Here is a 72,089-nt window from a genome sequence, read left to right as displayed (position 1 = left end):
TCTTTATTTCAGGGTCTGTGTTAACATGCAGTGTCCTCAATATTCACTGGAAGTGCCCCTTATGCATTAATCCAACATATTTGCTGTGGACTGGTTTGAAACTATGGCGGGATACAAACCGCCGCTTTGCGGCGCTTCCCCGCCGCCGCCGTTTGCTCCGCGCGGGAGCTGCAGCAGCCAAACCGCGCGGCTCCCGCGCGGAGCAAAAAAGAAGCTCCAAAATGGAGCTTCTTTTGGAGTCGCGTTTGCGACGTAGCGAGGCGCCAGGGGCGCACTCGCTACGTCACAAAGGACGCGACACGTCTGGACGCTATGCGTTCAGTACGTAAAGATGGCGGCGCCCATGTGGAAGGGGCGCCGCAATCTTGTACGTATAGGATACGTACTAGGGTTAGGGGGGTGCGGAAGCACCGCCCCTTCCTAACCCTAGTACGTATCCTATACGTACTATATGGCGGTTTGTATCCCGCCAATAATTCCTTTATTCAAGAATTGGTATTGAAATGAAGAGTTAAAAGAGCAAATAATTAAACAAACAGTCTATAAGCACTTAGAAAGGAATGCCGTGATCACTGAAAGTCAACATGGGTCTCTCAAAAACAAGTAATGTCAGGCTTCTCCCTCCCTCCCTCCCTCTCTCTTTCTTTCTTTCTCTCTCTGATACAATTACAAGTTTGGTAAATGAAAGGAATGCTATGGATGTGGAATATTTTGATTTCAGTGAGGCCTTCAACAAATACCCACAATATTCTTGCATACAAGCTAGTAAAATGTGGGTTAAACAATGCAACTGGTAAATGGATTTGTAATTGGTTGACCAGCCAAACCCAAAGGATGCTCAGCAATAGCCCCTCTTCATCCTGGAAAGAAGTGGCCAGCGGGGTGCCACAGGGTCCTCTTCTGGGCCCTGTGCTATTCAACATCTTTATCAATGGCTTGGATCAAAGAATAGAGGACATGCTTATCAAATCTGCAGATGACACCAAATTAGGGCTACCTAATGCCCCAGAGGACAGGATCAAAATTCAAAATTACCTCCTTTTTTAATTTAAAAAAAAAAATTAAACATCCAGAAATCAGTAACATAGTAAGTGAAGAATGCAAAAAGACACAATCTGCAGCTGAAAAGGAAAAAAAAACTTCACTGGGTGAATGTTGAAACTCTTTAAATAGTTAAGAGCAGAAGAGAAGCAAAAGTAAAATGTGACAGAACACAATTATTCAGTAACTTGTGCACAGAGACAAAGAAAACTGCAATAATCAGCAATGCAAATAAATAGAATATAGCACCAAAAATGATATAACAAAAGACTTCTTCCACAAGATTAAAAAAAATCAAATGCCAATGTAAACCAAGAGTGGAAGTGCTATACAACAAGCAGGAGACTGCAGTCAAGAAATCAGATGGACACTGGGATTTGGAAGGGCAGATACAGACAATGTCCTCCGGTATAAAGATATATCATTGAACATCCAAGTCAGGATTGTCCATGCCACTGTACTTTTGATTTCTGTATATGGTTGTGTAAACTACACAGTGAAGAAAGTGGATAGGAAGAAAAGCAAATAAGTTGAACTCTCCCTAGAAGCCAAGATGACTGAGAGGCAGTACAGACTAGCACTAGGGCTGAATTAGGACTGAGCATTCACATGCTCCGAGCACTAGTTCCACCGCCCCGCTGCCATCATGGCACGTGCCATGATGATGTCCATGGTGCCCAGTGCCTGGCTTCTTTTAGGGAGTGGGTCAGTGCCACAGCATGCGGCTGCTGCGGCACTGACCCGAGGCAGGAAGGGGCAGCTTCCAGCCACCCATCTCTACTGCACCTAAATTGCAGCTGTGTTACTTTGGATATATCATAAGAGATGACTCTCTGAAAAAGGCAATAATGCTTAATAAGATAGAAGGCAGTAGGAAAAGAGAAGATCCCATTCCAGATGAATAGACTCAATCAAAAAAGCCATGGTCCTGACTATGCAAGTTCTGAGCAGGGCTGTTGATGTGACTTGAAGGTCTCTCATTCATAGGGTTGCCATAAGTTGAAGTCAACTTCATGGTAATTAACAACAACAAAGAGACTATTTTGCAGACATACAGGTATTTAGCCATGGCAAGACACTGGGCGACCTTGGGCAAGTCATGCTGTCTCAAAGTGGAAGACAATGGCAAACTTTTTTTTTTCCTTGTGCAAGTATCTATATCTTTATTACAAATTATTGATGGCATTAGTTGGGTACAATGAAAACAGTGTTACATAGCTCCTCCAGTAGACAACTACATACCCTCCTTACAGTAACTAAAATTAAGTTACTCTATATATATCCACTGTACACAAGGTCTCTACAATCCAACTCAAATACATTCAGAATCTTACATGCACATACTTTATGAGAACATGGGCCACTTTATGGAGGCCAAGGCTGGGAATTGATTTAGGGCATTAAATTTGCTAGTACAGCATTATTTATATACAGTTAAGAAACAATTGCTTTATTTGGTACAATTCAAGTAATTACTAAGTGTTTTTTGAACACACAGTGCTTTGGACCACCCCATAACTAACCTTTATAGCAGCAGAAACCACAGGTCTATTTGTTACATAGAACTCTGTGCATTCTCTGTGTAGTTAGAAGCAACATCTCTGTAGTACTGTATAGTTACAACATATTTTGGAGAAGGGGCCAACGCTCTGTTTAACTGTCTGCTTAATCCCCACTCAAAGTTTGTGTAATACACACAAAACTGAAGGCCATGTTTTTTCCTCCTAATATGAAGAAACTGCTGATCACCTTCAATTGGCACATCCTGTTCCTCATTTGGGCTGTGTTTACTCTTAAGGGATCTTCCAATGTATCGCCAGTATTCCTTCCGTATTATATCCTTTTCCTTAGCCAGGATTTCACATAACTCTAATGCTTTGTTGAGAGTTTCTTCCTTGTTTTCAAGTTGGTTTTCTAACATATACAGTCGGCCCTTCTTATACACGGATTTTTTATACATGGATTCAAGCATCCATGGTTTGAAAATGTTCAAAAAAAGTATACATTTCAAATATCAAACCTTGATTTTCCATTTTTTATAAGGGACACCATTTTGCAATGTCATTTAATGGGACTTGAGCATCCACGGATTTTGTTATCCATGGGGGATCTTGGAACCAAACCCCAGTGTATAACAAGGGTCCACTGTATTCATATATATCCACCAAGAAGGCAATCAGGTAGGGAGAACTGTGACTTGGTTGCAATTCCAGCAGCTATTCTAAGAGATTTTGATATTTTGAAAGGCCACAATCTTGCAAAATCCCTTTCAAATAGTTCCAAGCACTTTCATTATGAGGTACCATCTTGATCATTTCTAGGGTGTACTAGGCTTCTCTCTCAAGAACAGAAGGATCATTATAACCAGTTGTATTTGAAATTACGAAGTATTTTTGCTTCCACACAGAATTATTTCTGTCATCTTCTTTCAAGAGCTGTTCAACATACTCCAGTTCATCATCCCATAGCTTAAATTCCTGAATCAACCACTGCCTATGCTGCCATGCATGATAGTTTTTGGCAAGAATGTCTGCTATAAATTCAAGTTCTTGAGATGGATTCTTCAGCCAGTCCATCAGCACCCGTCTGTGATGCCAGACTTGATAATTCTTTGGTTGATCTTCAATGATAGCTGTGATGTAATTGTGTTCTTCATGTAAGGACTGTAGAAGAACCCTACAGAAATGCCACACTGTGTAGTTTGCAGCATTAAGATCATTAGCATCCTCTGTCAACTTGAAAGCTCTTTCACTCCTCTCATCAAGTTGCAAAACAGCTCAGAAGTAATTATATACATCTTTACATTTTTCACATAAGCTACCCATTTAGCTTGTTTTAACACTGTATATCACCTACCTCTTGGTAGGGTGCGAGTGAGGCAGAAGGAGGGAGGGGGACAGAGTCATCCACTGCTGCCACCACTGCCCCAGACCAGGTGACACTAACCATAGTGACACCATTGTGAAGAAATAAATCTCTCTCTCTCTCTCTCTCTCTCTTTTAACATGTATTTTGAACTTCTCTGACTTTAAGGGGTTCTTCTCTTTATTCATCTCACCTTCACAGAATAGAAATGACAATAGAGTGGGACTAGCATTTCACCTCCTTCCATGTTTGAACAGCATGCTTCAAAACAACCGAAGAGAGCTATGCCATCAACTGATGAATGGTTTTTAAAACCGTCTGACATGGAAGAAATGGACAAACTCACTACCTGGTTAAATCAGAAAGATATAGAGAAAGTAGAAGAGAAATGGTCTCCAGTAACAAATTACTGTGAAAAAAGATGGAAATATAGGAAATATAGCAAGTATATCAAATAACAAGACACTACAGTGAATGTATAAGATGGAAAATATTAGGATAATAGCAACATCAAGAATTTATTGTAGATACTAAAACTGAAAATATCAGGTAATATGACTATAGAGAAGCAAAAGACTGAATGGAATACTGAAATAAAATAAAGAATATTTACTGTTAGAAGACGAAGGGAAGAAAGTTCTAATAATTTGGATAACAAATATGACAGTATTATAGAACTTGAGAAGCATATTTTCTTTTTATTTTATTTGTGTATAATATTATGTATATTGTATAGATCTTTATGAGAAAGAAATTGGGTAAGATATGTATAGATTTGTTGAATATGTTTTGGAAATTACACAAACACACCCTAGAAAAGCTACATCATCATAATCATCAAGAAAAGAATGGGATACAAATAAATATAATAAATAAATAAATAAGAATGACAGAAGTCTCAAACGTGCCACATGACCCCTTTGCATACTGATACAGAGTAGCTTGGTTATGTCTTTGAATACTGAAGTGAGTATGTTTCTTATGTAAAATTTCAAACAAATACAGTGGACCCTTGTTATACACTGGGGTTTGGTTCCAAAATTCCCCGTGTATAACAAAATCTGTGGATGCTCAAGTCCCATTAAATATAATGACATAGCAAAATAGTGTCCCTTATTAAAAATGGAAATATATCAATGTTTGATATTTGAAATTTATAATTTTTTTGAACATTTTCAAACCGTGGCTGCTTGAATCTGTATATTAAAAAAAATTCGTGTATAAGAAGGGCCGACTGTAAGATGCTCACTGCCATCCTTATGCTAGACTACTATCCCTAGCTAGTCTGATGATTATTACATTGCATTATTAATAATTTAGTTGATATTGCCATTAATGCAAGAAAATATTATAATTATAAAGTAGCAATAATAAAATATAGTTATTATTACTGTTATTGCTGTATCTTCTTTGTGCCTTTTTTCTCCCCAAGAATTCATAGCTCTGGTACTTGTTAGTAAGTTTAGTCCCTAATCCTGACAATAAACTTTTCCAGCCCCTAAGAAAAGAGCTTAGTCAATATTTACATGACTAGTGAATACACTCAGTATGTGAGAGAATTAATATTTTGCACAGGGCCAGCTGTGCTATGAAGTACAATGGGGCAGCCACCTCAGTCAGGAGATTTGGCGTTATTTAATTTGTTATTATTGATTATTTTTTGTGCCAAAATAACCTGTCTCATGTGCCAAAATAACTTGGCATCTTTGAGTACTAGGCACTTTGACCTGATCAAGTGGAGGATACAATTTATTGCTGTGATTCAAGCAGCAAAATGTCTAATACTGGCCTAGTTGTTTAAATTTCCAAAGAGTCCTCAACCATCAGGAATAGAAAGCTGGAGGGGATACAAATTGCTCACAAAGTGAAAGAGGCATCACTAAATGGCATTCAATTTCCAGTTTATAATTTTTAAATTCTCCTTTAACTATTTTTTCCTGCACTTCTCCCTTCCAGCTGTTTCATAAAATTTGCTGTGGAAGACATGAGAAGATCAATAATGGATGGCTTCCAGTATTTTGATTCCTCCTGTATGTGTGGTGTCTCTACCCTCCAGCTTAGCTAATGTCAGATGATCCTTCTGAGTTCAAAACAAGCAAAACTCTCACTTGTTATTGCTCCCACATTGCATTACCTAGTTCTGAATGGAGGCCTGCCTGCTGGCCAATGAGATATACAATGGACTCATATACAATAGTCAGGCTGGTGTATCTGAAAACAGCAAGAGGTACAAAGAGGTGATTTGCAAGCATGGTGATTAAGTCAGAGGACGAAGACAAAATCAGCAACCACTGCTGAAAATGGATACTCAGTCATCTCGACTGGATTCATCTGCCCCATGTTACCAGGATTTTTTTCATCCTGGAAGTCATTATTTGCATTTATTTCCAGCCCTGTATCCCAAAATCTCAGGACAAAATTCAATAAAATCCATTTAATAAATAAATACAACAATAATTTTAAAATACTAAAGTATATATTAAACCATTTACCACTGAACACCAAGCAACTTAAAACCAATTGAAACAATTTAAAATAATGTTGACCACAGCAAATGTGCAAATTGGATAAAAGCAATCAGGTCCCAAAGCCTTTAAATTAAAAAATAGGTCTTGACTTGGTGCATAAAGTTACCAGCATTGGTACCAACTGGGCTTCTTGGGGGATGCTATTCCATAACTGGGGTGCCACAGCACAGAAGATGCTTCTCCATGTCCTCCCATAATGTATCCCCCCCCCCACAGTGGGACACAGAAGAGGGCCCCTCCAACAGACCTTAGTTCTTAGGCAAGCATATATTGGGAAAGGCATGCCCTCAGGTATCAGGGTCCAGGCTATTGATCGTGAATGGATCTGTTGTGTTTTCACACCTTGAACCTCAGAATGGTTCCTGTTTCAGCAGTACGAGTCACATTTGTGCTTTTCGAAAGCTGTGTATTTGAATGAAAACATACCCACACTCTGCCACTACGTGGACTTCTGCCTAGTGATATTAAAGCTCATGGATGTAGCTGATACAGAATTAGAGAATGAATTTGAAGAGACTAGGGAGATTATCGCACTGGGTTCTGAGAACGTTCTCATCACGTGATGAGAACGGAACGCATTTGAGTATACCGCACGTATGTGTTCCAATCGGGTTCTCAGAACGTTTAAATGTGTTCCAAATGTGTTCCAGGAGGGTACAGATCGAATGTGTTCCCAGCGAGCTGAAACGTGATGAGAACGTTCCAACAGAAGTGTGTGCGGTATTCTTATCCGTTCTCAAATCCGTTCTCTCATTCCTCCGTCTCCTGATTGGCTGAAAGAATGCCCTTCTCTTTTAGTCCTCCAAAGTCCTAGAGCGTACTAATTTTTTCTTTGCTCTCCCATGTATGACGTGCCCCCCTCTTTGACAAAAGGATTTTATCCTATTCTCTGCATACACACACATGTGTGAGGTTTTTTTTCTGTGCACAGGCACAAAAAAGCAGAAATGGAGACATTACATAGACATAATGCATAGCACTAACTATCACAGGTTGCATGTTTGCAAACTGTTACCGAGTCGCAAAAGCAGAGGATACAAGTGTCTCCGGAATTGTCACAAAGTGACTTCTGTCGCCAACATATAAATGTGTCTAGACATATTTATCTCTCGAGTTGTGTAAGTGACCCATCTCTGTTGTGTGTACACACAATACACCATGATATCAGGGGGCTGGTGTTTAAAGGACATCTGTGGTCCGCGGATGCAGCGACACCGAGGGCTGCACAAGGAAAAGGGCTCGACATGCCGCTGTATGTTGTTATCCTTGTAGGTGACACAGTCATGAAAGGAGTTACTTTCAGCGGGCAGAATTCTGGAGCAGCAGTGAAGCATCTCATGAGATGCCCCACTGGGCTGCCAGAAGAGCGCTGGACAATATGACCCTGTTCTCATACTGTGTGACCTACAAGGATGACAGTATATTTCGGCCTGCACAAAAAGAGGTGGGGAACTTCCCCGCCTCACATTCTGGTAAAAGAAAAGAAATAGAAAAAAAACCCTTCCCTCCCCAGTGTCCCCTGAAGGTCTCTTCCATTTTGGGAGAAAGGGTGGGGGCCATGTAGAAATGCATGCAAGGCGGAGTTTCCCACACTATAGACATCCATGGAGGGTGTACCGGGGATTGGCAGCATGCTGGCTAATATGCAAATGGATCTTGTTCTTTGAAAAGCATGAGCAGCCCAAAGAAGAGTGTTAACTAAGCCAAAATTACATCTGAGGAAGTAGGTTTATGTGTAATGTTGACCATGGTTTTCATTGCTGGCTGGTAAAACTATTTTCAAAGAACTGTTCTCCCTCCAGCATGTTAAAAAAGGGATCATTTCTGGATTTCAGTAATTATGTTCTTTTTCATCTGTAATCTGTTATGCATTTGAGAAATTATTTCATATTCAGAATTTAACTAATATTAGAATTTGTTTATAGTACTGCACAATTTGCCACTCAAAACTTACCATTGCTGATGGATCATTAAGCAACCATGTATATCAATACTCTCTGCCTGAATATTATTATTGTTATTACTGTTAAGCTTTATTTGCCAAGTGCTGAAAGTTTACACAGCAATGTATTTCCATTGTTTTTAATTGGGATAATTTTTATTTTGTAGAACATTTCTACTTGCATGTATAGAATAACATGTATGGCCACTCTACCATGCATTTTGGATTGTTTGAATGAAGACACTTCTTGGTCACAAAGTACATGTAAAGGCTGTCAAACAGAAGCAGTATGATGTGGGCTAACTTTACAGGGGCCTACTGGTAATATGTCATACCAGCATCTACCTTGAATGTTTGGAATGATAGCTTTTCACAGCTAAGCGAATTTGATATCTGGATGAAGGTTGTTATGTTACCTCTATCTTTATGAAACTATGTACCTTTGATGCTCTTGGCAGTGTGTATTTCCTGTACTTGGTGGCATGGTATTCAAGAAATTATCAATCTGGCATTCTGAACAGGTATTTTTATATAGAAGTAAAGGACACTACTGTTAAGCATGGCAACAGATGCGAGTTCTTAATTATAAATTGCATTTATTACACTGCGACGCAATACAACAAAACAATCTTCTCAATCTGTAATAACAAACAAATGATTACCCAGAAATTGGGGAATCATACTTGTTAAAAATAAAGTCTGGTTCCCTTGGAACAACATACTTGTAACATATCGAACTTTGGATGCAAGTCAAAAAAAAGGTTTAATAAAAAAATCAGAAATAGCCTTTAAAAAAAAAGGACAACCAATAAATCGTTATCATCGATGCATGTTATTGACCCTTATTTTAACAGTACAGACATGCAGTCTAGAAATCAAGATTCGTTTTTAGACATTATCAGTGCACTTCACCATCTACATGTTGACATGGTTGTAAACAAGAAAATAATATAAACCTTACAGTACTGAATTTTTAAGCTGAGGTAATATTAATGAAAATTAACTATGTTGATCCCAGGAAAACTGTAGTTATTTTTCGATTCGTGTATGGAACTTTATCTTATCGGAATTTAAATGTGGGATCTATGGTCAACTGTATCTCAAAGTACTGTATCCAACCTCTAAACATGTATTCAATAACAATGCAGTAATAAATAACATGTGTGAATACATTTAAGTGGTAGATGTTTTTTTCAGATACAATGCAATTATATTCTCGATTTTCTTTAATCTTCCATTCATTCTCAGTAGTACTTTCACAATTTTTCTGTTGACATTTTCCTGGATTTTCAAGGAAGATTGCACTGTACAGACAAAAGATATATACAAATAGCTTTTAATAAGACAGTTTATTGCAATGTATTCTCTGTTTAACACAATATGTTCGTATATTTCTTTTTATTTACTGTCTTGAAAGTAAAGTTTTCGTGATATTCAGTTATTCGGTATATAGATGTATGTTATTAATATAAACCTTAATCCTTATATGACCACCACTCTATTTTGAAAAAGACAATGCATATTTATTTAAATTCACCTGACTGTTGAAGTTCTGATATGTAGCTGGGTACAAGAGTTTGGGGTTCTGGCAAGATGTCACTTGCCGAAAGGATTCCCGATGGTCCCGATTGGATTCCACTAGAGCAAGGTTCATCAATAGTATCTGCATGTTGATCCATATAAAAAAATTAAAGAGATAACTAGATCAGAAATTGTGCATCGATCATAGTAAGAATACTCTAGGAAAACTGCAGGTCGATAATAGAACTAAAAATGTTGGACATTAAAATTTCTCCATCTTTTTGCAGTTAGAAAAAGTAAGAAAACAGAGTGGCAATGCTGTTGTCTAATATATTTATCCATCATATGAACACCCATCTATCCCTTGCTATGTTGGAAAGGTACAGTGACCTCAGGCAGGGCTGGTAGTCCATTTTAGTGTTGTTTTCTTTTGGAAGCTGATAAGGGAAGTAGCCTAATATGATATTGATATAGTGACTGTCTTTAGCGACTGTTCCTTATGGCTACAACACTGGAGGAATTCCATGGCATACTATGCAACAATGAGCCTTTACTTGTAAAGCTACAAACTTACCCGAGGGATTTTTTTCCTGGGAGCCATGGTTCCCGGCCATAAGCCACAGCTCTTTCATTAGGGGGAAAAAGGGTGGTTGTTTTTCTTTGGGGGGTGATGGCCCAAAACTATTCAGACTGTCCAAAAATGTATCACGCGTCTTTTTGAACTTTATGAAAACCTCTTCCACAGTGTGGTTGTACCCATGCATGTTTAATTGCGCTGCTAGCTCTCTATGTACAGGTAGAATGGGTATAGAACGGGACCTCATGAGCATCTTTAATTTTCCGCTCCCCCTAACACTTCTCAGGAGCAGATCAATCTCCTTATTTACCCATTTGGAACCCTTACTACGCGCCATCACTGCTTCCCAATAACTTCGGCCACTCCGAAATGTCCAGCGGGAAGAGGGATTTGCAACGTCATCACTGTGCAGGGATTCTTGGCGCCAAAAAATAGACTTGCGCCCTCTAGTGCTTTTACTGCAGAGCCGGGAGTTTGGGAGTGCAGAGAGCCAGCATCAGCAGCTAAGTGATACCGCAGAAGTTTGTTTCACAACCTCTATAATTAAATTGCAGACAGTATTGTTTTATATTTGCTGTAATTAGGAAAGCCATGGATAGCCATGCAGGGAACGAAAGCAGTGCCTCCACACAAGCAAGGGGGAGGGTCTGGAGTGCCAATGAAGTGTTGGCCCTATTAGAAATATGGAAAGAACAAAAATTGCAGACCAAATTTAAAAAAAATTACAGAAATTTGGATATATTTAAAGTTGTATCTGATGAAATGGCAAAGAAAACCCATGTCAGATCTGCCGAGGAATGCAGAAGCAAATCCAAAAAAATGAGATTTGAATATAGAAAGGTTGTGAAACATAATCAGAGAAGTGGAAGCAACCCTATTACATGTCCCTTTTATAGGGAACTTGAGGAAATCTTTCATGGGGATGTTAGCATCACCCCACATAGGTTATCCCGAAGTCTTAATTTTGAAAGGGAGGGGGCAACCACAAATGTGACCCAAGAAACCGCAGCCACCTCCATGGCTAACACAGGCGAAGGAAGCACCCAAGAAACAACTAGCAGACAAGACAGTGATGAAGGCAAGTAGCCCATCTGTAATGCCTGAAGATTTCGGCTTTGTGCGTGACAACATTATTTTGTTAAAATAACAAAGGCTTTACTCTTTTTTTCCCCTTGAATTTTTCAGATTCTGATGACACTTGTGTCGATGACACAATAATCACTATAACCTTTCACAATTTTGGAAAGTGGACCTACGCAAATAGCAGGTAGTCATATATAAATTTATGTCAATTTCTGGAGCTCTGTTTTCTTCATAAATATAGTGAACCTGTATATGTGTTCAAAAGAAATAACGTTGGTGTTTAATGCTCCACTTTGAAGGTGCGACTGGAGAACAATTGGGTGACTTGGAAAGACGTGCAGATGATACAAGCGGTAGAAGCGATGGTAGGTAGTATCTGCTTTTCTAAGAAAATTCCTTGTCTAAAACCCTTTACATGATGCTACCATAAGAAATAAATTTCCTTCCTGTGGGCTTAATCTATTTTCACAAATTTTTAAATTTCAGTACATAACGATCCAGAGGACGAACAACCCACTGTATTGTTGTCTCCTGGAACAAGACTGCGTTCGAACAGGAACAGGAATCGTCGCGCCAGAAGAGGAGAACATATTGCGCGTACTATAATGCAGAGTGCAAGTCGAGAGGCCCAACTTACCCGGAGAACACAGGAACGGTTCATGGAAATTGTACACGACAGCATGAAAGACTGTAGGAGGACAGAAATGGAACTTGTAAATATTATGAAGGAAGATGTAAGGGGAAGTGCACAGGACAGACAGAGAATGTTGCAGTACATGGAGACCATGACTGAACTGTACCGGAGGAAAGTAGATCATGAATGTGCACTTCCAATGGGGCAACATGATACTATCGCCCAAGGAACTATGCACACATCACTCAGGGCATCTCCGGGTGATATTCCTCCCTCAACACCAGGCCCAGCTATCTTAACAGATTTCCAGGAGCAACCATCCACATCGTATTTTGGTGGAAAACGTCAAGGGAACAATTCCCCTGAACTCTTTGATGAACTTCCTCCTGCTTATGCTCCTGATGGTTGTCCTGTCACTCCTACTAGTGAAATTAGAGATGATGACAACACAGTAGAGAACATCAACAGGGATGTTCAGAATGTTATTGCAGTCACTGATCCCCCAGAAAATGAAGGCTGTATTGGAACCGTGCAATGTGTGAACAATGCAGGAACATCTTCCTTGCAATGCGCAGTTGCACCTGTACCAAAACAAAATAAACCATGCAGTTCTCGTACTGGGAGGATAATCAAGAAAAAAAAATATTTTCCCCGTAAGGGAAACATATAGGGAAAAGGTTCTGTTTTGAAACCTCAGATATGTTTCAGCATTCTATGTTTACCCTGTTACGTGCCCTTTGTGACCGATAAAGAGGGACTTAAACCATTTCTCCTTGAACCAAATTAAAATTTCGTTTTCATGTTAAGAAAAACGTTTGTATGTCACCATGTGCATATGGATATGTTCTCACATAATGTATATACAGTTTATATAGATGCATGCTTTCTTTACATAATGGAAAACAAGCCACCAGACGGATTTTTTTCAAAAGAAAAAGGATATTTAATCGTGTTTTAAAATGTTAAGTTATATTGTTGATAAAATACAGCTGTGTTCTCAGAAATTGGTCTACCGTCCTTAATATACCTAAACATTTCCACAACAATAGCAATATTATTCAGCAATGGTTTCTAGAACAGCCTTCCTTTTGGTTTTCAAGTTTGGTATTATCCTTAATGTCTTCACAGTGTAACATTGCAATGGTAGGAACCATGATGTATTAATATAAATGTAATATAAACAAGCCATTTTTACACCATTTTTTCCCTATATTCCCAAAAAATGATATTTGAAACATCAATATAGCAATTGTATAACACTTCAAAATAGATTTCCAAAATTTGGGTAAACAATGAAACTAATCTATAACAGTCGGGTATTTATACCCCACAATAATATATACACCACTAGCAGAACCTGATTGAAAAAAAAAGTAAAAAGAAAAAAGAATCTAAACAACCGTGATTCAACATTGCCGTCTGGTAAAGTTATTCACATGTTGTACATGACACGTTGTCAAACACATGTATATCAACATTAATAGATTGATACAAAGGTAAACCAAGAAAAAACGTTTTGATGAGATCAATGCTGTTGCCATAACTGAGGTGATGTTATGAAACATCAAATAATGTCAGTTTCTGGTGTTACCAACCCAAAATAATGCTAGTTACTGCAGATCTAACAGTTTGACCCTCTTTTTTGTGATTAGTAGAGTGTCCTCCGATGTTATTCGCGAAAGCTGGGAGGACAATTTTCGCAGGTGGTTCGACATCGGGATCAAGCACTTCTCCCCTCGTCTCACAAATATTGTGCAGGATGGCACATGCTGTAACCACAGAGATAAAATTTTCCTCTTTCACAGTTAGTCTACCAGAAAGACAACCCCACCTAGATTTCAATCGCGAAAAAGATCTCTCCACCACGCATCTTGCCCTGCAATGGGCGGTGTTATAAGCAAGTTTGTCAGGTGTTAATTGTCCACGATATGGTGTCATTAGCCATTTCCTGATTGGGTAGGCACCATCACCTATAATCAGTGGTGGAATGGCTACATCGTTGACATGCAGGGTGGGATTTCCGGGCACAAAACAGCCTTCATCCATCACTTGACAGATAGCAGAATTTGAAAATATGTGGCTGTCATGAGATCTCCCAGAATTCCCTACTTCTATGTCAATAAACCTCCCACTGTGATCTGTAGTTGCTTGCAGAACAATTGAAAATCCCTGCTTGCGGTTGATGTATTCCTCTCTGCGTCCCAGCGGTGGGCAAACAGAAATATGAGTGCCATCAATAGCTCCTATGCAGTGTGGGAATCCGAGTCTCTGAAATCCATCCATAATCTGAAAAAAGGCAAAGGTATAATAAATTTGGGATATCAAAAAGGTGGGTTAACATATTTCATATCAGATGATGCATTATTATTATTATTTTTTGGTATATGAAACTGGGATCAAAGAGACAAAAGCATAAAAAGGACAATAGAAATTATTATGGTTTATATACCTAGAACACACTGAAGGGGAATCCAGATGTTACTTGTTCACATATCAACTCTTACAAATATATCAAGATACATTTTTTTCAGAATTGCAAACCACAACAGCACAGCTGGATAAGAGAGAAGCCAGAAGCAGAGATGCACCTCCGAAGTGCATGCTCCAAGCCTAGGACCACCCCCCCCAGCACAGCTGGATAACAGAGAAGCCAGCAGCAGAGATGCACCTTTTAAATCCATGCCCCAAGCCCAGGACCATTAACCCACCCCCATAATTGCAAAGGTAATTGAAAGCTTCTTTTTTTCCCACACAAGGAAAAGGCAGAATGTAAACATATCTTAATGGTATTACATAAGCAAAACCTATATATCTTTAGATATGCATTAATGCATTTGCACCCAGAAGTCTTAGGTTTAAAAGTCATATTGATACACACCGTGTGGTAGTTTCCAAGCTGGATAGTTTTCTTCAGCAGCAGCTTCTCCATAGCAAGGCACACCTCGATGGCGATTTCTGCAGCTGTGGATGCTCCAACCTCAAAACGGGAAGCCACCTTCCTATGCATCAGAGGGCTTGAGAGCCACCAAATAGTTAGGGCCACTCTCTTCTCCACCGGGATGGGACTCCGGAATACAGAGTCCCCACGCTCCAGCTCTGGTCTCAAGATGGTAGCCAGATCAAAAAGGGTTTCTTTAGACATGCGGAAGTTAGAAACCCACATGTCGTTATCCCATCGCTGGAGGACTTTGTCACTCCACCAGTTGGTCCGCTCATGGGGTTGCTGCCACCAACGTGGGATGCGAGGCCAGGTCGCCATCCATGCCAGACAACTGGCTATATCTAGATTGCCGCTGGCAGCCATAACTGCAATCTTACTCAGAGCAGCCCTCCGGCGCGCTATGAGGACAAGCGATCTGGCAATGCGACTCATTCTTCTCCTTCTTCGCTCTTCTTCTTTCTCTACCATGCTCACAAGATCAAAAAATGCTTTCTCCGACGCCATCTTTACACCCCACAAGGAAGTCACCGGACGACTTCCGGGTCAAAACAACCACCGAGTGGCGACGTCATCGGTACACCGCCCACAAAATCTAATACGCATGCGCTATAGCAAACCGTTCTGAGACGGTTTCAAGAAAAAGGAATCGCAGTGCGGTAAAATGCCATTCTGATCACGTTCTGATCACGTTATAGTTTGCTAATGCGGTAATATCCGTTCCAGGAACGTTCTCATCACGTGATGATACGGAACGTTCTCAGAACCCAGTGCGATAATCTTCTAGGGCTGCATCTGTGCTATAGAAATAATGCAGTGTGACACCACTTTAAATGCCATAGTTCAATGTTGTAGAATTCTGGGATTTGTAGTTTTGTGAGACATTTAGCCTCTGTCAGAGAGCTCTGATGCTATAACAAACTACAATTCCCAGAATTCCATAGCACTGAGCCAGGGCAGTGAAAGCAATGTCAACCTGGATTATTTATGCAGTGCAGACACAATTTTTGTCCTTGACTTGACCTTCTACACACCATACAAGCAAGCTGAGTTTCTTTTGAGGAAGGCTATCTCTTAGGTGGCATAGAATTATTAGAATCACTGTGGTACAACATAGACAAGGTGCATGAAGGTGGAGAAAACCTTGAAGGAATTCTTTCCATATAAAGAGTAAAGCACTTACACATACTCTATCCTTAAATACAGGACCTATTCCATGCCCAAACCTGCACCCAAACATACATATTCAGCTGCACAGAGCCCCAGGACCTTCTCTACAAGTTGACAGCTCTACCCTAGTTATATAAAATCTTACGCTATCTATCAAGCCAAATTTGTTTTTCCAAAGTCTAATAATAGAAAACCTATCTTTATGGCAGTGGATAGCATTCATAGATAAGGTGGCGAATGGGGATGGGGACAGAGTTCAGTACAAGAATGCTTGCATTGGTAAGATTCTGGGCTTTCCTCTACCATATCTTAGCGTTGAACAGGTTTGAGGAGGGGGAAAACCCCAAACTGCCCTAATATTCTAGACAGTTAGTGTCAGTTATAATACACAATAGTCCTATGACCATTCCAGCAAACATCATTCCAGCATTCCTGCAACAGCCCCCATTTCCACTGGTGGGACAGAAGGTAGAGTCTGCAGAAGCAGAGCCAAGGGCTCACCAAAGTTGAAGGCAATCACGTGTCATTTTTCACCCAGCCTCCATTCAGCTGGTTTGGAAGGGTGTTGTGTACTGAGTGAGCAGTGTCCTATCTGCCCAAACCATGTTACTACCCTCAAGAAGAATAACATGAGTACCATAGAACTTTGTAAAACAGAATTTAAGCCCAGCCAGTTGGGATAAAATGTGGAGAAACTGTGGAGAAGGAGAGGAAGGAAGGAAGGAAGGAAGGAAGGAAGGAAGGAAGGAAGGAGTGTGAGAGAGAGCAAGGAATAAAAATAGTTTTGAGTGTTTTTTTGGATTACACTATTCATGCCACACCAGAAAATTATAAATAAATAATAATAATAAATAAAAATTTTATTTATATGCCGCCCTTCCTTCGATCAGGGCGGCTTACAGCAGATAAAATACATACAAATTAAAATGCATACAATACAATAAAACAAAACCAACAATAAAAAGCCCCCTAAGCCCAACCTCTTGGCCACGAAAGAGGAGGGAGGCCCACAGGATATCTATTCGGGGAATGCCTGTTGGAATAGGAAGGTTTTAAGGTCCTTCCTAAATTGGGCCAGGGTGGTAGACGAGCGGAGCTCTGTGGGCAGCGCATTCCAAAGGGCTGGGGCAGCTATGGAAAACGTCCTCCGAGAAGTGGAGGCTAATCTAGCCCCAGGCACCTTCAGTAGCTGCTGCCCAGACGTTCTGAGGGTGCGAGGCGAAATGTATGGGGAGAGGCGGTCCTTTAGGTATCCTGGGCCCAAGCCATTTAGGGCTTTATAGGTAATTACCAACACCTTATATTGAGCTCAGAAACGAATAGGCAGCCAGTGGAGGTCTTTCAAAATCGGTGTTATATGGCTGGTCCTGGGAGCACCAGTGACCAGCCGGGCCGCCATGTTCTGTACCATTTGCAGTTTCCGAGTTTGGTATAAGGGTTGCCCCATGTAGAGTACGTTGCAGAAATCCAATCTCGAGGTTACCAGAGCATGTACAACAGTTTCAAGGTCCCTCTGGGCCAGGTATGGACGCAGCTGGCGAATCAGCCGAAGCTGATAGCAGGTGCTCTTGATCGTCGCATTCACCTGAGCTTTCAGGTGGAGCGACGAATCAAGAAGCACCCCCAGACTGCGAACGGAGTCCTTCACAGGGAGCGTGACCCCGTTCAGGACAGGTGGAACCACCGCCATTCCTGGACCAGGAGAACCTATCACTAGTAGCTCCGTTTTCTCTGGATTCAACTTGAGTCGGTTTTCCCTCATCCAGCCCATTACTGACTCTAGACAGGCCACGAGAGGAGAGACGCCATCCCCAGTCACTGCATCAGTCGGAGACATAGAGAAAATAATTTGGGTGTCATCAGCGTACTGATAACCCCACGCCCCATGTCTCCGGATGATCTCTCCCAGCGGTTTCATGTAGATGTTAAATAGCATGGGAGACAGAATGGCCCCTTGAGGGACCCCAGTTTTAAGGGGTCTCTCATCGGAGCACACGTCTCCCAGCTGCACCATCTGGGACCTCCCGGAGAGGTAGGACCGGAACCACTGGAGCGCAGTGCCCCCGATTCCCACCTCTGCCAGGCGTCCCAGAAGGATACCATGGTCTATGGTATCGAAAGCCGCTGAGATGTCCAAGAGCACCAACAGGGACACGCTTCCCCTGTCGATGCCCAGACGGAGATCATCGACCAAGGCGACCATGGCCGTCTCAACCCCGTAACCCGTCCGGAAGCCAGTTTGAAATGGGTCCAGATAATCCGTTTCATCCAAGACCGCCTGAAGCTGGATAGCAACTGCCCTCTCAATCACCTTTCCCAAAAATGGTAGCAGCGAAACAGGCCGATAATTATTATGTACCAGGGGGTCGAGGGAGGGCTTTTTTAGGATCGGTTTTACAATGGCCAATTTAAGATCCGATGGAAATAGCCCATCCCTCAAAGATGAATTAATTATCCGGCGTAACAATGATGTTACCGCCGGTCCCCCCTGGGCCGCTAACCACGAGGGACAGGGATCAAGAGAGCAGGTTGTTTTCCGAACACTTCCGAGGATCTTGTCCACATCCTCGGTACTCACCAACTCAAACTGATCCAGTTTAACATAGTCCACGGAGGCTCTGGACACTTCTACCCCAGGTTCTGCTCTAATGTCGGCGTTCAGACTTTCGCTTATACGAGAAGTTTTATCCGCAAAAAAGTCGTTAAACGTGTCACAGCAGGCCTTAGAAGGTTCAAGGATCTGGTTCGGGGCGGGAGGGAGCTGAGTTAGCTCCCTAACCACCCTGAACAACTCTGCCGGACGCGACTCAGCGGACGCAATACGAGCACCATAGAACGAATTCTTTGTTGCTCGTATTGCCTCTCCATAGTCCTCTAACAGTTGGTCCAGGAGAGTCTTATCGTCTAAGCGAAGGTGTTTCCGCCAACGGTACTCTAGCCGTCGCAGAGCTCGCTTCCTTGCCTGGAGATCTTCCGTATACCAGGGCTTGCGTTTGGAAGCGGGCCTGAGAGGGCGCTTGGGAGCGATCCTGTGTATAGCCCTAGAAAGTCCGGTATTCCAAATACCGGTAAGGGCATCAACAGAGTCGCCGTCATTTCCAACCGTGAGCCCCTCTAAGGCTTCTTGGAACCTCTCAGGTTCCATCAGCCTTCGAGGGTGGACCATCCTAACAGGTCCACCACCCCCGGGGGGGATCTGGGCAGAGGCCTTGAGTTTCACCTCTACCAGGAAATGATCCATCCATGACAGGGGGGAAACATTAACTATTTCCACCCACGGATTCTCCGCTTCCGAACAGAAGACCAAATCGAGAGTATTACCCGCGCAATGCGTAGGACCCTGTATCAGCTGGGACAGGCCCATGGCCGCCATGGTCTCCATGAATTCCCGAGCCGCACCAGGTGGAACATGGCTGGCCGTGAGGGAGATGTTGAAGTCACCCAGGACAAGAAGCCTGGGCGTCTCCAACATCAGCTCAGCGACCAGCTGTGTCAGCTCGTTAAGGGAGTCCGCTAATGCACGGGGTGGCCGATACACTAACAGAATCCCTAGACTGTCCCTAGCCTTTAGGGTCAGGTAAATACACTCAATATAGGAGGTCTGTCGGACGTGGTTCCTGGAGAGGGACACGGTGTTCCTATGTACCAAGGCCACTCCCCCCCCGCCCACCTAGCCTGCGCTGGTCCTTCACCGAGTACCCAGCAGGCAGGGCCTGAGCCCACACAGCGTATCCTTCAGGCCCCAGCCAGGTCTCGGTAATGCAAGCCAGGTCACACTTAGAGTCCTCCAGCAAATCCTGGAGGATGTGGGTCTTGTTGTTAAGTGACCTGGCATTGCACAGGAGCAGCGACAGGGTTTGTGGCACGGTTGGAGAGACCCTCAGGTCCTTCAGGTTGGGAGGGGGACAGGAAGGCGAGATAGATATGACGCATCTATCACGCCTTCCCCTGGAACGCAAGTCCCTTCTCCCACCGCCATACCTCCCCCTGCCCCACACAACCTCAATAGGAGCCCCGCCCACCAAGATGTTATCCCCGGCCCAGGCATCCCTGACATCCCTATCCTCCCCCCCCCCCCCCCTCTATGGCTACTAAAGGAGCTGAGGCTGGCCACTACAGGCATCCTCAGCTCCCAGGGCCCAATCTAAGCCTCCCACCCCAATAGAACTGCGCAACTGCGCAGGTGCGCAGCAGCGATGCTCCTTAGTCCGTGGGCGGTCCTCCCGGGGCGGTGCGCAGATGCGCACCTCCGACACCCCGGGAGGGAACCGCCCGGCTAAAGCGCAGTCCTGGCCGCGGCGGCGACGGCGGTGGTCCGGCGTGGAGGCAAAAAGGGGGCGTGTCAGGAAGGGCCCGGCGTCCCGGCTTTATCCCCGCCGCTCTCACCTGGCGGGGCTCCTCCCTGGCTTCCCCCCAGATGGTCCTTAAAGGCCCCACGCAACAAAACTGGCCGCCAAATGCCAAAGCCAGTGGCTGCAGAGGTCCCAAAGGAGTCCCAGCGGGGTGCTCCTTAGTCCGTGGCCGGTCCTCCCGGGGCAGTGCGCAGATGCGCACCTCCGACACCCCGGGAGGGAACCGCCCGGCTAAAGCGCAGTCCTGGCCGTGGCGGCGACGGCGGTGGTCCGGCGTGGAGGCGAAAAGGGGGCGTGTCAGGAAGGGCCCGGCATCCCGGCTTTATCCCCGCCGCTCTCACCCGGCGGGGCTCCTCCCTGGCTTCCCCCCAGATGGTCCTTAAAGGCCCCACGCAATGTTATACTGAACATTTTGGAATGTAGCAATCCTGATTAATTTGTGGTGGCATCTTGAATTTTAATAATTTTGTGTATTTTTTTACCAGATGTTTTACAGTGTTTTCATTCTCTTCCCATGTTATTTAATGTTGAAGTGATAATACATATGACTTATGCTTTGTTTTGCTTTTTCCATTGGTCTCAGTGATGGTGTCATAAAGGGATTATGTGGCTGGATCAATTTAAATGAACATTGAAGCCACCTTGCCCAATTTGGATGGGCATCTGAGAGCCACCATCAGTCAGATTACACAGGGCTAGGTCTGCTAATGAACTTCTGCACAAGTTTAAGGTGACTTCGTATGCTCTTGTGTTGTTCCATCTCAGTCATGGCCTTCTCTCTGTAACTGCTCTGCCAGTATTCCCAGGACAATGAAAAGGCTTAGCCAAGGTCAGTGCTTCCTTGCCACCATACACAGAAAAAGGAAAATGTTCCATGAAACATTTCCTGAACTGTCTGGTGGCATGTAAGCAGGTCTGACAATCAGCAAGGATGTGGAAAATAACAAAGCCCATAGCCTGTGGAGATACTGTAAACTGGGAGATGTTGCTTGGTAAATTATGTAAATCCTGATGCTTAAATCCCAGACTCTTCTAAGTGTCTCCTCACTGGAGGGAAGGTCATAAGCCTGACAGCTGAGAGTGTGAAGGAAAAGCAGGATGCCAAGGTGATGGGGACCATTTGACAGGAGCAGAGAAAGGCTACCAGAGACTGCCTGTGGTATCCGTCTGATGAATGCCATTATGTGGCACAAGATGCTTTGTTTAGAAGTCACCAGGGGCTGATTAGAGAAACAACATTTACATACACTGGATTTTACAGCCTCATGACCTTTCACAAATGTGACTGCCTGTGCGGCTTGCTACCTATCATCTACTGTTTAAACAGCAGGCAGATAGATAAAAAGACCAATATTTCTAAATACATTTTTCAATAAGCATTTATGGTTTACTAGCAGAATCTCATCACATTGTCAAGGATTTTTATTTATTAAACGTATGTTTAATCATTTAAATATCTAGGGCGCGTTACAGACCGCCTAAAAGCGGCAGTCTGCTGCCGCCGGCGGTTGCTGGGTCCGGGAACCGCAGCGGTCAAACTGCGCGGTTCCCAGGCGCAGCAAAAAAGAAGTGTCAAAATGGCACTTCTTTTTGCACCTCGGAAGTGGCACCGCAAGGAGCTAGTCACGCACTTGCGGCGTCACTTCCGCCATGCGATGTCCGGACGCTATGCGTCCGCGATGTCAAAATGGCAGCCCCCGTGTGGATGGGTGCCACCATTTTGTACGGACTCAGTCTGAGGGGCATCAGGAAGTGATGCCCTTTCGTAACCCTAATACGCCCCTTCCTAACCCTAATACGCCCCTTCGGCGCGTGTGTAACACACCTATGTTACGGTCTGGATAGATTTAAGGCTTTTTAACCTTAAAAAGAAAGTGAATGCCTCCAATTCTCAAGACAGCTTACTGAGTTTATTTACACCCATGTAAGCGCTTTTCTTTTTGTCAAGGTTTCTATAGTTTGTGCAAAATGCCTGTGGTCATCTTTTTTCTTTGTGAAATGATTGCAAGCACACACAGCAAGCACAGAAGAACTGACTGATAGACTAAAATGATATGCATAACTCATTTGATGCTTCCAGACATGAAATAAGGCTGCAGCTATCATAGTTTAGATAAGCAGTTTTGCACAGTGTATGAGATTTGCACAACATATGCTATTTGTCCAAAACGTTTCTTGCAGCTCTGAAAACTCTCATGAGCTTTACTGAAAATGTCTCATAAATGAGGGGGAAAGTGTTTGGGTTTCTCATTCTTTCGTGAGAGCATGAAACAAGTGCCAATTTATATCCCTATTACATCCTATCTAGTGGTCCCCTACAAATCCCTTGAGATCACTGAGAGAGCATATCTACATGGGCCAATGAAGACAGTTTCCATTTCCCTTTGCATCACCCTGTCCGGATGATGCAGAGCCAAAGCCCCAAATTTTGGTGTGGACACTCTCCATATAGGAAGGCCAGTTCCTCACTGAATCCAGGCCATCCCTCCCTTAGACTGGTTTAAAATAACTTATCTTTTGCTGCAGATCTCTCCCCCCCCCCCAAAAAAAAAAAAACCCAAAGCACTCCAGAATGACACTGGGTGTCTTTTATACAGTGTCCCATTGTACCACCCAGCAACACCACTGCTGGTGAAGTTCACTCTCTGTGAAGTCACCATGAGCTGCCCAGCCATGTGATCAATGCTGGTCACCTAGTTTTTAATCTCAGTGGAAGCAGCCTGTGCCAATGGTACCAATGCCAGGAGGCACAGTGGAACCATTAATTAGACGGCTGTCCAGTGTCACTCCAAAAAGCACGGGTAACGGGAAATTTAGGGCAGCTTCAGGGCCAGAATACTCTTGGAGCAGCCTGGAGTATTCTGGCTGGTGTAGACCCACCTTGGATCCAGAACTTTGATGGAACTCCCCAAGAGCTGCCACCACCTACTTATTTGGAAAGAACTAAAGCATTCTCTTCATTAGTGGTGTCCACCATTCCTGCTGGGGGTTGTTGGCAGGCAAAAGGGCACACTCACCCCTTCTCCTTCACCATGGCAGCGACCTCCTTATGAGGAGGACATCACCACCTCAGGAGGGCTGAGTGCACTAGGCCTTCATTGATGCTGCCCTGCCCCCCTCCCCCTCAGCAACAGCATCCTCCTTTGAGGTGAAATGGGATGGAAGTGAAGTGGGATGGGTGAACTTGGTCTTTCCTTTTGCCATGGCAGCCTACTCATGAGGAGATCATTACCACCACAGCAAAGCAGCGCTGGGTGCACTTGGCCTTTTCTTTCACCTCAGTGGCAGTGGCCTCTGTGCCTCCTGGCATTGGTACCATTGGCACAGGTTGCTTCCACTGAGCTTGCCCCTTCTCACCCCATATCAGGAGGAAGGTCCAATCAGGTGTCAGCCCTCTTCTGGGGTGTCACCCAGTGTAGGACTCACCACTGCTGCCCCCTAATGATGCCACTGCTCTTCATCAAATCCCTGGGCATATGTACTGCAAAGTCAGCAAGTAGGGTTATCCATGCTAGGCTTTGTATCTGCCCAGAATACAACACAGATAGGATTTTAAAACATTTAACATTTGTATTGCTGTAACAAATTAATATTCCAAACAAGCAATTACCTGATAAATAGCAATAAATAATTTTTAAAATATCCCAACACTACAACTGTCTTTTTATTAACTCTTCTTGTAACCCGTCCCCTGGGATGCTATTAAATGACTTTCCAAATTACCTCAAGCTCAGTACATCATTGCATATTGGCCTCTCCTGCCCATCATTCCTTCTCTCACCAATTCAGCAAATGGAGACTTTGGGGTCAAAGATCAGTAAATCATGAATGGGCAAAGTGAAGGCCTGGGGACACATGCGCACACACCCTACACACACACACATGCGTGGCTGTCAACACTTCCAGACTCCCTGGACCACCCATTTTGTGGCAAAAAGGGGGAGGATTGCATCTCCAGAAAGCCCCCAGTAAAGGCATTTCAAGTTGCCCTGCCCTCCATTTCCATATACTGTTTGACTTGTGCACCTTTTTTCATAAGAGTCATTTTGGCAGTTCGAAGCCCCCGGAAAGTCCCAGGGCAGAAATTGGCTCTTCAACCTATATAGTTACCTATCCCTACAGTTAAAAAAGGGAGAGGAAACTGCTAAATTCTGAAGGAAACACTGCATATCCCTTGCAAATGTTTATGCAATGAGTTTCAGTGAACTTTTCTGGTTGCTGCACTCCCTTGCATTCTAATGTCACCTGAATATGTAAATAAATAGTGTGCCTTAATTTATTTTATTTTATTGCAAAAACTTGTTTATGCATATTGCTTGAGCAGTAATTGAAAGTGCTTGATGATTCCTAGAAATGTGATGAAACAGCATTCAGTTAATTCTCTTTGATGTTAATTCTCAATCAATTAGAAAATGATGATTATGCAATATCAAAATGCCATAAAACTAAATTGATATGCCATTAAGACACATATATACACTAATTGAATTTAGGCAAGTTCTATAATTTATTTTCCTTATTTATTTGTGCAGGATCTATTTCTTGTCAGTGCTTATTTCATCTGTCTTTTTGGCATATAAGTCATAGCGGACACAAGAAATCTCCAGTTCTCCTGTGCGTGAATTAAATGTCCTGAGTGGCTTTGAGGAGACATGATAGAAGAAAAGAAAAGAAATATTAAAATTATCATTAAACCTCAACAAACAAGGTTCTAAAGTATTACCACCTGTGGATATTACATAAAACTAACTAGGGTTTTCCCCTTCTGGCACAAATTTAATTATTTACTATAGTCACCAAAACCCAGTGTTTATGTATTCAAAAAATGCCATGAGCCTTCCACAAGTGAAAGGAATAAATAGATGTAGAGTGCCTCTAAGACTTACAGAATTGTGTGTGTGTGTGTGTGTATCTTTAAATAATACAGTCATAATAATAATAATAATAATAATAATGTTTATTTATATTTCTCATCTCTCTCAAGGCTCGAGGCAGGATTACATCAATAAAATAATATAATTTTATTGATGTAATCCAGCCTCAATACTCAAAAAGGTTCCATAAGAATCATAGACAACTGGCCTAAATACCCTAAAGGCATTGGAGCCCATCTGATCTTGAAAGCTAAGCAGGGTCAGCCTGGTTAATGATTGGATGGGAGACTAGCAACAAATACTAGGAGCTGTAGGCTATATTTCAAACGGAGGAATTGGCAAAATTATCTCTGAGTATTCCTTGCCTAAGAAAACCCCATTAAATGTGTGCAGTCACCATCAGTTGACCGGCAACTTGAAGGCACATATACACATGTACTCAGTGATAGCATAATTTCATTTGTGGGTTAGAGGAGAGAATGAATCAACATTGTGTAGAGAGTTGTGTGTTGAATGGAGTGGCACATGCCCTCCAACTGGCTCAATTTGCCAGGGACAATCCTGATTAATCCTCTGTTATTCCCACATTTTCATGTCCTAGTTTTTCTCTTCTCCTTCTGCTTCCCCCCTTTTTTCTCAGCTTACTTCCCTTGCTGCAAACTGAGGTCAAAGTGCAAAAGTAATTTGTACTTATTTAACTCAGTAGGGAGGACGAGACGAGAAAGAACAGAATCGTGCACTTCCTAGTAGACTCAGCTTGGCACAATAGTCTCATATGTCCACAAACATTTTGTTTCATTCTGTTCTCTAGCTAGCCAGAGCAGAAAGAGGTGCTAACTACCAGTGACAAGCCGACAGGCACAGTTGTAGATCCTTATATCTCCTGTTTCCAGTCCCACAGACAACACCAACCTCATTTCATTACAATGCCTCCAGTCTATGGTGATATAGATGTATATGTTAGTGGCACATGTTATGTCTTTATTAAGAAAAACTGGGGGGGGGGACTCTAAAGCCAGAACCCAAAGAATCACAAAACTAAAATCACTCTCTCTCCCATCTGCAAGAGCATGCCCGTTTTCTCCAGGATCTGCTTTTGGGGAAAGAAAATAGACTAGGAGGAGGAGGAGGGAGAGAAATACAGTTTCTTGCAATCTAAAAATAGTGCAGAAGATGCTACAAATGGGAAATTCCAAAATGAGGAAATTAACAGAGAAGGAAGCACTTGAAGATTATTATTCCCAGGAGAGTTTTTTTTTCTTTTTTAAAAAAGAGAAGGGATAGGCTTTTTTCCAGGTTAATTTCATTAAAACAAGACAGAAGAAACGTCAATGTACATTTTAGTATTTTTTTTAAAAAAAAAGACCTGTCACAGAATAATTTAAACTAAAATCAGTTTAAAATTAACATGTGGAAAAGTGTGTGTGTGTGCACACACCTTTATGTTGCCAGTCAATTTATGGCAAGCTTATAAATTTGACAGGGTTATTTAAACCAAGGAATATTCAGAGGTGGTTTTGCCAGTTTCCTCCTCTGAAATACAACCTATGGCACCTAGGCTTCATTGACATGATGTAAAATACGGTGTGGCTTAGGATACACTTTTTAAAGGAAAGAGCCTTTGCTACACTGGCCCCGTGAGTGTGAAAAGAATGTAGCTGCTGTGAGGGACAAAACAGGGACATGCCCTCCAAATAAGAATTCTGTTTCCTCTATGAAAATTTCCTTTATTCCAAAAATGTGTAGCACTGCAGTAACTTAAAACTTCAGTTGAGTATTTAAAAATAAGAGTTTAGGTATTCAGAGAAAATGAGCAGGCAAATTACTAAGGGAATGTAAACACAGCAAATATAGCAGTTCTAGGTGTGTATCGTTTTCAGTGTTTCACGAGCTAAACAGACCACCCCTTTGGAGTGATGTCCCACTGCCCCTTTCCTTGCCAGATCGGGGCCATGGTAACCACACACCACAGCCCTGGTCCGGCATTTTTTCAGCCCTTAAAAGAATGGCAAAATGCTTCTCTTTTTGGAGCCGGGAAAAGGGAGCCTTTGCTGTCACTTTGGCACTTTCAGGCACACTGGGTGGGCAGATTGATGGTGGTTGGAGTTGGGGCATGTGTTGTGCAGCCCTCACACCCCCACTCTGCCCCGAGGCTGGAGTTCAACGTCAGTCAGTTCAGCCCCTTAGTCTCTGCAATGCTGCAAATTTGAGGGCTGAAGGAAAATTTAATATGAGGAGGGGAGAAGTCTTGTTGGTGTCCAAGGTTCTCCACCCTCCGCCAGCAACACCTCTGTTGGAAATGCCTCTTTTTTTTAATGCAAGGGCTTTGTTCCCATCTTTGTTCTGTAAGGACTTTGTTCCCATCTAATTGTACTGTACTTTGATTACAGACTTAATATAACTGAACAGCATGTCTGTTGTTAGATAACATGAATAGCTGAAGGGAATATTCTCAATGCATCATGAGCATAGCACTACGTTTGTTAATTTTCAAAGATGTTGCAAGGCTCTTTTTTATTCTTCCTGCATCTCTCAGCACAGGCTTATTTGCTGGGTCCCAGCCACTCAGGGCTCTAATAAGTAAAGTGTGGATGGAGACCTTGCACCCCCCTTTTCCTCAGTACATCAGACAGAGGGGTATATTTCTGGTCTTGAAGTCCCCTGGCCTCACTCATGGCTGAATTCTTGTTCTCAAAGGGGGTTATGATGTTCACAATGGTTATCTTCTGGTTTTTACCCATGGTGAATTATATCTGGTCTCAATTGGCTACCTGTCTGAGGCACAAACTAGTAAAATCAGATACCACAGCTGTACACTACTCAAGACAAGTTTTAATATCAGAGACATATTTTTGATGTAGTGTTTTGATATGATATTATGATATAATCAGTATTTTATGAGAACATGTTCTCAAGACAAGAGATTACTGTTAGGACAGCATACAGAAAAACAGAATGGTTTCCAGTTGACAACGGGGCCAGGGAAGGCTGCATTTTATCACTCCATCTAATATGTACACAGAACATATAATATGTAAAGCAGGATTAGACTCTGAGGAAGGAAGCGTGAAAATTGGAGGAAGGAACATCAGCGATTTAAGATATGCCGATGAAACCATACTGCTAGCCAAAAATAGCGAAGATTTGGAAGGACTGTAGAAGAAAGTCAAGGAAGAAAGTGCAAAGGCAGGTTTACAGCTGAATATTTAAAAAAAAACCATAAATAATGACCACAGATGATTCGTGTAACTTTAAAGTAGACAATGAAGACATCGAAATAGTTCAGGGTTTTCAAAACCTTGGCTCAGTCATTAATCAGAATCATGCAGTCATGAAATTAGAAGAAAACTAGCACTTGGAAGAGCAGCAATGAAGGAATTAGACAAGATCCTGAAATGTAAAGATATATAATTGAATAGTAAGGTCAGGATTGTCTAATCCAATGTATTTCCCATTTCTATGTATGGTGGCAAAAGCTGGACATTGAAGAAAGTGGATGGGAAGAGAATAAAGTCATTTGAAATGTGGTGCTGGATAGGATTTCTGAGGAGTATTGACTGCCAAAAAACAAATAAATGGCTCCTACAGCAAATAAAGTCTGAACTCTTCTTTGAAATCATGCTGACTAAACTGAGATTGTTGTACTTTGACCATATCATGACAAGACATGATTCACTAGGAAAGATAATTGGTAAGGTAGAAGGCAGTAGGAAGAGAGGAAGACTTCATTCTAGATGGATAGCCTCAATCAAGGAAGCTACAGCCCTGAGACTGCAAGGCCTAATAATAATAATAATAATAATATGTTTTATTTATAGACCGCTATTCCGCGATGATCATAGCGGTGTACAGTAAAATCGTAATACAATACAAAATACAGTTAAAGGAGGGAGAAGTCTCGTCCTTCAGGCAGTCCCTGATGTTGCTGGGTCTGCCTGATCGCTCCCTCTGAGGCCGAGATGACAGTTGAGGAGGGAGGGGCCTCTTCCTTCAGGCAGTCCAAGATGTTGCTGGGTCTGCCTGATGGCTCCCTCTGAGGCCGAGATGACAGTTGAGGAGGGAGGGGCCTCTTCCTTCAGGCAGTCCAAGATGTTGCTGGGTCTGCCTGATGGCTCCCTCTGAGGCCGAGATGACAGTTGAGGAGGGAGGGGCCTCTTCCTTCAGGCAGTCCCTGATGTTGCTGGGTCCGCCTGATGGCTCCCTCTGAGGCCGAGATGACAGTTGAGGAGGGAGGGGCCTCTTCCTTCAGGCAGTCCAAGATGTTGCTGGGTCTGCCTGATGGCTCCCTCTGAGGCCGAGATGACAGTTGAGGAGGGAGGGGCCTCTTCCTTCAGGCAGTCCCTGATGTTGCTGGGTCCGCCTGATGGCTCCCTCTGAGGCCGAGATGACAGTTGAGGAGGGAGGGGCCTCTTCCTTCAGGCAGTCCCTGATGTTGCTGGGTCTGCCTGATGGCTCCCTCTGAGGCCAAGATGACAGTTGAGGAGGGAGGGGCCTCTTCCTTCAGACAGTCCCTGATGTTGCTGGGTCTGCCTGATGGCTCCCTCTGAGGCCGAGATGACAGTTGAGGAGGGAGGGGCCTCTTCCTTCAGGCAGTCCCTGATGTTGCTGGTCTGCCTGATGGCTCCCTCTGAGGCCGAGATGACAGTTGAGGAGGGAGGGGCCTCTTCCTTCAGGCAGTCCCTGATGTTGCTGGGTCTGCCTGATGGCTCCCTCTGAGGCCGAGATGACAGTTGAGGAGGGAGGGGCCTCTTCCTTCAGGCAGTCCCTGATGTTGCTGGGTCTGCCTGATCGTTCCCTCTGAGTTCCTGAGCAGGGCTGTTGAGGATAGGATGACTTGGAGGTCTCTCATTCATAGGGTCACCGTAAGTTGAAGCTGACTTGGTGGCAGTTAACAATAGCGACGCTTATGTTGTGTAGCATATTTGTTCAAATTGCAGTGGCTATTGGGCCAGTGTGGTTTGACTCTGGGAGACAGAGGTCCAAAACACGCTGCAGAAATAATCCAGTTTGAGACTGCGCTGAATGCTAGGGAATTCTGTGAACTATAATTTGCTGTGGCTCTGGAGAATTCCCAGAATTCCATAGCATTTAGCCAGGGCAGCTAAAGACTTGTCAAACAGGATTGTTTCTGCAGTGTGGATGCAGTCGTTGTTGAATGGGACCATTTCTTTTTGTAAAAATGGATGTTCCAGGCTGTTGTCCAGAATAGATGTACTCCAGAACGAGTTGTTTTGTGTGGAGTTTGTGTGGGACGGACGTTATGTGTGTTGCAAACTTTGTTGGACAGGACCTTCCCAGAATTTGGTTTTCAAGGCCGTTGCATTCTTTTCCAGATGTCTTTATTTGACATATTCACATTCTGAAACATTGTTCTCAGCTTGTGCAAGGTATCCCAATGGGGGTTATTTTGCTTGTTTTGGCATCAGTGGCCATTTCCAGCTGTTAAGATTATACCTTTAGCCACCCCCTCGAATGAAAATGGAAGGAGTGGCTTGAAATCCACAAGAACTCAAGCTAGAATAACTCAGGGTGTCTTTATTCCTCCACCATTTTCCATATTCTGAAAGGAAAACAACAACAACAAAAAGGCAGGGGAGGGTGTGCACACCCTCCTCCTCCTGTCCTGAGGTAAGCCCAGGAATGGAGCAGTTTAGAAGGGGGTCCATGGGGTTTTCTCTCTCCCAAGTGGCGGGGGGAGGGGAAGAGAGTGAAGCCAAGGATGAGAGCACTTTCCACATTCACAAAGATCTTGGTTCACTCCAAACGCACTACGCATGCGCCGCACAGTCCCCAACCGCTTTTAGGGGCGCGCTCGCGCGCGCGGCACCCGATAATAATCCAGCGCGAGACCGTTGTGTAGTTGGGTTGCTCTACACTGGAGGAGCGCGAGGTAAAACGCAAACAACCCTGCTGCATTCCCCTGACGGGAAAGGGCACCCGGGACGGCTTCATCCTTCGCCTGTGCGCATGCGCGCCCAGAGGACTAGGGACGCCGCCGCAAGCTCTGCAATAACTATAGGGAGAGCCCAAGCGGTTGCGGGGGGTGGTTAGACTTTACCCCTTGCTCTCCTCTGAGCGTTCCGTTGGAGGTAACCCCACCCTTACCCTCCCACGCAGCCCCACCAATAGCCATCCGGCATGTCCCTGACTGTCTTCTCAAGTTTGCCCAGGTCCCCATTCGGAGCAGACGGGTGAGTTTTTAAAAAGGAGGCTGGGGGGGGGGGGGGTTGCAGGGCCTGTGGTTGGTTGGTTGGTTGCTAGGGGAGACGGGGGCGCGAGGGAGGGGGCGGGGGTCTGGGGCGGGGGGCGTGTGCGCGAGCGAGGCAGCAGGGGCGGCTTCTTGTGCTGCTGCTGCTGCTCCTGGCCACCTTCCTTCCCGTCAGCCTCTGGGGCGCCTGGCTCTCCCCTGTTAAAACAGCGGGGTTCGGGCCCGCAAATGGCTAGCAGTGGCTCAGCCAGCATTAGGGAAAGGCGGCGGCCCTCCTCTGTGGAGAACGTTGTGGGGCAGCAGCACCCCCCTCCTTCCCCGCCAGTCCATCCACACTTAGTGCTCTGTGTCACCCCACTGCCCCTGGCAATTGATGTGTAAATTTACAGTGCTTTATAAATAAAGGTTAAAAATAATAATAATAATAATAATAATTAATTAATATGTACATTTAATATAAATTAATGCATAATTAATACCAATGAATATAAAAATATATTTAAATAATAATAGTAATAATAATAATATCCCCCTGCCCTCCCCCAGGGGCCCCTGAGGAAGGACAGGGGGATAGGACTATTATTATTATTATTTATATTCATTTATATATAGATATATATATGTATGTATGTATCCTGTTTGCCTCAGGGGCCCTTGGGAAGCGCAGTGGGATATTATTATTATATTTTAAATAATGTGTAATATATTTTATATTCATTTATATTATATATATTATTATTGTTGTTATATTTGTATCTTACTTGCCCTCAGGGACCCCTGGGGAAGGGCATTGAGATATTATTATTTTAAATAATGTATAATATACTTTATATTCATATAGATATTTGTAGCCTGCTTTGCCTCAGGGGCCCCTGGGGAACAGCAGAGGGATTTTTTGTTATATTTTAAATAATGTGGAATATATTTCATATTCATTTATATTAATATACATATATACATACATAATTATGTTTGTCTCCCTCTTTCCTCCCAAAACTGGGATGCAGAGCAGCTTACAGTTTAAAAGAAGAAGAGTCCAAAAGATGTATTGTGGCATATTGTGGTTTGAGCGTTGGACTAGGACTCTGGGGACCAGGGTTCCCCCAAACCCACTGGGAGACCGTGGGCAAGTCACAGTCCCTCAGCCTCAGGGGAAAGGCCATGGCAAACCTCCTCTGAGCAGGGTGACCAGTTGTAATTCCACCTTTATTATTTACTTATTTATTTATTTCTCTTCTCTGCTGCCTTCCTCCCAAAAAGAAACGCAAGGCAGCCCGCAAGATAAAAACATTATTAAAGCATCACAATAATAATAAAGAATGAAAAACCATTAAATTGCCCGGTGTCTGGGAGAACCAAATTGCCTCGGTCGCCACTGAGGAAAGGCAGTGGGGTTTATTTATTATGTAGTGACAGCCAGCTTGGCCCAGTGGTTTGAGGGTTAGACTACAGCTCTGGAGAACAGGGTTCAAATCCCCGCTCAGTCATCATGTAAACCCACTGGGTGACCTTAGGCATGGAAAACCTCCTCTGAAGAAACTTGCCAAGAAAACCCCACGAAACGACTTGAGGGCACACAACAACAGCGACAAGTTATTATTATTGTTTGTATCCTGCTTTTCTCCCAGAACTGGAACTCAGAGAGGCTTACGGTTTAAAAGAACAATTGGAAAAAAGTAGTGTAGCTTACTGGTTTGAGAGTTGGACCCTGGAGACCAGGGTTCGAGTCCCAGCTCAGCCATGAAACTCACTGGGTGACCCTGGGCAAGTCATTTCAGAATTCCTCCTGGATTGAAGGTTGAAATGTAGGGCATGTCCTGGAAAAGGAGGACCTCCAGTCACCCTGCCTCTGAACAAATCTTGCCAAGAAACCCCATGATAGGGTTGTCTTAGGGTCACCGTAAGTTCAAAATGACTTCAAGGCACACAACAACAACAACAAAGGAAGAGGTATAGAAGGAAAATGTAAAGATATACAGCTGAATGCTAAAGTTAGAATTGTTCAAGCCATCGTATTGCCGTGTACGGCAGTGAGAGCTGGACAGTGAAGAAAGCTGGTAGGAAGAAAATCAACTTAGATCCAAAACACACTGCAGAAATAATCCAGTTTGAGACCACTTTAACTGCCCTGACTCAATACTAGGAAATCCTGGAAATTGAGTTTATCATGGCATCAGAGCTCTGATAGAGAAAGCTAAATGTCTCACAAAACTACAGTTCCCAGAATTCCCTAACTGCACCAGGACAGTTAAAGCAGTCTCAAACTGGATTATTTCTGCAATGGATCTCATTCGAGATGTGGTGCTGAAGAACAGTGCTCAGGATACCTGGGATTTCCAAACCCACTTGGTATCCTTGGGCAAGTCGCACATTCTCAGACTCACAGGGAGGCAAATGCAAACCCTCTCTGAACAGCTCTTGCCAAGAAAACTATATGATAGTGTCACCATAAACCAGAAACAATTTGGTGGCACAGAAAAACAAGAAGGGGAAGTGTGATCATGATTTAAGGGCCTTGGAGAAAAGCGGATGCATACACAGAGATAAAAATAGATTAGGTGGGCCTTTCCTTGAAAGATCAACTGTTGCCATTACAAGCCAGTTACAAGCTCTTGCGCCCCTTTTGGGATTGAAGTGGCAAAGGTATATGTTGTATATTTTCAAGGTTATACATGGTGTTTCTGTATATAGAGAGGGTCAAGTATGAGAGGGCTCATTTTAGCCTGTTCTGCAGCAGATGTCACGCCAACCAACTGACTTTATCCTTTGTCCTTTTTTTGTGTTTAGATTGTTAGGGCATTGCTGTAGGTAGCTATGCACCATATACTACGGATCACTCCTAATGCTTAGTATACTAAATGTGCATTTGGTTATTTCTAACAATATGGACCAAAGTGATTAAACACCCAACGAGTAAAACATATCCAAAAATGTCTTCCTGGTGGTTTCCCCCCAGGAATGGATTCTTATGAGATTCTATTCCAGGAAAGGATGCTTGTCAGTAAGAAGTGGCACTGGTATTTTTAATACGAAGGTACATTCAGAGGAATTAACTGTCAAAACCACCTCGGAGTATTCCTTGCCTAAGAAATAGATCTTAGTATTTGTAAAGCAAAAGGAACCTGGTGTGTACACAAGCCTATCCTATTTTTCTAGCATCTGAAGATAAATCTTGAAAGGGTGGGAAGGTTGAATGTTTAACTGTTTCTTAAACTCGCAAACAACATCCGTTCTTCCCCTGCTTATGTTTTTTTAAAATAGCTATATAGCATATGCTGAGATGGAGAACATTCAGGTTCCGTCTACTTAACCTGCTTTCTGCTGGCTCTTAGCAGACAGTAGATGGACTTGCCAGTGATGAATTACTTGTGTCTTGTACGTCTCTGTGTTGTGTGTCTCTTTGTGACAAGCTTTCCCATGTCCTCAATGATAAAGGACTATATTTAGAAATCAGCCTAACATTTGTGGTGCTTCTTATTCTGCCCAGAGAATAAATTGCTTCCTTCTTATCTCACCAGTCTCTTATCAGGTTTCATCCCTATAGTCTTTCCTTCTTTTGCCATACTTTTTTTAATTATAGTTTTATCAGGGAACACCTAAAACAACAACACACAACCATCATAAGACAAATGCAAGATAAAGGGGCACAATAAAACAATTTTTTTTAAAAAAATGATAAGATTACTACTGATAATGCTGGGTTTACTTGTAGTTTACTGCAGCTCATAAAAATCTCCTCAAGCATGGATTTAATGCTCGCTGTGTTTCCAAACCAGATGTAGAGTGTGCCTTTGGTACTCCTGCAGTCCTATTTCCTTAGATATGGCTTCTCATCTATACCAGCCTTGACTGCTATAGATAACCTGCCTCATCCAGTTTCAATATGGAGTAAATAGAAAGAAAGAAAAAGATCCCAGTAGAGTCCTCTCTTCACACATACATACACATGTATACACTGCTGCCATGGTGGCGCAGTGGTTAAATGCCTGTACTGCAGCCATTCACTCAAGACCACAAGGTTGCGAGTTCAAGACCAGCAAAAGGGCCCAAGCTCGACTCAGGCTTGCATCCTTCCGAGGTCCCTAAAATGAGTACCCAGACTGTTGGGGGAAAATTAGCTTACTTGCTAATTAGCTTACTTGCTGTTCACTGCTATGATCTTTGGAATAGCGGTATATAAATAAAACAAATTATTATTAATTATTATAACTCTGGAATTATCAGATAATCTACTTCTTGTGTGCCCCCTCCACAGGCACATTTAGGCTTGCTCTGTCTTTCTATTTAACCAGGTTGTACTGTAGCTACATTTCAGATGAAGGAACTGGCAAAACCACCTTGTATTCCTTGCCTAAGAAAATTCTATGAAATTCATAGGATCACTATAATTTGACAGGTGACGTGAAGGCACTACACACACACAAACTTCCTGTATTCTTCAGGGCAGCTGAAGACATAGGAAGGGGCAAGAAGTTAAACAGATCTTTGAAGTCCTATTTCTTTACAAGCAATGCAATTCTTTACATGTTTACTCAAAAGCAATAAGAAATATCCCTCAGAAAAGTAAATATATACATAGGGTTAGAGCTGGAGCTTTGCTTTGGCTTTTGTAATTTAATGATACCTACTTTCTTCAAGCTTATTTTAATAACCAGAAGCTAATTCTACCCAGTGTATCTTGCTATTAGAGCAACTATTCTCTGCTAGAAGGCAGTATGGCTTACTTGTGAGTAGATACAAGATTGTGTATGAGGCATTTTTTAATTAATGCTAAGGCTAGGAACGCTGAATCCTGTATTCAGTATGAAATTTCCATTATTTCCCACTTGTGTAGAATATACCCAACAATTAGACAAATATTATATTTATTATGACAAAGATCTGTTTGATCCATAAATACAAGTCTGCAACTCAGGAGAATGTGATCATCTTTGCACATTCATTTTGGAGACTGTAAGAAAATTGCAGATTTCTCTTGCATCCTGAGGTACAGCATAGCTTCTCATAATGGCCTAAACCTGTTGTTAGTCCTGAGCAGACAGTTTGAATCAGTGGGATGTACCTATGTGTTGAATGGGCCTACCTTAGGTGGGACTAGCCATCTGTGGTCTGATAAAAAGTGTCAAAACATGTATTTATTATACAACTTTTTCTCTTTAAGTATGACATCTCAGTATTTTGCTTGCCTTTCCTGTGTACACTAGTGTGTGCTTATAGTCCCACAAATCTGTAGTTATAGCTTTAATCATGAATATTTATTTATTAGCATGTTTATATACCACTTGCCTCCAAAAAATTCAAAGCAGTGTACATCATTTCTCACCCACAGATCACGAGCACTAATGCTTGTATCAGTTCACATTAAGCATCATTTTTCAACTGGAAACCCATTATATAGCAGGAAAATTTATGTTTACCTTAGTTCTGTCACCTTTACCTTTTGCCTCTAAGTGAGACTCCACCTGGAAAATCATACCTTCCCTACAGGAAAGGTTTAGTTTTTCCTTTCCTTTCTCTAGCTTGTATCCTCTGAAACCAACAGAGGGACCAACAGAGGTGTGTGTGCCACTGTGCAGAACAATGGCAGTCGTTCTTGAACAAAATTAAGTTGCATCCATACATTCCTGCTTTTCACCATCTTCGGGTCTAAAAAAAGTACCAATGAGAGAAGCAAAATTCCATTCAAGATCAGAGCAGGAGATAGGCAAAAGCGAGATACCAACCCCTCAAATTAGTTACATGGGGCCATGCAACTGAAGAGAGACTCTTCTGCCACTGACTGAGAGATCAAAAATGTCATTGGAATGGTGCACCCTCTCCTTCCTTGCAAGAAAAAAGGCAAGGAAAAGAACAGTCTTGCCCATCTCTCTATTTAAGCTGCTGAGGTGCTTTCTTGCTTATTCCCTTATCCTTCTTTTTTTGTCTCAAAATCATTATATGGCATTATATCTGCAGCCTTTGAAGAGGAGTAGCCTTATGTTTTACTGTCTATATAGCCAGAACCTTTTAAGTTTTCTTGTGAAGATGATTAAACATTTTATTTTTCTTTCACTTAATGACAGGTAGAAATCTCCTACATGAACTAACATGACATCATGGCAAGATTTCGCAGGAGAACATGCATCATTTTGTTGCTTTTTATTTTATTTATTTGCTCCATAATGATGGCCTTGAAAACTTTGAGACCTGAAAGAGCTGGGTTTGGAGATCCATTTGGTATTGGCCTTTTGCCAGATTTTCAACAGCAAACAAAATATTTTAAAAATAAGTTCAGTCTGCAGAAGAAAGCTAAAGAAGATAGCTTCACACATGCCAAAAATTTACATGATTTGACAATAAATGATAAAATGCCAACAGGAAGAGTAGAGGAAGATCTACCATCTCCAAATTACAACTTCCATGTGTTCTACTACAGCTGGTTTGGGACTCCACAGTTTGATGGAAAATATATTCACTGGAATCATCCACTGTTGACACATTGGGATCCCAAAATTGCAAGCGGTTATCCAAAGGGAAGACACAATCCTCCAGAAGATATTGGATCCAGCTTCTATCCTGAACTTGGGCCATACAGCTCCAAGGACCCTTCTGTCATCGAAGCTCACATGAAACAGATGCGCTCAGCCTCCATTGGTAAATAGGTATTTTTAAGATGACATTAAATTATTTGAATTCAGTTATTTTCAGCAAATTACTCACTTTTTTGTGCGTGCTGAAACTGAACTATATGGAAGGGGTTTTAAAACATTATCACTTTATTTTTCATCCATTTGATATATGAATCTTCAGTGAATCATAAATGTCTCTTGTTCAAGGGCTGATAAAAATATCTTGAAGCTAGCAATATGGAAAGTAACTTCATGTATTACCTCCTTACTTTAGATTTGGCCTGTTCTTTTACCTAAAGTGTGGTTTGTTATTATTATTAACCTTTATTTATGAAGCGCTGTAAATTTACACAGCGCTGTACATGCAATCTTTTTAGTTAGACAGTTCCCTGCCCTCGGGCTTACAATCTAAAAAGACATGACACAGAAGGAGAAGGGAGTGGTGGAGGGAAAGGGTAAGAGGTCCAGCAGTTCCTCTCTACCTCCAAGGCCTGGACCAAGGCAGATGGACTGGAGGGAGGGCTTGGCTTCATAATGGATGGTTAATCATTTTCCAGGGAAAATACATACTCTCAAGTAGGATAATGCATATACAGTACATAGCAATACAGGAAATGGTTTGATAAACAGGCACCAAAAGAACATCAAATAGTAAGCGACAATTATGCAATGCCTGGGAAGGCTTCTCTGAACAGGATGGTTTTCAACTCCGTTTTGAAGCTGGTTAAAGAAGTAATGGCTCTTGCTTGTAGGTTTGAACCCAAACTAAGGCCCTTTACAGACCACCCAAAAGGGCGGTCTGCCGGCGCTCGTGCTTGGTGTGCAAGGGAACCAATGGCGCCCTTGCGGCATCACAAGGGTGCCAAGACGTGCGGATGCTAGGCGTCCATCATGTTAAAATGGCGGCACCCATCCGTATAGGGCACCGCCATTTTGACGCCCTCGTTACATGCAAGGGGCAAGGCGCGTCAGGAAACACCGCCCCTCGCGCGTAATGACGGCACCCAATAGGGCCCGTCCGGAAACGCGCCTAACTTGTTAATCATAGGCCTGTTACAGACTGCCAAAATAAAGCTGCTTCGGGTCTCTTTGGAGGTATACTATTTAAATGATGCATGGGTCCTAAGAGTTCGGAGGTCGCACCAAAGCCACACTCCATTCCTAAGCGCTGGAGTGCAGCTTTGGTGCAGCTTCCGGATTCTTAGGATGCATGCATCATTTAAATAGCATACCTCCAAAGAGACCCAAAGCAGCTTTATTTTGGCAGTCTGTAACAGGTCATAGTTTCTTTGGGCACTGACTGTGGTTCAAAGCTGATTTGTCACCCATAGCTTGTACAAAGTGGAATCTTTCATTTCATCGAAACTTCACATCCTAGCTTGCTGTGTCGCTTGTTTCCTTGTCCCACTCTGATTAGCAACAGATTTCATTCCACTTATTTATTGTCAGTTTCTTGCCTGGCTGAATGTCCATCTGCACTGTGGGGAACAGTGGGAGGAACGTAAAAGATAAAGGGATTGTTTATTGATGTTTTCTAAGAACAATAACTACCGTATTTATGAATGCACCTTTTTAAGACAATGAAAGAGATGCATTTGTGTACCTTTTGTTTCCCACCTCTCATAAAATACAACAGCATACCTTTACCTTGCATGACAAATTGCGAACATTGCTTCTCAACCCTTGGACCAAAAAAATACAACCTATGCATCTTTTCCCCATCAGAGTCCCTTCAGCTTGTATCCTTGGGGGCACACATGGAGGTGACTGAATCTTCATTCCCACCAAAAAGTGACTAGGAATTATTTCACTTGCGATATTTTTTTCCTTACTACAGTCCTCTGTGCAGTAAAGTTCCAAGCCAACAATTAGGCATGGAATGTGCAGAAGCCTATATTTTTCTACCATTTGAGGATAAATCTAAGAATGTGGTTAAAACGCCATTCACAAAGAAGCTGCAACCAAAGCAGTCCAGAGGATAACTGAGGCCGGTTACAGACCGGCACTTTAGTGCGTGACGAGCATGCACTAGGGTTACAAAAGGGTGGTGCTTCCGCACTGCCCTAACCCTAGTGCGTGCTCGTCACACACTAAATGGCGGCGGCCCTTCCATACGGCCGCCGCCGTGAGGACGTCATGGCCGCGCCGCCTCTAGACGTTGCGGCGCGGACGTGACGTCCTTGCTCCGTGCCAGGGCGCTTAGTGCACCCTGAACACGGAGCAGGAAGAAGCTCCGTTTCGGAGCTCCTTCCTGGTTTAGTCCACTGGGTGCAGCCTTCAGACGGCTGCGCCCAGCGGACTAAAAGAGAAAGGGGCCAAGCGGCCCCTTTCTCTTCTCCCCGCCGCCGCGGGGTGTCCTTGGGGCTTGAAGCCCCAGGGACACCCCTTTTCAGGCTGCAGGGAAGCGGTGTTTTGCTGCTTCCCCGCAGCCTGAAAAGCGGCGGATCGGGGCCTCAGCGGCTGCCGCTCTGCACACTGAGGCCCCGATACACTGGGGAAAGGGGCGGGTGCAGCCCGCCCCAAATTGGCGGTCTATAACCCGCCTTTGTCAAGTAGTTCAGTCAAATCCACCACAGCATATCAAGCCTTGTCATCATGTATTTGTCAGGACAAAAGTAGTATGCGGGGCTGTTTTTGTTTGTTTGTCTTTACTGTCTGGCATACCTGAAAAGCCATGCCTCCCAAACAACCTGTGAGAATAGGGGCTATTTCCAGGGAGTTTCCACCCATGGAGCTTTCTGTGTATGTCACGGGATCACTACAGCTGATATTTCCCCTCCTCTGCCAATATCTGTACATCTGCCCTGTACATCTGCTCAGTCTGACCTATCTCCAGTAAGCTTGTTGTCAAAGTTAGTAGTAGTTTTATTAGCCATCCAATTGACCTCTTTAACATAGATAAAATAAATGTATGTTTTGTTTATTAGGAGTGCTGGCTCTTTCTTGGTACCCATCTGGTATGGCTGATGAAAATGGAGAACCTACTGATGGTCTCGTGCCAGCTATTTTGGATATTGCAGATAAGTACAAATTAAAGGTGAGTGTCGCTTAATAATGAATTGACCATTCTGAAGCTTTGTGTATTTTTCTGTTAACAGAATTTAAGTTGTGATCTTACCTCCATTTACACAGAATTTATTGGGACTTATTTCTGCAGAGATGCAGATAGGAGTGCATCTTGAAAGTTGCTTTCATGTGTGCTTTCATTTCAGCAAAGAAGTTTTAATAGTGTAATGCTGCATTTTTATGTTTTGTAAGGCAAGGACATGCAAATTGATTCCAAGGCAGCTCAGTCTATTTGGTCAAGTTTAACAGAGGACCATGTACCTTTGAAGCTAGAAAGCAAATTGCAATATAATCTATACATATCTAATCAGAAGCAAGTCCCATTGGTCACAGTGGAACTTACTCCAAGGTCAGTATATGCACTGTTTTTGTCAGTTACCTGTGCCATTTGAATTCACTGAGATGTACTTGTGGATTCATTGGTACTTGGAACCAAGTATTGTGCTGTTTGTGCATGGCAAAATGAGACATGGATATTTTTCTGCATCTTTCTTGGTAGGCATTCCAAACCAGTATTACTATTGTTAGACATGATCAGATTACCTAATTTCTGTTCCTTAATTTTTTCAAGATGTTGACATCCTTCTGTTCTGCTCTGGTTGTTTTGCAATAGAAATGGATTTATTACTTTCCCTGAACAGATGCATATTGGATTATACTGTAAATCACTACTCTAGCCAAACTCATAGACTACAGCCAGTGTTGTATGAATGGGCTTTCTCTTACTTCCTTTTTCATCTCCAGTTGCCTAGCTTGCCTGAACACATTTAGCTTTTTCTCCAAAGTCTTTTTACATTTCTATAAACTAGGATTGGGTATGCTTCAAAGCCCAGAAGTGACTTTTGTGATTAAACATGACATTTCAGCATGCCCAATCATTGGAGAGCTGTTTTGGCAGGGAGTCCTGCTCTCCTAGGGTCAGAACACCCTGAAGCAACATTTTTAGCTATTTGGAGTAGGCTTTTGCAGAACAGAAGGGTAGTAGCTGAAAAAAATGTGAGCAGGGACTGCATAGTTCCCCATCTCACTGTAAACAATGGCTTTTTCCTACTTTCCTAATGCTCCTCTTTTGTGAATGGATGATGTGCAAAAGAACTCAGTCATCTCTAAACCTTTTAAATAGAGAGAATAGAGTGGGTAGTGTAAATTTGACTGTGATCTTCTATTTAGAGTCAGTTGGTTTTTAAAAATTGCCTATCAATTTTCCATTTTTAGGTCACTTTCCATATTGAGCCATATAAAGATAGAGATGATCGCAATATGTACAGCAATGTCAAGTACATCATAGACAAGTAAGAACTTTCAGATATACTTGAAATATCACTTCCAGAGATATGTGGGATATATATTTTGTTGTTCTGTGCCTGTGAGTCATTTCCAACTTATGCCAGCCCTAAAGTGAACTTATCATGGGATCTTCTGGAGTTCACAGTGTGTGATTCGCCCAAGGTCACCCAGTGGGTTTTCATGGCCAAGCTGGGAATCGAATCCAGCACTCATATTGGTAAAGCACACTGGCTCTTTGAGGACTGGCTCGGTGGGGATATATACAGTACTAGAGTTTGTCAATACTTGTCTCCATAGAAGAGTAATTAGATCTTTATATCCCATATTTAGCCCATCTAACATGGCTGATTGCATTACAACAGCCCAAACAAAACATAAAACATATCCAGGGGTAGCTGCATTGACCATGTAGCAAAATACAATAACATCCAAAATCCACAAAACAGTAATACCTTTATTAGGGCCAACCAAATACAAAAATAAAAAAAACCATTGGAACTTTTGAAGCTTCACTGGCTTCTTCATTAGGTAAAGATGTTAAAAATCATATTAAGGGGCCCTTCTCCTTCTGGCCATGCGGTTATTCCAGGAAATGAAGAATTTTTAAGTTTCATAATCAAGACAAAAAAAAATGCTGTTCTTGAAATCTATTGTTGCATAAAAATGAATTGCAATGGTGTAAGGCAGACCTATGATATTGTAATTTCTGAACAAAATGCCAGCCATAGTGTTATTTCAGGCATAGCCATTTTTTGTTAAATATAAGAGGAGTATATGCTATTCTCTTATGTAATTACAGATATTCCAATGAAATATTTTCATTTAAACCCTTGAATACATTATTCAAACCAAATGTTCTAAATCAGATAACATTATTTAGACCATTGAAACACTTTCTGGAAAACTCCAATTCTACTTTTCCTGGGAAAACCATATCACTGATTGCTTCATCTCGTTCTCCATGTGATTTTGTTTTTGTTGTGCATCACACCATATTATCAAATCTTATCAACATACATTTCTTGTAGGAAACAAAGATTTGGTACTGTTGTGAATTGTTCTCTCATTTTTATTTCTATCTAGTATTTCTATGTCATGGTCCTTCATTCTGAAGCTTACCGCACAGGCCCTCCTGGGTCCATTCTGAGAACGGAACCGAAGGAGCATGAATGAGTGCGGAACAAGTGGGGGACGGATTTTACCACACACACCAGTCCCTCATTCGTTCCGTTCCCCCTCTCTTCTGTTCTCAATCCGTTCAGAACAGTTCTCAAAAAGCGTTCCCTCTGGAACGGAATGGGAACAGAAGAGAGGGGGAATGGGTGAGGGACTGGAGTGTGCGGTAAAATCCGTCCCCCACTCATTCCGTTTCCTGCCGGGCCGTTCTGAGAACGTCCCAGAAGACCTGTGCAGTAAGCTTCATTATCTGCCTTCTCTACTGAGCCTGGAGTAAGTGAAAGGTAATGAAATGTGGATTAGAAGTGGAGTAATTTTGGAGTTTATCAGATGAAGAAATAAGCCATTTTACCTCTTCTGCATTCAATTCAGAATCCAGGATGCCCCCGGATGTTATCAGACCAAAACAGCTGCTGATCTAGCCATGATGCCTTTACCTGGATGCATCCCGAGTCAAAGCCTCGTTCAGCCAGCACTTTTTTGAAGTCAGAAAATTTCTGACTTTCAAAAAGTGGCCGACTGAGCAAGGCTTCAACCCGGGATGCATCCGGGTGGCAGCATCACGACTAGATCAGCAGCAATTTAGGTCTAATAACATCCGGGGGAAGCCCAGATCCTGAAAAGAATGCAGAAGAGATAAGTTGGCTTATTTCTTCATCTGATAAGCTCCTACATTGTCATGGTATAAGGAAAACTAAATTAGAATGTGTTTTATGTAACAACATTGTCAAATGTAAATTATACTATCTCTAGACTCCCCTTTTCAGCAAAATATAATTGGGGAGGGGCATGGAGTTTAAACAACATCTTCTGACATTTAAGAAGTATAAATAATGTTTATTTTATCTAATTCTTTGCTTTGTAGATATGGAAGCCATCCAGCTTTTTACAGACATAAAGTCAGCACAGGTAGAACTCTTCCTATGTTTTATGTTTATGATTCTTACATAACAATCCCTGAAATATGGGCAAATCTGCTTACTATATCAGGATCCCAAAGTATACGAAATACACCGTATGATAGCTTATTCATTGCCCTTCTTGTAGAAGAAAAACACAAGCATGAAATCTATAGAAGTGGCTTTGATGGAATTTATACATATTTTGCCACAAATGGATTCTCTTATGGCTCAAGCCACCATAACTGGCCAAGTCTGAAAGCTTTTTGTGACACAAAAAACTTAATGTTTATTCCAAGTGTGGGCCCTGGCTACATAGACACCAGCATCCGACCATGGAACAACCACAATACACGGAACCGCGTCAATGGCAAGTACTATGAGACAGCATTCAGTGCAGCACTTCTAGTACGACCTGAAATAATTTCCATCACCTCTTTCAACGAATGGCATGAAGGCACTCAGATTGAAAAGGCCATTCCAAAGAAGACTGGGAAGACAACCTATTTAGACTATCAGCCACATAAACCAAATATTTATCTGGAGCTCACTCGGAAGTGGTCTGAAGAATATAGCAAAGAAAAAGAACAGTGGCTTACATGAGATGCTACTGTATTTGGAGATTCCACAATGAGCTCAACACTGTGTCTCACTGGTAAATTGGGAGCTCTGTAGTTTGTGAGGGTGACACTGCTGTAGCTTACCTAAGAAAGAACTAAAAGAGTAATATGGCAAGCAATACCAGCTTCTTGGTTTCTTATATTATATGGAGAATATCTTGATAGCAATACATCCTGTACATACTAATAATGTATTCTGCATATTTAAAGTACCCCACAATAATATTTGATTAGTTACTTTAGTGGAATGATACAGAACTTATTTTACCTTTGTATCTTTGGGCTTTAACCCAATTGGTTATGTAGGCTCTCTGCATGCAGCTAGGCATCTTGAGTTTTTCTTTTCCAAAAGATAACCCTCAGGTCGCTTCTCAGAGCTAAGCAAATCTAGAAGCAGCTCCCAATGTAGAATGAGTAGATGTATTCAAAATACAAAACCTTAGTGTTCAGCCTAAAAACCCTCCCATGACAACTGTTCAGATCAGGTCTCAGAACAACTGTGAACAATAATACTTGATTGGTTCTAGAAAATGAATGGGTATATGATGTACAAAACAGCCTATCTGATGGTAGAAGACATAATGCATTAAGAATTTTCAAAGAGCTAGAGTCACTTAATTGGAGCAATGTAAGAGCACAGCCTCTTTTTCTTGTGCAGTGTCCATTCGCTTTGGCGTAAAAAGCCAGAACTGGTAGTAGGTATTCACAGTATGTGAATACTGGGGATCCCAAGTGTATATTTTGTATGCTACATAGATGTTAAAAGTGTTATCTTTATATTTGTTTTTACTTTAGTAAAAAATGAGTGGTGTGAAATTATGATTTTGATAGCAATAGTTTCAGTCATGTTTAAAAAAAGAAAGAAATGTTCAGTAAAGTTGCATGCATCAAGTTAAGATTTGGAACAAATAACCAGAATTTTTGTGGTTTTGTTATATAGAATGAAATCTTTACAAAGAAATAATGAACTAATGCTAAAAAGGTATTTCTTAGTTTAGGATGAAAACCTGCCCCAGCTGCTTCCTCACAGGATAAAGATTAGCAATTTCTTCTAAACGTGATTCCCTTGTGATTCACAGGGTGCCATTTCAACTTTAAGAAAAAAATTGAAAACATTATGTCGGTGAGGGCTGATGGAGATGTTATTAGCAGATTTGCTAGGCACTGGAATTATTTTCAGCAAAGAAAAGGTGTTTTAGCAAGATTTGACTTTTCAGAAATTGGGCTAAAATTAATTCTGCAGAACAAAATTATGATCATGTGAATATCTGCAGCAGTGAAAATTAGATGAAAGTTTTTTTTTCCCAACTGTAGAGAATTTCTGGAAAAAGTTGATGATAAAAGATTTGACAGAGGGAACAGATGGTACGTTAGATTAAGGCTACCAAAATCATGTTAGAGTAGTGGATGCAAATTCTTTACTTACACTGGCCCGATTTGTACGGGCCTTTGCAGCACTCCCGTCACGTGCTAGGGGTTGGTTGAGGACGCACCATCCATATTGGCCTCACCCCTAGCACGTGATGGGGGTGTTAAAATGGCGGCGTCCTGTACACACGAGTGCCGCCATTTTGACGTGACGGACGCTTAGGGTCCGCATGTCCTGGCGCCTTTGTGACGCCGCAAGTGTGCCATTGGCACATTGCAGCATCACAAAGGCGCCACAAGAAGAACCCACTTTTTGCCGGTTCTTTTTGTTCCGTGACGGAGACGTACAGTTTGTCCTCTGCAGCTCCCTCACGGAGCAAACTTCGGTGGCGGGAGACTGCCCTTTTTGGACGGTCTATATCCCGCCATTCTTAGTTGGAACAGATTGAAGCACTTTCACATTTGTACTGGCAGTTTAGTTTTCTCTTACAGAGGTTGCTGCTTCAATATTTAGATAAAAGGTTGTTCACATTCAACTACTTCGTATTTTCCCTAGTGTATTATATATTCTTTTCCATATCACTTCATAGCGAAATGTCTCGAAACTGATTTACTAAAATAATTTAAATAATAAAAAATATTCAACCTCACATGCAGGAATTTTTTTTAAAATTGGCATTTTCTGATCCCAGTGAAAATTTGAGTGTATTATGGACTTGTAAGATTACCCAGAGCAAGCTGGTATAGTGGTTTCAGTGTTGCACCATAACTCTGGAGACCAAGGTTCAATTCCCAGCTCCATGAAACCCACTGGGTGACCTTGAGCAAGTCACACTCTCTCGGCCTCAGAGATTTGCAATGGCAAACCTCTTCTGAACAAATCTGGCCAAGAAAACCCCATGAAAGGGTCAAAAATGAATTGAAGGCACACAACAACAACAATACTCTATGCCCAAAGGAGTGTACATGTTTGCACTCCCAAAATGAGAAAATAAAAGGTGGAATAAATTTTAAAAAACCAGCCATACACCTCTAACAGTGTGAAGTATATACTGACATGGATGAATTCTAATTCTTCCCAGTGGAAGAAATTTTAAATTCCTCAGAATGGGATTAGTCCACTGACAATTTACTGCCCACAACATCTGCTTCACTGTTACCATGATTTACCAATATATATATTATTACATAGGATGTTATGCCCCACCCCCAATAAGTTACAGTGGCTGGGAGAAAAAAGTATCCAAAGGGCAAAAATCAGTAGATTTGTCTGATAAATTTTTGTCAGGGTCTAAAATGTCCCATCCTAGTGCATGCTGATTAAAATATCACCAGCAATAAAAAAGAGTCTTTTGGAGTTTTAAGTTTTTGCCTTCAGAGTAAACTTCATATATGAACCAAAACCTTTTGATTTGGATCCCATTCACATATACTGGTCTTGCGTTGCAGTCCAAAATGGGAGGATTGTACCACAAGAGTACCTGTGCTGTGAATAATTTCTCAGAAATACACTATAGGATATTGTAGTTTTTAGTGTATGCCTTATGATATCTAAATTCAAAGTGCCTCTCTACTGAGTTCCCTTGCCATTTATCCAAAATTAATAGTAAACCCTCAAGTATGATTCAATGTATGTTTCATGAGCTTGGTTTGGCAATTTTGAAAATGTACTATAACATATAGTATTGACTGTGAAGGAGGGCTGGTGCTTTTCTGATTTGGCCAGTGACAGACAAATCCCTTTCCACAGCATGATTTGGAACTGGGTATGACAAAGCAGTAGCATGGTACAGTGGTTTGAGTGTTGAGCTAGGATTACAGGAGATTAGGTATCAAATCTGCAATTGGCCATGAAAATCCACAGCTGACCTTGGACAAGTCACACTCTCTCAGCCTCAGCAGAGGGCAGCAGTAAACATCTGAATAAATCTTGCAGTCAGCATAAATCTTGAGTTGACTTGAAGTCAACGACAAACCAAACTGCTTTCTCTAGAAAGAGAGAGTCAGATTATCTGCCTTATTCAGAACTCATTTTTAAATTCAGGTTGTCATCATTGTTCTTCGGATGACATTTCTTTTCTTATAGCTTGACACTTTTCCACTTTGCCTGGCCTGGCAGCTACAAGTATTACTTCAACATTTGCTTGCTGGAGGCCTATCTGCTCTTCCCTGAGATGTATAAGTTTGCTTATCTTTTTCAGGGTGCCCAGGAAAGTACATATCAACAGAAGATATCCATTGAGACTGCCTTTTCTTCCTCCTCTTCCTCCTGCTAAGGCAACTAAGTAGGAGCAAGTAGGCTGGGAGAAACCAGAAAAGAACATATAGAGCTGTAATCCCAGTGAGTTTTGTAAATTCTAGTCCTCATTTTCTTTCAGCTACTGACAAATCCTTTAGCAGTTAAAGCAGATGAAATCCATATTTTCTAGCCATCCTAAAAATAGAAATTAATCATATTCTTTGATTACTTTTTTCCTACAAAAGATCCTGTGTTAGTAACCACAGAAATTGACAGTGAAGGGTTTATTTGAAAAATACAGATTAAAATCCATCAACCAAACTGAAGTGCTGCCATTTTTGTAACAATCTATGCAAAACTAAATGGGTCGCTATGTTCTAATATATTAACATCCCTGCCTTCGAAACCACAATAAAAGATTCATGGCACACTGTTTAAGATGTCTGGTATGATGACATTAATGGATTCGGGTTTTTTTCATATTCTTTTTTTTAAAGGCTTATAAGTACAGTATTGCATTAATAAAAACTGGGAGAACTTAAAAGTAAACACAAGAAAAACAATATATGTGTAATACCAAGCTACATACCAAGCTCTCCCCTCCCTGTTAATAGCAAATCATAGGGGTAATCAATCACCATAAAGTTGATCTTTAACAAATATCAAACAGTCAGGTTTTATGGGTGCCAAAGGATTATATCAGGGTTTAGACAGATTCACTGGGGAGAATGTTCTACAGACAAGGGCCACAGTCGAAAAGGCTCTCTCCCTTGTCATCACCTTTAAGCCTCTCTCACATGCAGAACTTGGAAGAAAGCCCCAGACACAGATCTCAAGATGGAGGCAAAAATATGATTGCAGAGGTCAAGATCAAATATTGGGATCCCAAGCCCTATAATATTTTAGAAATTAAAACCATTCTGAATGGATATCAAGATACTAAATCCAAAAACAGTCCTGGGGAGTTGCTTGCACTAAAAGAATTAATAATAATAATAATAATAATAATAATAATAATAATAGGTTTTATTTCTATTTTCCCGCCTCTCCCGACGGATCAAAGCGGGATTACAACAATATTTCAACATACAGGAAGATTTGGGGGGTGGGGGTGAAGATTACCTCCATGTTGTTCTAATTTTGAAGGGTAGCTGATATGACAAATGGACAGAGCTGAAACTGAAATGCAGTCAATTCATCCCTAATTGACAATATTTTTGAGCTAACAAGTACAAATGACAGGCTTTTAAATTTAGTATAAAACAGATTTCACAGGTGACATGAAAGAGCTTTATTAATATTTTTTTGCCAGTGCAAGTCAAGCTCATAGTTATTTATTACAGTACTTCTGTCACTTCCTACTATGTAAATTAGTTGTAAGAACTATATTACAGTAGCCAGAAAACTGAGCCAGAGATTAAATACAGTAACTTGGAACTTCTGCATAGACTGTACATGATTCATGTTAGTTAATTAAATGAGTCTGATTACTTTATAGCCTCTGGGACCTAAATACTCTAAAGGCACCAAACCCTATCTGATCTTGGAAACTAAGCAGGGTCAGAACTGGGTAGTATTTAGACCAACAAATACCAGATGCTGTTGGCTATATTTCAGAGGAAAGAACTGGCAAAGCCACTTCTGAGTATTTCTTGCCCAGAAAAACCCTATGAAATCCATGGGGTCACCATAATACACATGCATTTTACAATCTAAACATATGCATGCTTACTCAGTACTAAGCCCCCATGACCCCAGAAGAATTTACTCCCAGATAAATGTGGTATACGACTGAGCTCCTGAAACATTCAGGTATCCTTCCCAAAATGCTTTATACCTTATGCCCTTAAATAGAGCATTTACAGTAACCCTAAAGTAATTCATACTTCAAAGCCTCCAAAATTTGTAGTTACTGAAGGATTTAGGACTAATCATGTTCTAAAAACAATTTTGCTACTATTTTGTTTGCACTTTAGGTGACTACAGTGACTGCTTCGTTTTCACGGGGGATCTGTTCCAAAACTCACCCACCTCATCCCCGAGAAAACAAAAACTGCCAATATTCACGCCCCATTGGTTTGAATGGTGGTGGGCACGCCATCCCCATTTCCCCCCCTCCATTTGCTATTTGCGTATAAGCGAGGGGCACAGATCCCAACTCTGCAAAACCGGAGAGGCGACTGTAATCTATTTTTGTTTATGCACACCTTACAAAATGGTACCCCAAGAAAAGGTAAATTTATACTTTTTCTTTCCCCTCACTTTGTTAGTTGTGCTTCTGCTCAGAGCTGGAATCAAACTGAGTTTGCAGTCACTTTTTCTGCTGAGAGGGCAGGCTGCATTTTAAAATGAGAAATGGCTTGTATTTTCAGCATACATATTCAAAGTACCTCCAGTTAAATAACCTCTGTTCTCTCTTGTACAGTTGGCCCTTCTTATACACAGATTTTTTTATACACGGATTCAAGCATCCACGGTTTGAAAATGTTCCAAAAAAGTATAAATTTACCTTTATTTTCCATTTTTATAAGGGACACCATTTTGCTATGTCATTATGTTTAACGGGACTTGAGCATACACGGATTTTGTTATACACCCACGGGGTATCTTGGAACCAAACCCCAGCATATAACACTGTACTCTCTAGGCCTTCAGAAGAGCTGCAAAATAATTCTGGTGTCAGCTACATAAAAGAGTATGTTGCAATCTTTCTCCATCAGAAGGTTAAATCTTGAAAGCAAGGGTTGAATTAGTACCGTTTTAAATGACATGATTCTCCTACCTCTGACTTTTATTTTTAAAAGTCTTGAAAGATTTATGGGGTGACAGAGGTATGCTGTCCACCTCTCCTTTATAGCATAAAAATCTCTATAGCAATTTCAACATGTACATAATAAGGGAGAACTGAAACTAAATGCAGCCCAAGCTTTCCTATTGCTCAATATATTGTTGGTGTGTGCAATAAATGTATGAATGTATTTTCATAGGGTGAAAAGTAGAAACATCTGATACCTGCAGTGGGAGAATAACACACAGTATGCCTATGTATCCAGTGGAGGCTGATGGCTTCTGTGTTAATGGGGTAATAAATGAATTCCAGGTTTTAGTCCAAACTTGAAAATAGCTGTCTACAGACCGCCCCTTTTCTCACTGGGTTGGGGGCAGGGCAGCCTCACCAGCAGCCCAGAGGCCTCAATCTGGTGCTTTTGGGGACCAAGGAGAAGCAGCAAAATGCCGCTTCTCCGTGGTCCCAAAAAGGGGTGTCCTTGGGGCTTCATGCCCCAGGACACCCCGACAGGTGCAGCCATGGGAGAAAGGGGCCACGCGCCCCCTTTCTCCCATAGCTTCGTTCCCGCAGCCGTCTCGTTGCCGTGCGGGAATGAAGCTTGTGGTGCCACAACAAAAAGGAGCTGCCTAGATGAGCTCCTTTGTTATGGCGCCACAACCAGGAAGTGACGCTATCATGACATAACTTCCTGTGTGCCACGTTTGGGCGCTCAGCGGTGGTGCCGGCATCATGGCAGCCCCCATGTGGACGGGAGGCCGCCATGATACCGCTGCTGCCACAGACTAGGGTTAGGGAGCGTGCAGATGGTGCGTACTCCCTAACCCTAGTATTGCTGCTGCCATGCCCCATTTTGCCCATCTGTATCAGGCCTAGTACTATTCTCCAGATGGGCTCAGCTCCACTTATATCATACAGTCTAGTCCTAGGCAAAAGAGTGAATGCCCCTAATAAAGGAATTGAACTCTGAGGAGCAGAGTAAGGTCTGGAATGCACATGAAACAAGCTAATTGTCTTTGACGATTTATATATATAACTCTGATTGAGTCACCTACATAGCTCCAGTTAAATTTGTAATCGATTTGACAGACAGCTCTTCTGGGCAACATTAGTGAATATTCCTTAGAAAAGGGTAAAGCACTTATAAGTCTGATTCTTGCTTCAGTCATCTTTTTAAAACCTGCACAGTTTTTAACTAATACTTCTGGCTAAGAGCTAAGAAACATCATTTTATGAGTCATATAATAGTAAGCCACTGTCATGCAGTGACAACGACGTAGAAAAACCAGAATTCCAGAGTGTTTGATTTAGAGCTTAACAGCTCAGCCATGGGGTGACAGGTTTTTTCAAATAGCAGCTGAGCTTAAAAATTCAGTTCTCTTTCTTCTATCTGAATTGAGTGACTGTCTGGGTAGTTGTTACAGCCAATTATGTAATAAAGGATTTGCAAAAATATATTAAAGTCTAGCATACAAGAAAGGAAATTATTCTGATTTACTTAAGAAATAACTTTGCAAAATCCTGTTATATAAAGGGATTTTTTTATTTTTAAAATGTGCATAGTATTAACATGAAAAATGGATAAAATGTTCGAATACATTGTGTACACATTTAAAATAAAAAAGTAAAATGAGGACTGAAAAAAACACTTCATGCAATTAAAAGAATCAGGAACAGTTTTTGAGAGAGAAAAATGTTTACTAATGAATACTTGTAATATAAAAATTTGTGAATTTGTATAGATTTTTTTTAATCTTTCATTTTTCAAAAAAAATATTCACGTTTCAGAGAAAAGCATATTAATCCTTTAGTAGACACTTGATACTTTTTCCTGTAAAATGTTTGCTTGTGCTGATGCTACTAAAATCAATTTTAAAGTTGCATGTTATTTCAAATATTGTTTTGATCAAATTTTTGAAAGCTGAACTGTCAAATCCATCTAAAGATGTTTTAGGCTGTGCAATATTTCCAGTAAGAAGTGTGGTATTTCTTACAAATGAGTTTCTCTTCTTTAGCTAGAAATTGATAGAACTAAAGCTACAGTAACCTATTTGCCTTTTCCTCCCATGAATAATGAGATGCAAAATCTCTCCATATAAATGTAGCTTTGTAAATACATACATGTTAAGTTAATTAATCTTGCTCTTAAAATATGTTCAGACATGTGTAGAGTCTGTTAAAGTTTCTACTGTATGCCAATCAATCAAGTATCACTTAGTTTCTTCTTTGGACTAATTTAGACAGTTCACCAGAATGACAAGGTAACTACCAACAGAAAGATCATGTGTAGCCTTCAAATCAAGGCTGCGGTACAGACTGTCCCAAATGGGCGGCCTGCGGGCGACCTAATTCCCTCCAGAGGGAAGCCGCAGCCGCCAAACCACATGGCTTGTCTCTGGAGTAAAAAGAATCCGGAAAAACCGGGTTCTTTTTGTGCTGCAGGGTGGATGTCACAAGCATGCCAATGGCGCACTTGCAATGTAAGTTGCATATGGCTCCGTGTGGGCGCCGCGTAGCACTTATGTCACAATGGTGGTGCCCATATACATAGGACGCCGACATTGTTACGCCACCACTCTGTACTAGGGTTAGGGACCGTGCGGTTGCCATGTGGTCCCTAATCCTAGTATCACAGCTGCCATGCCACAAAGGGCTCATCTGTATCAGGCCAAAATTAAGTAATCTAGGCCATGACATCTGCATCCAGAATTTTTCTCGGTACACAACTATCTTTATATTTGCTTGTGTGACTGTATCTATATACATAAATACATTATGAATAATATATTGTAAAGAAACATTACCAGTCTAAACGCAACATTTTAACATATAGCTTCTTCAGTTTCCACATTTGAGTGATAAAATCCTTCATGGATTTATCTATTACCGTATATACTCGACTATGAGTCAACCTCACATATAAGTCGAGGGCAAGTTTTGTGGCCAAAATTATGGATTTTGACATGGCCCATAGATAGGTTGAGTGTAAAACTTGGAGGCTCCTTCAGTGTGTGTATGTGAGGGGCAAGAGGGAAGCAACAGTCAATATAGGATTCAGTGTTTCAGCCTTCACTCCCGAGACAGCAAAGTGTGTGGTGGGAGAGGGACTGTTAAACAGCAATCAGTCAATCACCAAGGACTCTTATCTGTTTGGCTCAGGACAGAAAGAAACTGCATGGGGAAATCTGAAGGAGCTGCTTTCATATTACCATACTGACCTGTAAATAAGTCAACCTGGGATTTGGGGGTCAATGTTTGGGCATACATTTTTAGACTTGTAGACCAGCATAAATGGTAAATTAGAAGTTGGAATTTTATAAAGGCTCATGCTGTGGGAGGAGTGCAGTTAGATTTTGTAGATACTTTCATATATTCATACCAACAGAGAATGATATCTGTAAGCTGCATTTCTTTTCTTGTTGGTTGGGATGAAGACTCCTATAATTATGTGCATGACAAAAGTTCCAAGTGACCTACAATTGCTGTCTTCTTATTTGGTTAAGTCATTAGTTCTGTCAAAATATTTTCTTTCCCTCTTTCTACTTGTCTACGTATCTTGTATTTCTAAGATGTAAAATTACTCCTCTGACATTTAATTTCAAAGCTGTTGACAAAGTTGATATATGCTGCTTTGTGCGGGAATGTCACTGAATTGGTGGCTGAATAACATATATGTGAATTTGTTCTCGATAGTGTTCATTATGGTGGTTGGAAAGAAAAGGTAGGCAAAATATTGCTATACCATTTTAACTACCCATAGCTGTTATAGATAGAAATTTTCAAGCTTGACCAATTCTTTAATTAGTGTTCCAATTAAAGCTCCAAGACAAATGTACAATTAGCCATCTTGCATGTCTTAACTTGTAAATCAGTTGATACAACTTGCAGAATTACACTGCTTTGGACTGGAGTTGAGAATCATTTTTTTAAACAGTACCTCACACATTAAAGCTGGAATTTTAAGAATGAACATGGGTAGGAGGCCTCGGTAGGATGAGGAGGAAGGGTGGATACTTTAGTGAATGCATGCTTTTAGATACCTTGTTTGCTACCAGCAATTTGAAATAGTGTGATCCAGCAAAGGAGGCAGAGTTTACTTGACAGATAAATATGCAGTTTGCATCATTGTCAATTGTTTATTTCCAGTGTTTTAAATTACCTATTGTATGTACAAAGCATGCTCCCTGTTAGAGATCATTCAACCCAATATGAATTTTTACTAAATTCTTGCCTATGTGATTATTAATTGTAAATGTTTAGTTTTCTTTCAATAGCCAAAACTCTTTATTTGTGTACAATGGCATGTCTCATTGAGTAAAAAGCATGCACAAGTTCTACACCAACAGCAAATGGGCCAGGCTTGTTCAGATCACATGTTTACTATATAAGTGACTGTGGAATATTTTTAGGTCTCTGTTTCTGTTTAATATTACAGGGAGTAATAAGCACTAATCATAGTTGATGTGCCAAGTATATATTTTATATTTGAGTACCTGTACCTGAATATAAAAAGTAAAGCATGAGAAGGTTGAACTAGAGTTTAATCTTACGAGTTACCTGCTTTATTGACTTGCATAGCAGTGTGCATTTTATTTTGAAATAAAAATTATGTATTTTCTGTTCAGTTTATGTGCCTTAAAATCAAAGGCAATGGGGTTTAACAGTAACACTTGTTATCTTAAAGGATTTATAGGTTTAGCTAAATAAATTTCAATGTCTACATTTCTAAAAGCTCATTGGGGAACCAAAGAATTATGTGAAATACAACATTTGCCTTTTAGCCTTGAAGTATTTCAAGCTTCTTCCTGGTGTGGAACTTTTCCCATTCAATGTATTCCACTGTCTACAAGGAATTAGCTTCTTTATGGACTTTATCTAATAACAGTAGATTGAAGTTAGTTTGCATTTCTTAGACTGTAATGGTAAACATATGCTTCTAGGTTAACATGAATAGGATTGTGTTGGCAGTTTCTAAGTATATGGCATTAAGGAAGAAAATGGTGAGGGAGAGCAACCCAGCTATTTGCTAAGAAAACTTTTCCTTTTAAAAAATAAATAAATAAATATTGGTGAATCCCTAACAGATGATAGTATCATTAAATATGAGATACAATTTAAGTTTAAGTAGTGGGATCTTGTTATGTGTGTAAACAGTTGTGACTGTTTACTGATGAAACTGCTTTGAAACATATGAGTGCAGCTACTCTCAGCAATACAATTTAAAGCTGAATTAGATTCTGTCATGCTTAAGATTCCTTGAGGACCTTTAAAATGTTACACTGCATGCATGGTTTCCTAGGACTGCAAAGTTCTGGGCAACATAGTTGACCACATGTTCATGAAACTAACAAGGCACAGAAAAGCACATGGTTGATTGTCATACTAGATTCTTTTCCTATATGTAAGAGTAGGACATTTTGGAGCATTTCCATATGGAATGCCCAAATCTGGTTTTACAGATCTTATAATTAGATCATCAGGATCAGTTGGCATCACTGAACTACCTGAATTTTGCTCAACCCCTTCAGTGAGAATTGAAAGGAGTTTGAAGGGAAGATTACTCTTATTAATCTGTTGCCAGGCACCATTCTTGTGTTGAAGCTTGGTGGATCTCTGTAGTGTTCCTACCTCTCCCACAAGCTACTGAAACAAATTGTGCAGTCTTCATAACTTTAACAGGGTCCATTTAGAATTCAATGGTATAGCTGTGTCTTGTCTGGAAAACCAGTATGAAAAGGGATCTTGTAGCATCTTTGAGACTAACTGAAAGAAAGAAGTTGGTAGCATGAGCTTTCATAGACTTCAATCTACTTCCTCAGATGCATGCAAGATATTATTAGATGTATTATCTTCCAACTTCTTCATTTTTTTAAAAAAACCCTCTTTAAATATATTTAGTTACTCTCTAGTTCATAAAAGTTTGTAGACTACAAAGAGAAGTAAACAGTTGTTTCGTAGTTAATGCAGTGGGCCACTTGTACTGAAGTTTGGTTATAGGATCCCCCCCCCCCCCCATGGATATCAAAATCTGGATGCTTGAGTCCCATTATTTGCAATGGTGTAGTAAAATGGTGTCCCTTACATAAAAAGGCAAAATCAATGTTTGCATTTTGGCATTTATGTGTTTTTAAAATATTTTTAAGCTATGGATAGTTGAGTCCATGGATAAAGAATTCCTGGATACAGAGGGTCGGCTGTATTGGATGTTTTAAACATATTTTAAAATACATTTTATTTATTTAGATATATTTAGAATCATACACTGCTTAGTTTAAAAGATTGCTTAAAATGGTAATTTGCATATATTGTATCATATCTTTGTACAACATTGTCATTATTACAGAGCTAATATATTTTCTGTACTTCATTTTTGTGCACCACTGATCTTACTTACCACTGATACTGTGTAATGTTTTGATATCTCTAATTTGTGTTCAATGTATAGAAGTCTAAAGTATTCTGCATGTCTCAGGAAATATCATTTACAGAAAATGCACTTCAGAAATAGTAAAATCTTGCTAAAACTTTGAATTGTAATCTTACAATGTATATGTAATTTCAATGTAAACTTGAACTAAGGACTGCAATCAATTCCAGGCTATATTTAACAAATAAAATTGATGTGTTTCTATAATTGTGTGGTCTCACAATATTCAGCTAAAGTAACTAAAAAAGGGGGTTCCTTTCTATTTTCTGGAACATTGTCCTTTTTTTTTTCATTTGAAATAAAAATAGTAAATTCTTACTTAGCTGTTTTAAAGGAGAGTTCCATCTGCCTCTAGCGCCAAGATGTCAAAGCTTCTCCTGGTTCCTATCCCTTGATGGCCAGGTGGAACCATTATTATCACTAAATGTTAAATGCTTATTGAATAAAGCCCATGCCAGTCCCTCACATTTGGAATCCTGTCTATTTAGGATCTCATCACTTTCCACTCAAATTTCAGGTTACTGAAATCTGATTATTCATTTTTCCATTCCATCAGTATCAAATTTGAAACTTTTCCTACTAGCTACAAAGAAAAGATTAGTTTTCCAACAGAGTCTTTGATGTTATTTTTAAAATGAACTGGAAAAATATGAATCGTTAATTTTAAATATTTCACCTAGATGTACATACTCTATTAGTTCATAATTTTTACATATACAGAGAGCAATAGAGATGGATGTCCAGTCTGAAACCTGAGGCATTAAAATAATTTATTATTGTGAAGTTGAAGGCTTTCATGGCCGGCATCCATACTATTTTGTGGGTTTTTCAGGCTATGTGGCCATGTTCTAGAAGAGTTTCTTCTTGACGTTTCACCAGCATCTGTGGATGGCATCTTCAGAGAATGCTTGCCTGGAATGCTTTTCCAGGCAAGCATTCTCTGAAGATGCCAGCCACAGATGTAGGAGAAACAGGAAGAAACTCTTCTAGAACATGGCCACATAGCCCAAAAAACCCACAAAAACTAATTTATTATTATTTTTTCAAATTCTCTTGGTGGGACATTGAACTATATAATCTGTTCTGTGAGGTGTTGAGCTCCTGATAGGGGTCTGTCCACATAGGCTAAAAGACTGTTTCTTCTTGCCTCACAATGTCCTGGTTGGCCGAAACCATGAGGCCAGGATTGGGCTGGATCCTGGCAGACCTGATGTAGATCTGACCTGATCCTGGAGTAAAAGGGTCTTGATGCGTGTCTAAATAATCCACCTTTTGCTGTGAGGTTTCTCTGAAACTTGGCAGCAAACCTCATGCAGACCAGATGGCCTATGCACCCCTTGTCTTAGTTTTGCACTGCAGCTAATGATAAGCCTCCTGATGCTGCCCATGTGGCCAGGCACCCCATTTCAGCTTAAGCAGCTATGGGGTGGGGGTGGGGGTGGGGGCAGGGGCTTATCACTAGCCACAATGAAGGTAACCGGTGTACAGTAGTAGCAAGTCCCTGGCATGGGGATGGGGCAGCATTTAAACACCCTTCTGTCCCTGCAATCTGGGTTGAGTCTTACACCAGGAAAGCACGGGCTTGGTCCATGCTTTCCTGGCCCATCTGGTTAGCCCCTAGGAGGACAAAGGATACATTTACCAACACCGTAGATATCTAAGAGTCATACTTCATCCTTTCACTGGGGGGAAAAAGCATATCATTTAAGAGTAGCATTGTTCAGGCTCCAACAACATTCTCATAAACTAATCCCAATGTATCACTTTAATAGAAAATATTTTACTGAGACAAAGATTTCCAGGCACCAGTTAGCATCCTATTGGGCATGAGACTTGCAGCTTTCCCTTCCCACAGTCAAACTTACTTGAAGAACCCTGTATAAACAGGAAGAAAACTTAGTGAAAAAGAGGGGAATGCAAATGGAGAGGTAGATACCCAGGACCCCTAGTTCCATACTTGACATAGGGCTTGGTTTGGCACAGATAAAAGGAGATGAGTCTTAAAGGGGGGGGGGGGAGGTGTTCTTAGGCATGGTGTTTTGAATTCTCAAGTCTGAATGGCCAATTCAAGTGGGCCTGCACAGGGTAGCTGTGCAAAGAAGAAGAATGAGGTATTTCCATAGCTTTTGTTGTTTCACCATAGGGAGCAAAATATCTTCAGCTTTCCCAAGAAGGTTCCACAGCTGTTGGTGCTGAAGGTTGTCGGGACAAATCTTCAGAGACATAGCCATATTAATCTGGAAAACATCAGTATGCAAAGTGATCTTCTAGCATCTTTGAGACTAACTGCAAAAGCAGGTGTAGAATTAGCTGTTGCAGGCCTGGGGGCTCGACACACCGCCCCAAAAGGGTGGGCAGGAGGCCCCCGGTTTTGCCCCTGAGGAACGCCGCATCAGCCAAACCATACAGCGTTTCTCCTTGGTCTACTTCCTCAGATGCAGGAAGGAAATACTTTTGAGTAAAGATAGTATTGCTTTTGCCCCATGTGAATTTGCCCCATGCAGTTTTGTTTTGTTTTGTTTTGTTTTGTTTTGTTTTGTAGTAAGCAGTTAAGGAGTTCAGTTCTGGTGTTGCTGAGGCAGGGATTGGCTAGTTGAGTAATGGCAGAATAGAAAGCTGTTAAGAGTAAAGTCTAAATTATATGAGATAAGTTTAAGATGATTTGGCTGAGAGGAATAAAAAAAGTTACAAGGCTTGTGAGTGTGAAAGCAAGTTTCTCTCTCATAGACTATCACTAAGTATTTATGGGGGTGAAACAATCCAAATATCAGTAACCAAATTCCCTTCTGTAAAATACTATCCCAGATAAATTCCTGTTAATTGTTTAAACTACCTCAGGTATTTCATTGAGTGTGCCAGACTATCCTTGAGGTTATAAAATTTTGGTAGAATTGACTACAAGTCAGGTTATAGAACCTTGAAATATAATGGCAGGGAATCTGATAACCTTGAAGAGAAATGATTCATTTTTTATTTATTTGTTACAAAAACTACAAGATTGCAAGCAACGGAAGTGAATACCCCACAAGATCTCTTTTAAAAAAAGAATCTGATACGGGGGGGGGGGGGGTAGGTGATGGGTTTCTAAAACCATTAGAAAATCCTTAAAATTCAGTTGAGAAGCTTCAGTACAAGTCTTGACCATTTGTGTAATGATACATTATTTAAATGAAATAATTCACTGATATAGCTGAAAGTTTGGTGCTGACTTCATTAACAAAAAAGCGGAGAGACTGGAAACCAGAGCAACACAGTAGCTGGAGGTTGTCAGCTTGGTTTAATAAGGAGGAATGAGTTTAAATATGTACAACCTTTGTTTGCCACTGATGAAGGAGAAAAGCGGGTCTGCACATACCTGGGCACATTAAAATGACAGTGAATTATTGAACAAAAGTAAATAGCACTATATGTGGATCTAATAAGTGAAATTAAAAAGAAAACTTAGACTGAATGTCAGGGAAAGCTTCCTAATGGGTAATGTTGTTATTGTAAGCGATAATTTCCCAAGGGACAACCTTCATACATTGAAATCTTACAGCTAAATGAGATAGAATGTTTGCAAAAGGTAAGAGAAGAAAGAAACCAGTCTGGCATGCTAAATAGAATAGCCTGCAATTTTTAGATGCAGTGACATTGAAAATAGCTGGCTGCATCCCTCGATTCCAACGTGGCTGATGGCAACTTGGCAATTTGTGTGTTGAACTGAATAAACAACACAAAAGAACCCATGTGTGATCTACAGATGTTGTAGTAGGTATTGTGTTTCTTTTTTAAAAAAAAAATTATTGATTCAAGCTCTTATTCACCAAAAAGTAAGTGTACTGTTCTTCTGTAACAACAACATGAGAATGAAGGTATGTTTTTAAACTTGGACTGGTGAGACCCAGGTACAAAACCTCTCAGTTGTTGGGCTGATATTAACACAGTCATCATCTCTCAGCTTGACCTTTTACCTGTTTCATGGGAATACATCTATTTAGCTATATATTGTGTGTGTTTTGTTAACTGACTGTAAGTCGACACTGGCTTATGGCAATCCTATGGATGAGAAACTTCCAAAGCCCCTTGTCCTCAGTTGCTCTGTTTAGGTCCTGTAAGTTCAGGCCCTACGATAAAATGGAGTGAAGCAACTGCCTCAGATAGAGGATGCTAAAAATGAGTAGCAGGCCAATTTGTGGGTGCACATGCCTTCCTCTTGTACCTTTTAGGCTAGTCTTCAATCTTCAGGTGCTGTGGAAGATGATGTCTTATAACCAGTGTCGAAATAAAATTTGACAACCAACCTGATCACTTTTTTTTAACATGGAATACTTCATCATGTCCTTCACATCAGGCACCACAACATCCTCGAGAGGGCTTGACATTTAGCAGTGTGGCAGAATTAATCGTTTAAGGTTTCATTTTATATCATGCCATTCTTTGAGAGCTTTCTCATGGCTCTTGTCCACACAGCCTACTGCAGTGTGTGTGTGTGTTATATGGAAATGTGCACTGCATGGCTGACTAGGATATGGCCTTCAAAGCCATACATAGAGACTCCAGCCATTGCTATGGAAACACAGCATGGCATCTCAGATCTCTGGCTTCCTGACACAGCAGTGGGATGATTCAGAAAATAAAATTAACAAGCAAACAAATCAAGGCCCCATTGCTCCAGGGGAAATATAGAGTAAAAATTAAAATGTTGCCCTGTTGTGCATATTAATAGCACTCAGCTGGGTGAGTGTGAATGGAAGATTTGGTTCTAATGCAGGAAGGTGTCATTCTGTATTAGTGGTTTGGGTCAGACTTGCAGATACACGTATTTCCCTGCTTCAATGACATCGCTGAAAGTGAACACCTTAGCTATTTGGATAACTCTTAGGATGAATAAACCCTCTGGTCTCACAGTCAGATATTTTATTACAAGCTAAAAGAACTGGGAACAGATTCCGATGGAAAAATGTTGTTGTTTTTCAGCAAGTCTGAGAAATCACTTTCATTTTCAGGTTATTTGACAGTAGTGAAAATAATACAATGTGTTCTCTTTATTTATTCTTAGTTACTTACTGTGTGCCCAATTGTGTCCCTTTGAGAATATTCTTCTATAAAATGCATGCCTCACAGGATTTTCAAACAAAGGCTGAATTGAAGTCCTCTCCTCCCCACCTTCTGGAAATTGCTGCCATTATCGTATCACAGCCAGTTTTATTATGACCAGAAATTTGGATAATTTGGAAGTGACACAATAGTATTCTGGCCTTATATAGACTTACTGTGGAGCATCCTTCCTCCAGGGGCTCTTTTCCTGGTTGCATTATTATACACAACACGGTTTTAAAACAGCAGTCAGCCTTTCACAGAGCAGTAGGCAGAATGAGCCATATCCCAAACTAAAAATACTGAATTAAAACTCCAGCCATTATATAATTTAGATTCTGGCCTGGGAACAGAGATCAAGGGCACTTTGAGAATCCATTTTTGTTTTAAGTGTGTCTTGTTTGTTTTTCCTATCGCAGCCTCTTGCTCTATGGATTCAGTTCAGACATATCAGTTGCACATAGGTGAGTCAAGACAGACCAGTGCCATTTATTTCAGTGGGTCTGCTCTAGGCATGGCTAAAACTCAATCAGACCCTAAGCTACTCATAGTCCAGCAAGGGAATGCATTACCTAGGAGGGGGATGAAAAATGTCTCCTACTCTAGTTGGACTACAGCTTTATTTTGAAAAACAAACAGAAATAAGGAAACATGTTCCTCTTCCATACCAAGGGAAGGAAGGAGAAACCATAAATTGCTTCATGCAGGATGTCTTGACAGTTAAAGCCTATACTCTCAGATATGTGATCTACAGCAGTATAAACAGGAAACCCAGAAGACTAAGATATTTGCACAGAGTAGACAATAGGCTGACATGTATTAACTTGTCAAACAAAATTACTTGATTAAATTAATTATCATGCAGTGATAGCACCAGCTATGTTGGCTTCATGAAATCAAGAGTCTTACGATAAGATTTGTATAAAACAAATACAGGTAAACATAAAGATGTGGATTCAGATATGTAACATTAATTCCATTCTTTGCCCACAGCACTAACATCAAACTACCTATTAGGTAAAAGAAGGTTATGTTCTTATGTCATTTTGATTATTTCTTAAATTGAAACTATGGTCCGGAACAGACAGCCCTTTAAGGCCAGTGTTTGAGCGACTTGGGAGTACACCGTTTATACGCCGCATGCTCCCACACTGCCCTGAAGCCGTCTGGAAGTCAGGCAGCCACCCAGAAACGGGTGGCTTCAAGGCACTCCAGCAGTGTGGCGTTTATATACCGCATGCTGCCGGATCACATATTTGAGTGTATAGACTTTAATTGTCAAGTCAAGACATCCTGCGTGAAGCAATTTATGAATTCTCTTTCCTTCCCTTGGTGTGAAATAGGAACATGTTTCCTTATTTCCGTTTATACACAGCACGCCGACAGAGTGGCTTGAAGCTGACAAGGGGCGCAGCAGGGTGGGAAAAGCCACCTTTTCCATGGCCAAAAAAGGAGAGGATGTTTGCTGCTCTTTTTTTGGCTGGCTTCAGGGCAGATTGGGACTGTGGCATGTGTTCGCAGCCTATATCCATCTTTGGAAGGTGTGGCTTCAAGCTGCCCCTTCCACCCATCTGTTTTGCCCCTAAATGCTCACAGGTTGTTTAGCAGCTGAGGTTAACATTACTGCTTTTCTGAGGAGACTGAATTCTTTCATGTCTAGATACTGGTCCTGGTCTCAGGTCATATGGATCTTTAGACTTCATGTCCAGTGCTACCATTAGGAAGGGTTAGGCAATTGTCTCAGGTGGCAGCTTTTGGGGAACAGTGGTAGTGGCCTCCTGTTTGTTTCTGCTGGATTTTCCAAATATTTTTCTCCTCTGCTGCAGCTATGTATAACACCAATGTGCCATAGCCTACTCCCCTAGATGTGGTGGGAAGACAGATCCACTGGCAATATAGAAGATTTCATAGTGTCCATTTATATGTAATGGGGAGGATCAATATCTTGTCCACTGCTTCAGACAATAAAATATCTGGGATCCTCTCTGTCTAATGTATGAAATATTTTAAAAATCTTTCAGAAAAGCCTGGACACCATGAATGATTTGGGAACATTTGATAAACCTCAAAGGAATATCATTGATTTTCCATAACAGTGTGGAAACTACTGCCACAGAATCTTTGGAGTTTATCACACATCCATTTTTGCCTGATCTGGGCACAGGATGGGATCAGGACTGAACAGGAAAATGGGTGTTATTGCACAGAAAAATGTGTACTTTGTTATAGGGCAGCCACAAGCCATCCTCCAGCCATGCTTCTCTCGCCAATTTTGGTAGTACAAACACTTTCAGTCCCACAAAATCTGCTGGCTAAGTGCATCTGGGGGACAGCTTGTGATCACCATGTGACAAAGTATGCATTTTTCTGTGCTATTACACCCATTTTCCTCTGTTCAGTCCCAATCCCGTCCTGTGCCCAGATCGGGCAAAATTGGCTGTGCGATAAATTCCTTTGAAAGCATTCATGTATAAACATGCAGTAAAGTGAAAGTGAGGCGAACAATGCAAAAAACAATAATTCCCAAGCAAATGTAGCCAAAACATAGAAAGGAGGAAACTAATGCCATTTTGTAAATGTTATAAATTAGTACATGGAAGTGTGAACCCTTAAAAAAATATTGTGTGCTACATTACACTTTTTATTTTTTTTAAAAAAAGGAATGATTTGATTCTGCAATATTAGACTGAAATTGTACCAATCAGCTGCACGCAACCTGTGTAGTTATCCAGACGTGACACTCTCCCCTTCTTCCCTTATTACACATTCTGACTACATTCTGAGTGTGATACCTAATTTGTATAATCAATGTGTTGTTAGATCTCAGAACTACACTGTGAGCTTTCTAAGTGCCCATCTCCCTTCTGCACTTGGAATGTTAAGGAGTTCTTGGCCTCCTAAGATCTTGAGCTCTGCTGGAACCAACATTATGAAATATAAATGAAAGAAAAGTACCCATGCTGAAAGAGAATCAAAGTAAAGCAAAGGTTTGCAATTCATTTAAGAGAGAAATTCCCTCTTCCCTCCTTAAGGAACATGACTTCTGCCACCACACTAGGATCAAACCTCAAGAACAGCTGGGAGTCATAGCGCAGAAGTGAAATAGTCTTTTTGCACTCTGGAAACTAAATGTCTTCAGAGTCAATGCTTTGTAAAGTGGTCCCTGGACCAGGACTGATCTGTGCATCAAGGTTTGTTGGTACACATAATGAGTTTCCAGGAAAGAAAGAAACAATTGTAATAAATCAACATAAATATGGTACCAGTCCTTGAGACATTGGGAGAGGGGAGAAAAGCTTCCTAGTCCTTCATATCAGTTAGTCTAAGAAGCTTTGATCTATAGTTATTTGGCTATTCATTTATTTAGCTATTAAAGTGCTACATCTAGAGACTATTTCCTATCTTCTTATTCATTACATTCATATTCTGCTTTTCTTATCATATCGGGCCCAAGGTGGCTCATAATGTGAATTTAAACAAGATACATCTAAAAAAAAACCCACTCACTCACTCTCTCTATATATAGTGAACTACTTTATTAAATCATCAATAATTTCAAAAGGTTTAAAATATTTTTAAAACATGATAATAATAAAAATTTAGGACACCTACCCATTAAAATGCATTTCTCCATAGCCAGTTAGCCACCAAATGTCTATTTAGGCACCTGCCAGGCAAAGAAGAGCAAAACATTTCAGGTGCAGGGAGCCTAGATTTAGCACTGAGGTCTTGATACCCCAAAACATGAATTTAAGCTCTTTCCTCTTTTGCCATCTACTGACCCAAAAAATAGTAATATTTCCTGGGAAGCTGCTCTTAATCCCAGGATGGAAGTTCTCCATATCAGTGCTTGTACAGAACTATTTATTTGTTTGTTTTTAGTGGTTGAGCCTTTTTTTAGATTGTGGCAGGGTGAGGAGGCATTAAGAATCTTCCTTGCATGATGCAGTTCTGATACTGGTTGAACTCTCTGAACCTAGTATTTAAAACAAATTCATACAACATTTAACTCTTCCCATCTGCCTTAGGACTTTATCACACGGGGACCAATGTGCTTCCATGCCGAAAACTATTAAAGTATCCGCGTCCCGGAAAAACACACAAATGCACAATTGATTATCATACGCAGACCACAACCAAGCATTAAAAGCACATTTCTAATGTGAGAAAGTGGGTATATAGCACATTTGGTGTTCAGACAGATGCACACAAATCCCGTTGATGGTCTGGAAAATACATTTTTGCACATGCGCACAGAAGCAGTGCTTACATTACTAGAAGTCATCCAGAGAAATAAACAATTTTATTTAAGCAATTTTTAAAATAAAAATATACTGTATTGCCCTTACTTTCCAAGAAATGGTATCTGCTTCCTGTCAAGGAAGGAAGGAGGGAGCTGCTTGATGCTTCTCTCTCTGGAGGGGAAAATGACTTTGTGCTTCTGTCCGGAGAGGCATGTATTGGCAAGACTTTGCCCTGACTTTCTTCCTAACTTGATATCATTACAATAGGAGCAAAGGAGCAAAGAGGCTGTTGCAGAAGGGAGCAAAATCCTCTTTCTCTCTCCCTCCTCTTCTTCTCTCCTCCAGGTCCCTAGTGCACAAAGGAGCTTGACAAAAAGCAGGGACCTTGGAGGCAGCTTTGCGTTTGAGGGGGGGAGAAGTAGGCAAAACCAGAGGTGAAAGAGAGGCGCCAGAAAGAGCCGCAGAGACGTTCCTCCCAATGACCGCCAGCAAGGCTTCTCTCTCTCTCTCTCTCTCTCTCTCTGTGGGTGTGGGTGTGCCTGCTGTCCCTTTAAGAGCACAAAAGGTGTCCTTCTCCCTCTCGGCACAAGAAAGCAGCAAAGAACCATGGGAAATCTGACAATAGGGAGAATCCTGCAAATGGTTTTCACATTACAGCAATTGAGCAAAGTAAGTGAATTCATGAATGAATATAGAAATGAAAGCACAGTACTTTTCTGAAAATGACTATTCCCTGATTCATGTCACTTTCTCTTTGGATTCTAAGCAGTTTGCATGCTGCGGCGTCTGAAAACCAATTGCAAAATTGTGCCTAATACTCTGGATAACCCCCGGTTCTGTCCAGTTTAAACTTCCAGTTTTCCTCATGTCATAAACTCCTTAGTCAACATAGAGTTGAAGAACAATGAGATTTGTTTTGTTGTTGTCCCACTTTCCTCCCAAGACTGGGACCCCAAGCAGCTTACAGTCTAAAAAACACAATACAATTAGAAATCTACAAGTTGTCTGATGAGCTACAGTTTGTCCACCCCAGATTCAAAGGACTGGGACAAAGCTCATGGAAGTTGTTGTGATCAGTTTAGTACAACATGCTGCCTGCATCTCTTTGTATTTCTTTAACGTATTGGCTTTTCATCTCACCAGGGCTCCCAAAATAATGTAGAATTAAGTGGACTTTTTTTTTTAAAAAAAAAATGCTTATCTGAAATAGATGTATAAAAGTATACTATACTGTATACTGTATACAATTGCTTTGAACTACATTGCTTCTGAGGGCAATGCAACTTGCCTTCGTTATTGGATCAAGTTTTATCTAAAACATAGCTATTAAATAATAAACACATTTGGTGGACCACAAGGGCTCCTGCATCTTTCAGTAAAAATGATTGTCTGAAATTGCAAGTTTCTATGGGCTGAAAATGTTTTTCTGCTAATCACCATGTCCAAATCACATGTTCAAACCTAGATGATTTCACTTGTGTCTTCCGCTGGCCCTGAACTTGCTCTCTGGAGGTCATTCCCATACAAAATAGTAATTACTTCACTGCCATGCACACATTTCTCCTTTCTATTGATCATCCTGTCAGCAGTAAGTACTGAAGAGAAAGCTGCTGAATCTGGATTAATGTTACATTTCTGAACATCTGGCGATATGCTGTCTAATTTTCTCATCTCAGAGGATTACATTTGCCATTGCAGGATGCCTTCTACGAAATACATATAGTACTAGCCATTATCACAAAGTTACTGGGTTTGCTTTGGTTCTGTAAGTTTCAAGGTCTCTATAGCTTCATCAGAGAGTATTCTCTGGAAAAGCTTGTCATAACAGCATGAAATGAGTTGGGCTTCTATCCAGAGGCAATGTCCCTGATAGAGAATTCTGGGTGCACTCTACTGGGAACAAGCAACTTTTGGAAAGCATGACGTTGTTGTGTGTCTTCAAGTCATTCTGACTTATGGCAACCTTAATGGTTTTCATGAAGTTTTCTTGGCAAGATTTGTTCAGAGGAGATTTGCCATCGCCTTCCCTGAGGCTGAAAGAGAGTAACACCCAAGGTCACCCTGTGGGTATTATGGCCAAGCTGGGAATAGAACTTGGGTCTTCAGAGTCATAGCCCCTGGTGAAAGTGTACATTCTATGGTTAGTCAGAGGGCAACAATCTAGTTGTAGAGAATCTGCTTTGCATTCAAAAGATCTTGAGTTCAGTTTTGGACAGCTCCAAATAGGACTGGAAAAACAGCTATATGAAAACCTGAAAAGCCACAGTCATAGATCTAATCTGCAAGGCAGGGATAATGCAGTTCACTTTAACTGCCATGGCTCAATGCTATGGATTTCTAGGATTTCTAGTTTTGTGAGATATTTATCCTTAACTATCAGAGACCTCTGGTGCCACAACCAACCACAATCCCAAGGCTCCATAGGATGGAGCCATGGCACTTAAAGTGGTGTCAAGCTGCATCAATTCTGCAGTGCACATCAGACCAGTATCAAGAATACTGTACTAAGTTGGCTGGATCAATGCTTTGATCCACTATACGGTGGGTTACTTTCTCCTTTTTTAAAACTGTATATGACATACAGCTAATCCCTCCAGGGAAGCAAATAATACTAAGACTTGTATCTGTTCCAACAATCCTTGTGTGGGGGTCATATCTATTTCAAACTAAATAGATTTAAAATCTGTATATTAGCATCTCCAGTCCAAATATTCATCCTTTCAGTGGAACGTGCTTCCCTATCATGACTCACCATTTAGATTTGAACATGTATAGGGTGAAGAGGAGGCAGAATGCCAGGAATGTGCAGCTCCTGAAAACCATGCTCTGAGTCTGAGCAGCATGAGGGGAGATATGACTCATCCAAGGTATAGGAAATCTTCAACTGTCTCAATCTCTTCACTGTCTACTTTACAGTTATGTACATCATCTGTGGCCATTATTAATGTTTTCTTAATGTTCAACAATAAACCTGCCTTTGTACTTTCTCCCTTGATTTTCTTCAGTAGTTGTTCTTTGCTATTGTCTCCTAATGGTATGGTGTTATCTGCATATCCTAAGCTGTTAATGTTCCTTCCTCCAGTTTTTGCACTCCTTCCTCAGACTTTATTCCAGCTTTGCATGTGATATGGTCAGCATATCATTTAATCAGGGTGATATATACAGAAGTCTATGTGTGAGTTCAACAACCAAGAAATATCATCATTCAAAATGATGGAAAATACCTTGCTCACAGCCTTAATCAAGAGGCTTGTGGGGAGAACAGTTGTCCTGATGTAGAGTGCCATGTGTACTCCAACAAAAGCATGTGCAAGCTCTTCCTTTTGTAGCCCTTCTATGCGCTTCAGTCGAAAAGTAGTGTCCTAAAATGAATTGGCCTCTCCCTGCAAATGATTATTCAAAGCTGTTTCCTGTTAAACTAAACCATTGATACATCAGTCCTGTGCATTTTGACTGGCAACAGAGATACTGTATATAGACTAGTACTTCCTGTCACTAGCAGTTAGCACCCATCCCCTGGCTCCAACATTCATATTTCATTCTTATTCCTATCATAATATTTCTGTTGTTGGTGTGCATGAACTCCAATGGAGTTAGATCTTCACATTAGATTTTATTGGATTCCTTTAAATATTTTCATAGATCTTGCCCAGCAGAATTATCAAGTTATCCTGGTACTGGAAGAAAAGTCCTTGGGAAATCGTATCCTTTGGATAGGTTGCAAGATGACACCGTAAAATAGTCTTGCTCATGTGACATCCACACAGCATCTGTTGTTCATGTTTTCTTTATTGCAGCATGACAGATCGCAGATGTTGGGCCTGCCGGCACTAATCAGTGTTCCAATCACATAAATTCTGCATTTTCCACCTGGACATGAACATTCAAAAGAGTTCCCGTAATTTTTCAATGTCTTTCCTTTCTTTTTTTTCCCCCTTTTCTTCAACCTTAAGGCTCCTTATTCAAATGCTACTGACAGTCAAGGTGGATGATTCTGGATTGTTGAACTAACTGTATATGATAAAGCGCACTATCACTGACAATCTGTGATGAGACAGTGATTAATATGGGATATGAAGAAAACTGGTTTTAAAGGTGGGTAGATTAGAAATCTCTCCCCACCCCCAATAGTCAATGCTAGACTGTACTTTCCTATCTTAAGGACTTTTAGAGTGGCATAGAAAGTCTGAAAGGTAGATACTGAAAGTCAGAAAGAAGTCTAACATGATCAACTCTGAGTCAAAAACACCAACTCAAATTCCTAGCTATTACAGCAATTGAAAAATGACATTTACTGCAACCTGGGTTAGAAAGGCTGTTTCAGAAAGCCTTCCTAAGCTAAGTAAGAAGTTACTGTATACTGTATACATATCCCCTCACTCTGCTGATATTTTATTACTTTGATATATTGTGGGTGAGAGAAAGGCTGACATATTCAGTGCTAGGATCTATAAATTCATATAGGACAGAGCAACGTGTGGCTCTCCCAGACATCTATTGCTGTCTCACTTGCCCAAACCTCCAGTGCCCTCCAGATCACATTCTCACATTGGGGTAG

At 41.3% G+C, this 72,089-nt stretch overlaps 1 protein-coding gene and 1 pseudogene across 1 annotated transcript; one reads left to right on the top strand and one right to left on the bottom strand.

Annotated features, from left to right (window-relative positions):
• Window positions 1-2,596: 2,596 nt before the first annotated feature.
• LOC149311286 (protein farnesyltransferase/geranylgeranyltransferase type-1 subunit alpha pseudogene) lies at window positions 2,597-3,866 on the bottom strand (annotated as a pseudogene).
• Window positions 3,867-31,509: 27,643 nt separating this feature from the next.
• On the top strand, window positions 31,510-46,559 carry MANEA (mannosidase endo-alpha). Its single transcript, XM_089530706.1, has 5 exons — window positions 31,510-31,716; window positions 37,796-38,366; window positions 41,269-41,378; window positions 42,623-42,699; window positions 44,736-46,559. The coding sequence occupies exons 2-5, from the start codon at window positions 37,829-37,831 to the stop codon at window positions 45,370-45,372; spliced, it is 1,362 nt and encodes a 453-aa protein (XP_089386832.1). The 5' UTR covers window positions 31,510-31,716; window positions 37,796-37,828; the 3' UTR covers window positions 45,373-46,559.
• Window positions 46,560-72,089: the final 25,530 nt, after the last annotated feature.

The sequence above is a fragment of the Sceloporus occidentalis genome, unplaced genomic scaffold (genome assembly GCF_023333645.1).
Source record: "Sceloporus occidentalis isolate IW3139 unplaced genomic scaffold, rSceOcc1.0.p SCAF_6, whole genome shotgun sequence".
Classification (NCBI taxonomy): Eukaryota; Metazoa; Chordata; class Lepidosauria; order Squamata; family Phrynosomatidae; genus Sceloporus; species Sceloporus occidentalis.
Note: the sequence above shows the minus strand (reverse complement) of the source record. Positions and strands in the feature narration are given on the sequence as shown.

Excerpts from the sequence above, each read along its gene's own strand:
- MANEA (XM_089530706.1), top strand. The coding sequence starts at position 37,829 with ATGGCAAGATTTCGCAGGAGAACATGCATCATTTTGTTGCTTTTTATT. Across the intron at positions 38,367-41,268 it reads GATGCGCTCAGCCTCCATTG|GAGTGCTGGCTCTTTCTTGG; the intron begins GTAAATAGGTAT and ends TTTGTTTATTAG. Across the intron at positions 41,379-42,622 it reads CAGATAAGTACAAATTAAAG|GTCACTTTCCATATTGAGCC; the intron begins GTGAGTGTCGCT and ends TTCCATTTTTAG.